Raw genomic sequence first — 72,089 nt, 5'->3', positions numbered from 1 at the left:
CCATTAGGAGGTGTTTGCCAGAAACATATAAAGCTGTGTAATTGATGAAGATGACATTGTAACACATGCCACCTCATGCATGAGTATTGCCTTTCCTTAGCCACATTACACTTAACACCCATTATGAGGGTAAGGACATGCTTATTATTAAAAGTTTGGTAGCAAGTAAGTGTGATGCTTTTGAAAATCAACAAATAAATTGAGAAACATGACAATGTATTTGTTCTATAACGTTGGTTGTAATGTTCAAAAGATAACTACAGTAGCATCATTGGCATCTTCCATCAACATGCCACTGATGTCCCTTCAATCGAGATTCCACTGCTTGTGATATGAGGAGGGGGAGGGAAGTTCAAGTGTTTGGTCTGAGTACTGGAGTGCCTATGCTTGAAAGTCTGTTGGGGGAATATTATCTTAGGTATCCCTCACCCCAATAAATAAAAGGAAGCTGCTGGTTCTGCCATTGGAGGGCAGTTGTTGCTGTTGCATGTTCCACATTTTGTTAGTAGGAAAAAGGTCTTATTTGGATCATCTGGGTAGATAAGGTGATCTGAGGAGCTTCTCAAATCCAAGGTGTTACAGCTTGTGAAGTAGTGAGCATAAATTAAGGAGGCTGATCACTATAGGTTATGTTCCCCAACTCTTATATTACCTGCCTTCTAGGTGGGTTCAGCTCAAGAGAAACACTAGCTGGAAACTGGCAGCAGAGGGAAGAAAAGAGCTCAGGTATTTTGCCTTCTCAGTCTGTGCCTTGGCAGATGATCTGGGAGTTACTGTGTGCCCAGCAGACTGGTCCTGTTGCAGATGACACCATCGTTTCCTCTTCTTTCCAGCCTATATGTTTGCTTGTGGTTACTAATCTCTGGGTAACTTTACTTAGGTCTCAGCTCCTTCTTTACTGTGTCACCAAATCCTTGCACTGAATTCTCTTTGTTGCAACCTTCTGTTAGATGTATAAGACGTATGCCTTGTACATCTAACATATTCTATTCCTGAATAAGAAATAAAGAAAGCTTAATCACTAAGAGTGGCTGTGTGCTTATAGGGGAAAGTTTTATAGTACAGAGTTTAAGAGCTGAATCCTAGGCCTACAACTTCCTCTTTGTGGTGCCTTGGGGACATCCCTTAACCTCTCTCAACTTTGGTTTTATATTAATATAACAAGAATAATTCTCACAAGTTCCTGTGCTATGACTGTTTGTATTCTCATTTTACAGAAGAGGAAACAGATGAATTATTTTATTCTCTGAACCTCAAAAACAAATAACTAGTACTTAGCAGAGCTGGATCATGAATGTAGGCCTGTATGACTCCAAAATCCTTGAATTTATAAATGTTTATTTTCAAATAGTGTTTTGTAAAGTTGTTCAAACAGCTTTCTCAATTAGGTAGATTTTATTAAGCCTGTTAGTTTTACTAGAAAACATTTTTTCATAGATCTTTCAAGCTTTTTCCAGAAATAAAATGTTTCAAATAAGTACAATCCAAATTTATAATACCAGAGATGTGATTTAAATTTTGAATTTTGAATGAGTTCAAAGATCCAAATAAAAATTTGCATGAGATATTTTTTCCTATAATGTGAAACCATTATAAACCTAGGACAAATGCCAGTTTCTTTAAGTGCCTATAATTTAGGGAAATCTTTCTGAAAGAAATAGGTTATTAAAAGTGATTGACCTATATTTTAATAGTGAGTCCTTAAAAGCTCGTTTTTATTTTTTTTTAAATTAATTGTAGATTTTATTTTCCTAATTATTTTCCCATCTGAATGTCTGTCAAGATTTAGATGATGCTGAACATACAAAGGAGATGATGAAACTTAAAAGACCCTGGATATTGTAGTAACTTCAATTATCTTTTGAAACTTAAAGCTATAAATTAATGGCAATTAAGAAAAAAATAAAAAATAAGTCACCTGTTCTTTGTGGTGATATCTTAGGTAGTAGATTTTAAAGGACAAAGGCATGTGAAATATAAAATCTACTCAAACATGGAAATTATATAACTTAAAGAGCTATCACAGCATTCTCTTTTGCCCTGCGTTGTTGATTTCTTAGGACAGAGAGGTACTTAACACCTTACACAGTTCTTTGCGGTGGTATATAATTGTAAATACACAGATTTCTTGGTAAAAAGATGAAAATAAGAAATGAAACAGAAATCTTGCCTCAGAACATTTTCTAAAATGTGGCAGTGAAAACTCCCTTAAGGAAATTGCTTTGTACCTGCTGTTATCCTCTACCTCTTTACAAGTATAGGCACGACTTCTCTGTTCATGAAGGATGTTCTTCCATGCATCCATTCAATGCCTGATGTTCTTGAAAAATGCTCAATTGTTTTCCTGTCTTTTGTATGCATTTTTTATAATCATACTTTTTATTCATCTTAAATGTGAAATTGGTGATTGCTTTCATCTCACTTTTTAATGTAAAAGACTCAAGTAAGTCTCAGAAAGCTGTTCTGAAAATACCTGCAGCCAAAATCAAGTTAATAGGAGTACTCAGCAGTAAATCTTAGTTGTCCAAAATCCCCATTGACCTATACGTCTTCCCTATCCAAACACTTTATCTTCATGTAAATGCTGGGGTTTATGTCTTAGCTAATAATAAAAGATAATTGAGAGGATTTTCCTTCCTTAGGGAAGAAGCATCATATAAACACAGGTGAAGCCAGGACTTCTAAATAGATAAAAATATAAATTGGTAAGCATGAAACACAGTTCTGGGGTACATTTTGTAGATAATATTTACATAGATTACTTCAAGACTAAGTCATACAGGTCACTGTGACAGCAATATTAATTTGATCATATAAATGGAAAAAATGTGTTTGAGTGAGGCAGCTATTTTTCTTTCTTGATGGAAAACAACATGTTGATTTGCTCATCAAAATTCACAGGTTGCTTATTTTATTATATTTGACAACTAATATTCAAAGCTTTCTGTTGTCTATCTTTGCATTTTAACAAACTCTGAGTACAGTTTCAAAAATAATATAGTTCATACAGGTAAAAAGTGATGACAATTTAAAATGGTGTGTGACTGAGTAAATACAAATGAAGTACCATATTTTTAAATGCAAAGATCTTCCTCTCTGAGAGCAGATCCTCCTTTGGTAGCTTGTTTCTTACGGTATAAAGTTAAAGTAGGGTAGTTCTCTAGGTAATGTGTAAAAGTTTGCAATTACAAAATACCTCCATGCACAATACCATGTTCCATTCCTCTTTTTTTTTTAAATAGACTTTTTATTTTTTAAAGATACTTAGATTATATAAAATGTTACATAAAAAACTATAAGGAATTCCCATATGTCCCAATCCCCACATATTCCACTTTTCCCCATATTAACTAATTCTTTCATTAGCATGGTATATTTATTGCAAATGATGAACACATTTTGGACCATTGCCACAAAGCATGAATTATAGTTTACATTGTAATTTACACTCTCTCCCACTCCATTCTGTCGGTTATAGCAGGTTATACAATGTCCTGTATCTGACTTTTCAGTGTCATTCAGGACAATTCCAAGTCTTGAAAATGCCCCCATATTACACCTCTTTCTTCCTTTCCCTACTGTCAGCAACTCCAGTGCTAGAACCACAATAAGTCTATAGTAGAATACTAGTAAGTCCACTCTAGTCCATATTTTATTCCCCAATCCTGAAGATTCTGGGATAGAGATGCCCATTCCACCTCTAATTGAGAGGGGGCTTCGGTCCCATATGGCTGATGGGTGGAACTCTCTTGCTACCAGTTGTAAACTCTCGGTTTCTTGGTGTGGTAGTTGTCCATCCTCACCTCCTTTTTAGTTGTCTTGGGTGAGTCCAGTGAACTAGAGAGTAGGTATTGCAACTCTGCTGAGACTGACTCAGGCCCAGCTGGCACACTGAGAGCCCAGAGATTCAAGTCTCTTGGACATACATCTACCAACTCCAGTTCCAACTATAGTTTCAATGAAAGGCAGGGGAAAGGCATGTGTAGAAAAGTCACATATGAGTCTAACTCTGTCACACCCAGGGGCACGAACTCCAAAGTAGGGCCCACTGGCAAGGTTTGATCCCCAATGGTCAGTTCAAGCCATTTTTGGTGCCATAAAGACTTAGCTGGGTTCAGAATCTCTCAGATTTGCTAAGACTCAATCAATGGCAAACCCTCGTTAGTACATTAGGGATTTTCAGGTTGCAGGAAATCGAGATTGACTAAGGCTTATTCTAGTTAATGGGAATACATTGGAAAGACACATAGGAAGGTAGGGAAGAATACTTAAGAGACACAGAGTAACTCTCCAATTTTAGGACCAATGCAGCTCTGGATCAGAGTAACCATGTCATTTTTTAAGCAGCTCATATATCTGGACTGTCTAACATCCTGTTAAATCTCTTTCTACCACATTTACACTTCTCAAGTCAGAGGAAATTTTTGCTGGAGCTCATGGCTATGTGGTGTAGAACTGTTAATGTCAGGTCATTTCAATAAGGTATTGGAAAAACTTGCGGATGGACTATGGCATCAATTCCCCCACAGGCAACTGATAGTGACCTTTTATCTGGAAAATATTTTTCCTGATGTTTTCTCAAACTTTGGAAAATATTTCAACTTGTCAGTGTAGCTGGAAAGACGACCTTTTTGATATGTAGCAGCAGTTGGAAACTGTTTCTCTCACCTCACCTATTAGGGTAGGAGGAAACTTTTCAACATGGATCATCACAGAAGATATTTCAGGACCAGATTATCTTAGAAATTAAGGTGAAGATGCTTTCAAGGCCAAAGACATTAGAATCTAAATGTTCTAGTGAATTGAAGGGCATCAGAAGCAATGGGCACTTTTTGCTCACTCATCCTACTAGTGTTAATGAAGATGTACAGGTCAGTTGGAAAGGCAGTGTGGTACAGAATGAGGATTTCAACAAATTTTATCTCACATGCCAATTCAAAACAAATGGCAATGGCTTCTTAGAGGTCTCCCTTGAGAAAAATATCCACATCTTCTCCGTAGTTGACTGGATCATATACCCCAACACAATCTAATCTTTTTGTTGTTGTTGTTGCTAACCTTAATTCACATTCCTGTGGATGTGAGCCATTATTAATAGAATCTCTTGGAGATATTAATTTTTATTTACTATGTGGTCCAATTGATTGAGAATCAGCTTAGCCAGGGCTACAGAAGGATTCATGAGCAAATAAGGAGAGGATATTGCTATGTAATGGGAGGCAAAGGTACAAATTAAGGAAACCCAAGGATTGTCAATAGCCAGAACCAGAGTGCTATAGTTTTTGGGGAGAAAGTGAACATTGCCTACACCTTGATTTTGTATTTTTTCTAGTTTCAAAACCATAAGCCAAAGAACTCCTATTGTTTAAGCAACTCATTTTATGGTGTTTGTTATAGCAGCCTGGTAAACTAGGACAGTCCCAATTAAAAGTGCAGTTTGTGGACCATTCAGCATCAGTATTCCCTTGAAGCCTGCGAAATACAGAATCTTAGGCTCATCCCAGATGCACTGAATGAAAATCTGTATTTTTAAGAGATCCTTAGGTATTTCATATATGAATGTTAAAATTTCAGAAGCACTAATTTGAACCACATCAGGATTCAATAGAAATGAACATCACAAGAGACTGGCAACACAATTACTAGGCATTTAATCCCTGGTAGAATATAAAGAATATAGATTTTGAGTTCAAACAGAGTGGTGTTATAATCATAGCTCTACTGCTTACTAACTATTTTTGGCAATAGGTAAGTATTTTTTTTTTTTTTAGTCAGCAAAATTGTGATTAAAATAAACACTATGGATTTTTTAATACACGAGGGTTAAAATATATGCATGCTGAGTACATATTGCAGTTCCTGACAAATAGGAAGTACCCTTAGTAGTAAATAATTTATTATTGTTACCTGTGTCAAAAACACCCCCTTTTTAATTCATTCAAATGCCTGAAGTCTTTGAAACTTACAGAAACTTGCGGTAATAGTACAACCTGGAATGAACATACTGAACATGATTTAAGAGCAAAGACATTGTGAAAATCGAGGAAACATACAGCTTCCAATAACCTTGAAAAGACATCTTTATAAAAACTAAATTATAAGTCACCTCTTTTGCTACAGCATTTGCCTTTCTGCCTTTAGAAGGAGAAAACCTACAACTAACTCAGGAATCTATTTCAATTTCTCAACTTTAATTATCAAGACATTTTAAATAAAATATATTTTCTCCTACTGACATTTGAACTAATTTAACTTAATCTCTTATTATTGGAAATAAAAGTTGGTGATTATAATGTATGGCAGAGACTTAGCCAAAGCTTGAACTTAAATAATAATTCTAGTCCCTTAGAATATTTTATCATGAGTACTACAAAAATTTTTGTCTTTATGGTAGTCTCACAAGTGTGATACTAGAGAATATCCTTCTGCCAAAAGTTTGCTGAACCATTAAAAAAAAAATACATACTAGTTTTATACCTAGTAGTTTGCTTAATCACTTCATCTCTAGTATAGCCCTGACACTTACGTCTCTGACCAATGTGCCTGAAGAATAATTTTCTTGGGTAGCTAATATTTTAATTGCCACATATGAGATTGTACTTGGAATCTCATAATTAAGTCTAGAAAACAATCTTAAAACATGCAATTAAATAATGTTCTTACTTATAAATAGCTCAATTTTATTTAGTTTATAAACATTCCCATAAAAAATTCTAGAGGTGGCAGCAATGGAAAGTCAAGGAAAACATTAATATTGTATCTATCACTGGCATTTTCATTCCAGTGGGATAGGAACAAGGATATGAAAGTTAAAATAACCCAATTGTTAGAAAGACTTCTTGAGGTTGCCACATAATAAGGTTCTCATTTGGGACTTTATAAACATATGAATTGGTTGCACCTTATGGAAGAAGTTGATGCTGTGTATTAAGTGGAAATCTGACAAATGACTTAGAGCAGGTGTAAAAGGCAAAGTTAAATATTGCAGCCATAAATTTTGAGAGAAAAAACACTGGAATGAAAGTATATGTTTTATTGTCAAAGAAATTGAAACCTACAAAATGAAAGTAAAAATTGCTGCTGTTTTTTAATCAAAGTGTATTGATTAAGCCATGTGTTAAAGTAGAATAGAATTTACAAAATGACACATAAATTTAGCTCTGACACCTAAACAGATGCATATCAATTGAGGAAAAAATACTTTCAAACAAAGTGGTTAGATTAGAAGTCATGCAATGCATTTATTAAATAAATGACTGTATTTATTACAAAAATTTCATGACTATTTTATATATATGTAATGTCATGTTTGTGTGTGTATTAAAGAGACAAATGGTACATGTTATTAATTTTATTTTGCCAACATTATTCTTCTTTTATAGAAATCCCAATAATCATGTGAAAATTTCCACTACTTTGTAAGCAAGTGGGGTATAGTTCTATGCACAATGTATTGGGGAAAAAGGTATGTATCTATTAAAAAATAGTTTTTTATGGAAAACTAAAAACAGATGTTGGCCACATGCAGACAGTGAAGAATCTCACAGTCATTTATTTTGTTACTCAAAGCTACTGAATCAGTTCTTAGAATGAGGGTCGATGTTGGACTATCTAACAAAAAACATCTATAATTGGCACCATAATATTGTGAGGTTACATCGCAGGACTTATGATTTATTCAGGAATTCCTGATGACAGGTTAATGACCTCGGTTCTACAGATCATCTTGAAAAGCTATTTTTTTTTAGTCCAATTCTTTTATTGTATTTGCAAGTAAGAGGATTGCAGATAAAAGGATCTTATTTATACAAAATGATGAATTTTGAATTTTTTTAACACTAATTAATACAATTTTTATTTCCACAAAGGAAAGCTATAAATAAAAAGATTTATTTTTCATGTGATTTTTACATATTTTGTTAATATAAGAATAGATGCAAAACTGTGCTTAATAATATATAGCTGATATATGTAATCAAATAACTTTATAATTTTCTAAAACTTGTATTCACATCAGTGAATTCAATTAAGCAAGGAATTAAAAGTAAAATTAAGCACTAAAAGAAATCATTGTACAATACTTGATATAATAATGAAAGACTTCCATTTATTTGTTTCAATATAATATATTTCTAGGCCATTCAATTTAATATTAGTTTAAATTTTACTAAACTAAAATGGCAAAAACTGGTTAACTGCCATTAGACATAGATTTAAATGTATTGATCATAGATCCAACCATATTTTGGTACACAATCTAGCATCCAGAATACATTTTATTTTCCAGCTTAATTTATTTAGCTGTTTGTTTTTACATAGAGGAAAATGTGCTCATTTATTATTATGTAATTATTTGGCGATATTATTAATCTGAAGGTGAGTGATCCAGTAGTAGCCTAAGCCACCAAAGTCAGTTTTGAAAATGCTCAGGTTAGAAACAATTTCTATTCAATTTGTTTAGAAATATGCTGCAGTTATACTGGGAACTAGTGAGATTGAGCAGCTATGGAGATAGCTAAATTTCATAATGGTAATGAGAAACAGAGCTTGCCTCTAGTTATGGGCAAGGAAAGGAGCACTAAAGAAAACAACTCAGGTGAAAAGTTGGGGGTGGGGGAGGGAATCAATAGGCAGATTCAAGCATAAAAACTACATAGAATAGATATAGGGTCATATCATCAGTGAATAGTGAAAGTTTTAATTCTTCCTTTCTATTCTCATGTTTTTTTTATTTCTTTATCAAGCTTAATTGATCAGGCTTGAACTTCTAGCACAATAATGATGACAGTGGGCATCCTTGTCTTGTTCCTGATATCATTGGGAAAGCTTTCAGTCTCCCACCATCGAGTATGATACTAGGTATTTGTTTTTTCACATATGCACTTTACCATATTGAGAAAGCTTCCTTCTATACCTATCAATTTTTATAAATATAACAATAATACTTTTATTTATCTTTTCTGTTCTTCCCCCCTTGCTTTATTTTTTTACACTTTATATTCCAAGAAATTTTAGATTGCAGAAAGTCACATAGCAAATATAGAGGATTCCCATATAATCCAATCTTCCCCCTATATCTTTATCTACCAATAACATCCTACATAATTATGGTAAAATTTGTTAAAACCGATGAACAAGTATCAAAGTATTGCTACTACTAATTGTCAATGGTGTGGTGTACATTATGCACAATATGCTTTTTTTTTTTCTTTTAAAGATGCTTAGATTACACAAACGTCACATAAAAAAATATAGAGGATTCCCATATGCCCTGCTTCCCACAACTCCCACATGTTCCCACATTAACAACATCCTTCATTAGTGAGGTATATTCATTGCAATCGATGAACACATTTTGGAACATTTCCACTAAGCGTGGATTAAAGTTTACAGTGTAGTTTTCACTCTCTCCCACCCAATTCTGCAGGTTATGGCAAGAAATATAACGTCTGCATCTGACATAGCAATGCCATTCAGTACAATTTCCAAGTTCCGAAAATGCCCCTGTGTTACACTGTTTTTCCCTCTCCATGTCCTCAGAACCTGCAGTGGCCACTGCCTCTACATCAATGATACAATTTCTTCCATTGCTAGAATCACAATTAATCTATTGTAGAATACCAATAAGTCTACTTTAGTCCACAGTTCATGCTTCAATCCTGAGGACTCTGGGATGGTGATGTCCACCCCACCTATAATTGAGAGGGGGCTTTGATCCCAAAGGGCCAACAGATGGGACTCTCTTATTTGCAGCTGTAGACTCTCTTGGTTCATTGGTATGGTAGTTGTCCATCACTACCTCCTTGTTAGTTGTCCTGGGTGAGACCAATGAACTGGAGAGAAGGTATTGCAACTCCCTTGGGACATAGAGACTCAAGGGCCAGCCCACTCATGGACAGTCCAAAGATTTAAGTCTCTTGGACATACACATACCGGGTCTAGTACTAATTAGCGGTTAATATAGAAGGATATAAGAGTCACGGCTAGGAAAAACATAACTGAGTCCAACTCTGTCACACTCAAAAGCATAGTCCCAAAGTAGGGTCCAATGGCAAGGCACAAAACTCCTGAGTTATCTGCCCTGACTATCGTGTCTGGATGTCTCCAGAGCCCTCAGGAGCCCTGCTATTAGGGGCAGTATCTACTTTGGCAGTCAATGAGATCCTGCTGAGATCCTGCTGAGATGTGCATAAGCATAACCTCTGAAATGACCTCCCAACTCACTTTGAAATCTCTTAGCCATATAAACTCATTTGTCTTTATATTTTTCCCATTTTGGCCAAGGTCATTTTCCAGCTGCATTGCTAGTTGGTGCTTAGTAGTAATCCCTTGGTAGGAGAGAGACTCATCCGTAGAAATTATGTTCCATGTTGGGAGGAGGGTAATGCATTTATATGCTGAGTTTGGCTTAGAGAGAGGCCACATTTGAGCACCAAGGGAGGCTCTCAGGAGGTAACTGTTAGGCACCCTATAATCTGCGACTGTTTCAATTTCAAGAGTAAAGGTTCATAAATACAGTAATCAATATTAATGGCCTTTCAATGGATCATCCTCCTTCACTAGTCATTGCCCCTATACTTAAGGGATTCTTGCTATTCCATTAGAGAAAGTGGCAGAGCTCCCCAGGATGAGACTTTGATATTCCTTCGGGTATTGTGTGACTCTCCAACCACCGCAATGATGCCCCATGAAAATCTGAATACATTTATATACTTTATATATATGCACAGGTGAGCTTCCTCCCATATATCCCTCATCACTGACGCCCTGCACCAATGATCTCCCCCGACATAGTTCTAAACCTTCTGTGATCCAAAGATTCTTCAAAAATGAAGTCAATAAAATAGCCAGATGCAATTAATAAGAAAATGAAATAATAATGATAACTTTAAAAATAAGAAATAAAATACAACATCATTTTTAAAATTAAAAAAATAAAAATTTGGGATAATAAAAAATAATGAAACAATATATTTTTTAAAATTTTTGACATTTTGCTTTTCACCACTGTAATATCTGTTGTGCTATATGTACAGTGACATTTTCTTTTATTTATTTTCTCAGTGTCTAACTTTTTTCCTTTTGTCCTCAAAAAAGTTTTACGTTACAGAAAAGTCACATACTGAATACAGGGGACTCCCATATACCTAACATCCTCCCCCTTGTCCCCCTTCCCTTATTAATAGCATTTTATATGTGGATGGTGCATTTCTTACAACTGAAGTTTAAACACTGAAACATAGCTCCCAAGCATGGTATATCTTTTGGAGAGTTTTTATCAATAAAGTGTGCTGTATTTTGTCAAATGCCTTTTCTGCATCAATTGAGAGAATCATGTGATTTTCCTTCTTGAGTTTATCAGTGTGGTTTATTACACTACTTGATTTTCTTGTTTTGAACCACCCTTGCATACCTAGGATAAAACCCACTTGATTGTGGTATATAATTATTTTAATGTGCTTTTGGATTCTGTTTGCAAGTATTTAGTTGAGGATTTTTGCATCTATATTCAATAGACATATCGGTCTGTAATTTTCTGTTTTCATAGTATCTTTAACTGGTTTTGATATTAGGATGATATTGGCTTCATAAAACGGGTATGGAAGTGTTCTTTTCTGTCCACAACAAAAGTACTAGAATTAATAGATGAGTTCAGCAAAGTGGTGGGGTATAAGGTCAATTCACAAAAATCAATAGTGTTTCTCTACACTCCTGATATGCAATCAGAGTAGGAATTTTTTTTTAAGTTCCATTTAAAATAGTGACTTAAACAACCAAATACTTTAGGAATAAACTTAACCAAGGACAAAAAGACCTATATTTAAAACCTACAAAACATTAAGAGAACCTGAAGAAGACTTAAATAAATGGAAGTACATTCAGTATTCAGGGATTGGAAGACTAAATACCATTAAGATGTCAATTCTACCCAAACAGATTTGCAGATTCAACACAGTCCCAATAAAAATAACAACAGCTTTTTTTTTGCAGAAATTGAAAAGCCAATAATCAAATTTAATTGGAATGGCAAGAGACCCTGAATAGTAAAAATGTCTCAAAAAAGAGAACAAAGTTGGAGGACTCTCATTTCCTGACCTTAAAGCATATTACTTAGTCACAGTGGTATAAACAGCCTGAAACTGGCATAAAAGACAGACACATTGCCCAATAAAACCAATTGAGAACTCAAATAATCTCTCACATTTACAGTCAAGTGAGTTTGACAAGGTTGTTAAACCCACTCACCTGGGCCAGAACAGTCTTTTCAATAAATAATGCAGAAAAACCTGGATAGCCATATTCAAAAGAAAGAAAGAGGACCCCTATCTCACACATTATAAAAAAATTAAGTCAAAATGGATCAAAGAACAAAATATAAAAGCAACAACCATAAAACACCCAGAAGAAAATGTAGGAAAACATATGAGGATATTGTGGTAGGGAGTTGTTTCTTAAACCTTGCACCCAAAGCATGAACAATAAAAGAAACAAATAGATAAATGTGACCTCCTCAAAATTCAACACTTTTGCACCTCAAAGGACTTTGTCAAAATGGTAAAAAGGCAACTGACTCAGTGGGAGAAAATATTTAGTGATCACATTCAAATAAAGATTTAATATCTATGATCCATAAGGAGATCATACAACTCAATAATAAAAAGACAAACTCTCTGATTTTTAAAATGAACAAAATGGAGTGGATATGGCTTAAGCAATTGGGCACCACCTCCCATATGGGAGGTCCTGGTTTCTGTTCCCAGTGCCTCCTAAAGAAGATAGTAGGTGCTACAATGAGCAGATGCTGCAATGAGTAGATTTCCCAACTCCAAGGCACCACAATAAGCAGACACCACAAGCAGCAGATGCCACAAATGCCACAATGAGCAGACACCCCAATGAGCAGTCAACACAATCAGCAAATACTGCAAAAAACAGATGCCACAACCATCACAATGACAGATGCCACAACCAGAAGACACCACAACCAGCAGATGACCCAACTAGCAGATGATACAACCAGCAGATGACACAACAAGCAGGAAGTGGAAGTGACTCAAATTGTTGAGCAGTCACCTCCCATGTGGGAAGTTCCAGGTTTGGTTCCCTGTACCTGCTAAAGAAGATGAGCAGACAATGATCAGACAAATGAGAGAGTCACCTCAGGGTAGGGTGCAAGGGAATAAATTAAAAAATAATAAATAAGCAAAGAAAATTGTCTAAATAAGAAATACAAATGGCAAAGTAACACATGAAAAAATGTTCAACATCACTAGCATTTAGAGTAAGGAAAATCAAAACTACAATGATATGTCATTTCATATCTGTTAAACTAGCCACTATTAAAAAGTCAGAAAGCTCTAAATGTTGGACAGGATATGGAGAGAGAGAAATGCTTATTCACTATAGAATGGTACAGCCACAGTGGAGGCTTGTTTGGCAGTTTCTAAGGAAGTTGAATATAAATTTGCCATGTGACCCAGCAATACCATTACTAAGTATATACCTACAAGAACTTAATGCAGTGACATGGATAGACATCTGCACACCAATGTTCATAGTGGTGTTATTCATGATAGTGAAAAGTAGGAAACAACCCAAGTGTCCATCGACTGAGGAATAGATAAATAAATTGTGGTGTATACACACAATGGAATATTATGCATCAGTAAGAAGAAATGAACTCATGAAGCATATGACAACATGGATAAACCTGGAGGACATTATGTTGAATGAAGGAAGCTAGACACAAAACGACAAATACTATATGATTATGTTACTATGAGCTAAATATATTGTGTAAACTCATGGAGTTAATAATTAGAATATAGGTCACCAGAAAATAGAATGAGGGTAGAGAATGGAAAGCTAAGGGTTGATCAGTGCAGAACTGGTAAAAAGTTTGAAAATGAATAGAAATAATTAAAGCATATCATGGTGTTTGTAACTAGCAGTATTACTGTATGGGAATGACAGTGGTTGAAAGGGAAAGTCTAAGATCATAAATACTGCTAGTAGGACAGCTAAAAACTGTAACATAGCACTGTATAATATAGTGAAACCTCATATAAAATATGAATATGGGTATGATATTGCATACATAATACTGTTTACACAAAATATAAATGCAAATGAAGTGAAGAAGGGCATAGAAGAGTAGCTATGTAGAGCAGGGGAAGCATAGAGAAATTGAGAGGTTGAGAGGTGATGAGTTTTGTTTGGTTGATTGGTTGTTTTTTTTTATTATTATTACTGGAATAATGAAAATGTTCTAAAAATGATAGGAGTGATGAAAGCACAACTACGTGATCATACCAAATACCATTGATTGTACACTTTGGATGGATTTACACTTTACTAATAATTATCAATAACAGTGATTTGTTTAAAAAAAAAACTACATAAAATAACAAGAACAGAGAAGGCCAAAGAGGGATTTTGAAGATGAATCTAAGATTCACTAAGGTGGCATATGTATTTGTGTGCATGTACATCTGCTAAAAAAAAAAAGAAAAAGTCACTTTCAGCATTATACTGAGTCAACTAAAAGGTTGGGAAAATGTGTTTTCTGTCTCAGAATTAGGGCCAAAAATAATACAACCTAACTAGTTGAAAGAGCTGAAAATTAAGTACTGGTTGAAGATGGCATTCAGGTAAACAAAATATCTGCAGGCCAAAGTCTGGAAGCCAGACTAAAAAAGGAGGGGGAGTAAAAGAAGGAATAATAACCAGGAAACGTGAAATGTGAAATCAAAAGAGAATCAGGATGTAAGCAAAAGAAAAAAAAATACAGAAAATTTCAAAATCTAATATTTTTGCCTTAGAATTATTAAATGATGAATGTAAGTGAAAGACTATTATTAAGAAGCAGGATTTCTTTTTACTATATCAATATGTGTGTGTGTGTGCGTGTTTGTTTACACATGTGTAGCTTAAAACAGAAATTTATTTTCTCACAGTTCTGGAGGCAAGAAATTAAGGTCATCAAGGCCATACTCCTACTGTAACTTATAGGAGAGGCCCTGCCTTGTCATTACTTACTGCTAATGGTTTGCCTGCAATCTTTGACATTACTTGGCTTATAGTTGCTTCACTCCAATCTCTGCCTCCTTCTTAACATGGGATTCTCCCTCTGTGTCTATGCCTCTGTGTCTTCTCATTTTTATTTAATTTATTTGTTTTTATTTTTTACTAGAGAAGCTTCAAACATACATATACATCATTCCTATATGCCTCCATCCCCCCACCATTTTTTGTACTTGAAATAAATTATATCAAATTACATTATATGTCCCAAATCATCAATTTATCACACTTCTTATGCATTTGCATTTTAGCACTTCTATGAAGCATGAAGGGGAGTTACATAACAAACAATACCATGAATTAATACTGCCCTTCATAATTACCCATATGATTACCTTTACCAGACCTCTTTATTTCTTTATGCTGCTTTGATGCACTGTCTAGTTTCCTTTCATTTCAGTCTGAAGAACTTCCTTTATCATTGCTTGTGGGGCCAGTCTAATGGTGATAAATTCCCTCAGCTTTTGTTTACCTGGAGATGTCTTACTCTATTCCTCATTTTTGAAAGACAGTCTTATTGGATATAAAATTCTTGGTTGACAATTGTTTTCTTTTAGCACTTTAAATATTTCATATCACTGCCTTCTTACCTCCATGGTTTCTAATGAGAAATCACCACAATCTTACTGGGATTCCCTCGTACATAACTCATTGCTATTCTCTTGCTGCTTTCAGAACTCTCTTCTTGTTCTTGGTATTGAACAATTTGGTTAATATATCTTTGTTTGTGAATTTATCTCTTTGCGTTCCATGGAATTCTTGAACATGCGTATTCATATCTTTGGTTAAATTTGGGAAGTTTTCTGCCACTATTTCCTTAAATATTCCTTCTGCCAATTTCTCTCTTCTTCTTCTTCTGGGTCTCCTATAATGTGTATGTTAGTACACTTATGGTGTCCCACAGGTCTCTTAGGCTCTGATCATTTTTTTTATTCTTTTTTCTTTCTGCTCCTGAATCATTTCAGATATCTAGTTTTTTTAATTCACTGGTTCTTTCTTCTACCACTTCCAATCTGCTGTTGAAACCATCTATGGAATTTTTCACTTCTGTTATTATGTTTTTCAATTCCATTATTTCTTTGTGGAGATTCCCATATTGTTTATTTTTATTTTCCTCTTGTTTTGTAGTTCTTTTTCCATGTTTTCCTTTATTTCGTTGAGTATATAGAGGATTATTATTTTATTATTTTTTTAAAGATTTATTTTTATTTATTTATTTCCCCTTCCCCCCTTGCCCCAGTTGTCTGTTTTCTGTGTTCATTTGGTGCATGCTCTTTTGTCCACTTTCTGTTGTTGTCAGTGGCATGGGAATCTGTGTCTCTTTTTGTTGCATCATCTTGATGTGTCAGCTCTCCTTGTGTGCAGCCCCATTCCTGGGTAGGCTACACTTCCTTTCATGCTGGGCAGTTTTCATTACGGGACGGACTCCTTTAACATGGGGCTCCCCTAGGTTGGGGGACACCCCTGCATGGCACGGCACTCCTTGCATGCATCAGCACTGCGTGTGGGCCAGCTCCACATGGGTCAAGGAGGCCCAGGGTTTGAACCGTGGACCTCCCATGTGGTAGATGGATGCCCTATCCATTGAGCTAAGTCCATTTCCTGAATTATTATTTTTAAAGTCTCTGTCTGTTAAGTCCAAATTCTGGCCCTCTTCACTGATGGATTCTGGATTTCTATTTTGTTTTGTTCCTTTGGATGGACCAACATATCATGTTTCTTTGTTTGTCTTTTAATATTTTGTTGCACACTGTACAAAATTAATTTAATATTTTAAAGTGTTAAAACTAGGGTTTAGTCCCTTGGCTGTACCTTAAATTTGCCTCCAACTGATAATATGACAGAGATCTTCCTGAATGCCAAGAGCTTATCAAAACAAACAAACCAAGGCAAAAACTCATAAAACACTTATATGTCAAGCAATGTTCTAAAGACTTAATGTTCATTCACTTAATCATAACAATCTTATGAAATATATAATGTAATTATCCCCATATTAAAAGTATCATTCATCTTTTAATCCATAGACTATCTGACACATAAGAGATGTCCTTTAAAGTTGAATTTAAAGATACAAATTTTTTATAACAAAGTTCTTGTAACCTCATTAGATTCTATGGATTACAAAAATCACTAATCCAATTCTTACCTCTACAATCAAGTCTGAGGAAACTGTGAAAATGCAATAATGATCACTTTTCCTGGAGATTGGGAATTCATCAGAATGTGATCAAGAGTGGAGATTGTGTATGAACTAGTCTTTAATAATACATAGGCCTGAAGGGGGCATTAAACATTTTAGGCAAAGTAGTCAAAGAGAGGTGTGACATACTTGGGGAAACACAAAATTCAAGGTGGCAAAACAATAGGCTTAAGTTTGTAAGCAGAGTAAAAAGAGATAGGTATGCATTATTTTGTTGATTGCCTTCTAAGTCTTATAAAACAGTTCAGACTTAACCTTGACCTAATTTTTCCTGGAAGTATTCTAGCATATACTGGTACCACATGGTACTCCATGAAACAACAAAGTTGAACAAAAACAGAAAGCTTTTCAGAGTAAATATAATTTTAAGAAACTCTGTATTATATCTTATACTTGGAAACACAGGTCTTAGAAATATGTTAAAAGTTCTTAGGGGGCAGCAGACTTGGCCCAGTGGTTAGGGCATCCATCTACTACATGGGAGGTCCACAGTTCAAACCCTGGGGCCTCCTTGACCCATCTGGAGCGGGCCCATGCACAGTGCTGATGCATGCAAGGAGTGCCATGCCACACAGGGGTGTCCTCCACGTAGGGGAGCCCCACGCGCAAGGAGTGCGCCCCGTAAGGACAGCCACCCAGGGCAAAAGAAAGTGCAGCCTGCCCAGGAATGGCACCACACACACGGAGAACTGACACAATAAGATGATGCAAAGAAAAGAAACACAGATTCCCTTGCCGCTGACAACAACAGAAGCAGAAAAAGAAGACAGCAAAAAGACACAGAGAACAGACAACTGGGGTGGGGGGAGTAGGGGAGAGAAATAAATAAATAAATCTTTTAAAAAAAATAGTTCTTAGGAACTCTGCAATATAAAAAACAGGTTATTGCTTAACATGGAAATTTCCAGATTTATTTGATGATAGAAGATTTTTTACAGCAACTCGAATTAATCTCTGTAGAACAAATTTGAGGAAATGATGTAAGATTTTGAGCAATTCTGTAACATGATTAGACTAGTATTCCAGAATAATCTATATAGTGGCCATGTACAGAAAGATTGAAAGCGGAAGTAACACTGGCATGAGTTATTTCCTTATTAGGTAACCCAGGAATGATCACCTACAAAGAGATGCTGAGAGCTACCTAAAGGTGACTGAGATGGATGGGAAAAGATACTTTTAAGATAGTGTTCAAAACATTTAGAAGTAGACATAAATGGGAAGGAAAAGGGAAGAAGGAAGCAATGGTTCTTAGATTTTTGGCATGCATGACTAGGTGGATCTTTTGCCATAAACTAAGAAAGGAAATTCAGGGTGAAACACATTTTATGGGAAATGTAATGATTGACTATTGATATATCAGATTTGAGTCTAAGTGGAACATTTGGGTTGAGCAACATATAGGAGTAAATTACGGTCTTAAGGACAGGAAGAACAGAAGAACCATGGAATTAAGAGTCATGAGCAAACTTGGCCCCATGGATAGGGCATCCGTCTACCACAAGGGAGGTCCAAGGTTCAAACCTAGGGCCTCCTTGACCTGTGCAGAACTGACCCATGTGCAGTGCTGATGCATGCAAGGAATGCTGTGCCACACAGGGATGTCTCCCACATAGGGGAGACCCACGCACAAGGAGTGCCCACCCCGTAAGGAGAACTGCCCAGCGTGAAAAAAATGTCCAGCCTGCCCAGGAATGGCACTGCATACACGGAGAGCTGACACGACAAGATGACACAACAAAAAGAAACACAGATTCCCGGTGCCGCTGATAAGGATAGAAGTGGTCACAGAAGAATACACAGCAAATGGACAGAGAGCAGACGACTGGGGGTGCGGGGTGGGGAGAGAAATTTGAAAAAAAGAGTCATGAAGGAGACTATGCAGTAACATCTTATAGCATAAAATGAAGCACATGTATATGGAGGCAGAGGCCAAGGAGGGAGAGAATTTCTGAAGAGTGATGTTGGGTAAGAAAGGACTGAAAAGTCTCAAATATCTGGATGGCCTTGGGGAGAATATTCCAGGAGGAATGAAGCAGGAACACTTGTCTGTAAATGAATGACTGTGAGAGATAAAAGTAAAAACAGACAAGAACAAGATATATTTAGCAATCAATTTTCACCCTTGAGAAGTATTTCTTAGATCATTCAAATTTCTGGTACTCTATAGTTGCATTCATACTTCACCCGATGACCTAACATAAAATTTATAAATAGTCCATATCCACTAAATGTGCACTCCTATTGCCCCCTCCTCCATCTCCTGATAATCTCTACTTTATTTTCTCTCTCTGCAAATATGCTTCTTCTGGAATAGAATTTTTTTTCCAGTGACTGGGCCATACTTTCTAGTCTCCTAGTATGTTTGGTAATTTTATTGATGAGAACTGGACTTTTTATTTATTATGTTGTGATAACCCTGGAAATCTAGATCTCCCATCCTCAGCCTATCAGATAACGAACAAGAACAAAGAAGAAAGAAAAAAAGAAAAACAAGGAGAGGGAAAGAGAAGGAAAAAAGAAGAAAAAAAAAACCACTCAAAATAAACAAAAAACAACCAACACAGATAAAACATCCCACCCCAAGGGAAAAAAAAAAATTGTACCACCTCTACAAGTCTCTTGGTAGATGCTACTGGAAGGTAAGAAGCTACCACTTTTGAGGTCAAAACTAATGCCAGCATCTGTAATTGTCCCTTAGCAATCCAACATAAAAAAAAAGAAAAAGGAAACAAAGAAGAAAAAAATCTACACTAGCTCTTTATTTCCAGGTGGATGCTGGTAGAAACCAGCCAGAGGGCTGAAATTGAGACTGAGCTATTTCTGCTTCTGTGCTGGACCCTCAGATATCTGTCAGACCAAGAAACAACCACATAGAGAAGTTAAAAAGCAGAAAAACAACCAGCCAAATCTGGTACACTGGCTCTTTATGTTCAGGTGGGAGGCCAGAAGCCACTACTGCCCAGGGAACAAAACTGGGACCAGAGACCATGCTAGTACCTCAAGAATCCCCCAGACCAAACTCAACCTTCAACTCCAACTTTTGGTCGATAAGATTGCTCTGCTGACTCTAGCCCTGGCTGGCTGCTGCCAGAATCTAGCCTTTTGCAGGCACCACTGGTTCCACAGTTGCTTTACCCTGGTGTAAGGAAGTATTGTGCTTTTACTTGCAAAATTAGAACTCTTAGGAACCTCTCAATTTGTCCTGCACTACCATAGTTGTTTTAAAAGTCCAATCTAGTTCCAGGATTACCATGTATTCAATTCCAGTATCTTCCCCCCACCCCCATTCATTTTTCTTGTGGAGGGAATGATTTGTAAAATTTCCTACTCCATCATTTTGCATCCACATTGTCCTCCCTAATGTTTTGCAAGCTCTAGTACTATGGTTTTGTATGTTACTATGTTCTAGTATCCATATATGCTGGAATATAAGTAGAAGTCTCTCTTGCTTAAAGATCTCCTAAAAGAAAGAATTCTCAATTTTTAGGCAAACAGAATGCCTTGCTCTATTACTTTTCATTAAATTTGCACTCTTTTTGTGATCTTTCCTTTTTCCCTTTGTCTCTACACTTACATTCTAAAAACATATATCTCTTCTATTGAAAATAGATGTAAAATGTGAAACAGCAAAAACATGTACTTTTTTTATACTCTTTTTTTTTTTTTAGGTACCAGGGGCTGGGGATTGAACTCAGGACCTCTTATGTGGGAAACCAGCACTCAACCACTGAGCCACATCACCTTCTCTGAGTTGGTTTTTTTGTTTATTTTGCTTGTCGTTTGTTTTTCATTTTTTTTTCAGGAGGCATCAGGAACCAAACCTGGGACCTCCCATGTGGGAGATGGGTGCTCAACTGCTTGAGCTGCGTCTGCTACCAAAAACATATACTTTTCCTTTACATTATTATTTCCAAGAAACATCAAGTTATTTTTGTTCTCATTAACTATCAGATTAAAACAAGATGTGCCTGCTTTATACCATTTTTATATAAAGGAATTATTTGAATATTTAATATAAATTTCCCCCTTGATTATCTTAAGCATTTGATTCACAGACACATTTCAATGATTTTCAGTCATAGTCAAAATAGATTTGTTTTAGGAAAAGAAAACATTGGTTTGTCAGCTTAAAGTGTTGAAATATTGAGAATAGTTATATGAATGATAGAGTGTTTCGAAATGTATGTAGTCAGAGAGGTAAAAATGCCTCTAAAATTCCACAGTTAAGGCTGTTAAAAGCCTGCAATTTTATTTTGAAAAGTTAGCTTGCAGGCATCATCTTATTTTATTGAAATCATTACCTGAAAAATGAACAGAAGCATGTCCCTGGCCCTGACATACCAACTTCATTTTGTTTTACTCATTTCCATTTTTCTGTTTCCCTTTCAGTTGTTATTTAAAACAGACAACAGAACCCTGCCATATGTTGAACCCATAAGCTCTCACCTAAACGTCTCTCTCTTTCAAATCTAAGATAATTGTTGACTGTTGAAATATTCAGTAAATTTCGATATTTCACATAGCTCCTGCATTTGTTTTAGTTATTTCCTTTATTTTATATTATTTTTTAAAGATTTATTTATTTATTTATTTTATTTCTCTCTCCTTCCCCCACCTCAGGTTGTCTGCTCTCTGTGTCCATTTGTTGTGTGTTCTTCCATGCCTGCTTGTACTCTTGTCAGCGGCACCAGGAATCTGTCTCTTTTTGTTGCATCAACTTGCTGCATCAGCTCTCCATGTGTGTGGCGCCACTCCTAAACAGGATGCACTTTTTTTGTGTGGGGTGGCTCTCCTTGCAGGACACACTGCTTGTGCATGGGGCTCCCGTATGTGGGAGATACCCCTGCGTGGCACGGCATTCCTTGTGCTTATCAGCACTGCTCATGGGCCAGCTCACCACATGGGTCAGGAGGCCCTGGTTTGAACCATGGACCTCCCACAGTGATAGGCACTTTGTCTATCCATTGAGCCAAATCCACTTCCCAAGTTATTTCCTTTAAATCTAGGTATTTCCATTTTAAGCCTGTAAGAACATTCAATAATTTATCAGGGACTTTTTTAAGTACCGCGCTCTAACCGATTGTGCAACTGGAGCTCCGGCCAATCAGGGACTTTTTAAAAGATTTTCTTTCTTTTTTTTTTCTTCTTTACTTAAAGGATGAACAAGTACTCTCAAATGGAATATGTTTTCTTTCATGTATAGATGGTGGTCTGAAAATATAACCAGTTCGACAGTTTAGATAGAACCTAAGAGTAAATAAGTCAAAATAATTATATAGTTTCAGTATTGGCCTTCCTGTAAGAAGCATCCTTAATTGATAGTGGACCATAATCCTCTACATTGGGAAACTTGGTTACAAAATTCCAGGAAGACCATTAAATACTTGATTTAAAAAGTCATTTAATCCTTTCAATTTTTTAGAGACTAATCTGAAAATAGAAATAACTATGTTTACCTTACCTTTTTAATTCCCATATCTTCTTTCCCCATCTGTCTTCTTCCCAAATATGATATGTGGGTAGGATAAAATTTCAGATATTGTGATATTCTAAATACCAAAGTTAAAAACCTTTATAAAAATTATGATCCTATCTAAATTGTATATAGAAAATAATGTAATAGATATATTGACGATGTATGTTATATCGCCAATATATGAATTTACATCTAGTTTAGATGTCCGTAAAAATAAAAATCTTTTAAATAAATTAGTTAAATACATATAATTTATTTCACAATGTTTTTAACTTTAAATAAATTTTAAAGATATTATAGTTGAATCCACATATTTGGAACCATTTGTATATATATCACAATTTTTAAAAACTTAATGCCACAATAGTAAAAATTTTTATCAGATAATATTGGTTTTGGAGAAAAGCAGGTATTTATTGTAAATTGGAAAAGCTAGTTTACTAGCCCCTGTTTTAGCTACAACTCAGAAAGCTAAGCTTTTATAGAACCTGTTTTTACCTGTATATCTCTCTTACCACGCTTTCTGGAAGTTAGTTGAAATGTATAAAAAAGCAAAAAGTAATATAGATTAGGGGGAAAATGAGACATAAATATTTAAAGGAGAGATAAAATAACTATCCAGTCATGAGTATCTCTTTTATTTAAGTAGATATATTTAATCTCATAATTTTGGTTCAACCCTTTAAATGGATGGTTACTTACAGATTTCAGAGGGAAGAAAAGAGGAGTTTTCATTGACTCATCACAAACATCATGTAGAATAATCTTACCATCATTTTAAAACTTACTTTCAGAGACTCTTCATTCAGAGAGTGTTGCCTGATTTAGTCACATCGTCTCTTATTAAAATAGATCCTTTTCTTCTTCATTTCCTTTCCTTATACCTCATCCTCTCTAAAGATGCAAATTAATTTCTCTTCTCATCTGACACAGTAACTTTTGTCTTACTGAAACCTTGGAATCAGACATTCATGGATTTAAGGCCATTCCTTACATTCCAAAGAATTATCAAGGAAATTTTCTAAATATTGCTGAACTTTCCCAAAAAGAAGATGTGGGAACTTTCTGATTTGTTAATAATTATAGAAAAATAAAGAATGAAGGCCTGCAATCACGTGGCCTTGGAGATATTTATATAAATCTCAGCATAAATTTCAGAAACTCTAATCTGATTACCAAAAAAAAAAATGACAAGGTGAAAAGGGCACAATTTAATGGAAATGGTTTAGCAGAAAGGGAAGAAAATGGAGCAAACTGGCTTAACTAATTTCAGTACTGTCAAAAGCTAGAGATCTTTACTGCTATTCTTTCTTATGGGTCAGAATGTGTTTTTAAACCTCTGAACTAATCTCTTTTAATGAATCAGTTTCTTTTTTTTAACAAATCAATTTTTTTGGTACATATTAAAGCATAAATCCATCCAAAGTGTATTTGGTATAATCATGTATTTGTGCATTCATCATTTCAGTCATTCTTAGAGACTTTCATTATTCCAGTAATGATAATAATAATAAAAAACAAACAAGCAAACAAAACTCATAACCTTTCAATCTTTCTATGTGAATCAGTTTCTAGGCAGATCAAAATCATCTCTAATGGAACAAGAACTTCCTTCATGTTGAGAGGTTACATCTGTAAGCTCAAATATCCCTGTTTAAATGCTAAAACTGTTAACCATTTCACCTATTAAAAACAACCACCTTACAAAATCTAACAGAAATTACATGACATGCCCTGACATTTTGTTCCTTTGAAAAGACATTGCAAAAGAAATGTCTGCTAGTTTTAAATCTGTAATTGATCGATCATCCAGGTATTCTTTTGATAACTCAAATAACTGGGCTATTTTCTTTTCATCTTTAAAATGTGTACTTCACATCATTGATACCTAGAGAACTTAGTGCTCCGACACACTTAATGATATTTTGTGCTTTCCTTTGACACTTGTATAATTTATAAATTGAGTTTTGTATTTTTTAACCTTCAGAGATGAAGTATATTTGAAAATGAAAACACTTCACTATGTGAAGAGAATAATAATTCGTGTCGGAGTCAGTGCATATTGTGAATAAGAACTATTACTGGGGACCAGACATTTCTTGCTCAACCTCTGGCCCTTAGACCCCACTCTACAGATTTACAGAGTTGAGAGTTTTAAGGAAGACTTGGGGATATTGGGCCATTACTTTTCAAGCTGGTTTCACAAAAGACCTGAAGCTCTTACATATATATTAATTTGTTCTTAAACATCACGTAAGTTGTTCTCCTTCCAACACACTTACTTTCTCTGGTTGCATGCTGGACTATTGCCCCTCCAATCTGAGTTTATGTTCTTTTCAGTGGAGCCACAACAGTTGAGAGTTGATGGCTAGAGCATAGTGTGACTTCATCAATTTCTAGTGCCCTGGGGGATAATCATAGTTCACAAATGATTCGATATGTGGGATATAATGGTATCTCCCATTTAAATGGATATGCATGAAATTATTTTTCTTAAACCACAAATAACCAGCATTACCAATTCCAAATGAATATTTTTCTTCTGAGACATTAGGAAAGCACCCCATTTGTGAATTTATGATGCTAATTTTTTAGGTTATGCATTATGCACAGCAATGACAGGGCTTCTTCCCAAACCTCTTCCTGAAAGAAGAAGCTACAGCATTCTTCTGTCTTAGAGATTTCTGATTGCTTATTGCCCACATAAGAAAAATGTGTATTTATGTATTTGTTTATGTATTTATTCCCTCATGGATTCATTTTTTCAATAAACACTTGAGTGTTTCTTACGTGCATTCTCAGTGTGGGGAATAAAAATTATATCCCCAAGCAGAAATTGTGTCTTCCCACTCCATGTGCTCAGAAGCTAGCAGAGACTAAAAGATAATCAAAACACCCATTATGCTGAATAAATAAATTAACAAGTCATTGAATCAATATGGCCCCTGATTTCAGGAGATATCTATATGCATGTGTGTAAGCCAAAACAATAGGGCACTTGCAAATATAAGTAAAAGTTGAACAGTAAAATAGTATAATATATACAAAAAAAGGTCTCAAGGAAAAAGGCTATAAATACTTAAGTATCAGAGGAATTGAACTGGATTGTAGATTGTGAAACAAGCGCCATAGCCATTCTTTCCAAGAACTGTATTTCTTGGATTTCTCTGCCCTTGATGGTTCCATGTGTGTCAGTGAGAACCACACAAGGGTGGTTTGGAAAGTAGAATAGAAGAAGCAGTCATGATTTTCACATTTGCTGGCACACGCATGGGTGAGCCCTTGAATCATCCACTTCAGTGTTAGGAGCAGCTAGGAAAACTCGAGGCAGCTTCTTAAGAATTACTTCTGTAGGCCCTGCAAACTGAAATAATCTGTAGTAGCATCCCACAGGTCATGAAACTCTTGCTCTTGAGACCTTTCTGAAACAAGCTGAAATCCCTGACCCTGATTCCTATAACCACTTTAATTCCATAAACCAAAATCTTTCATACCTAGAACACATGCAGTAAATTCTCTTTCCTTGACCAAATCCTGATATATCTTCAGGCCTTCAGTCTTCCAGAAAATGAGAGTTTTATAAATTCCAAAACAAAAGAGCATATCAAAGTAAATAGTTTTGTAAATACTAAGAAGGTTATAGTGCCTTAAGTAGATTTAACTGGTTTATTGAACAAGTGGAAATTTCAGGGTGAAAATTTAAAAATATTATATTAATTCCTTTCTTTTGGTTGACCCACCAATTTGTAAGAAACCGAAATACTTTTCTCGATAACCTCAAGTAATAAAAATGTCCTCCAGTAAATTCAGCCCTTACTGTGCTTCAATTCATTAATGTAATACTCAGTATTATAATCAAAATTCAAGTATCATTCAAACACAAGTTCTCCCTTTCTACAGTTCGTCTTCTATGACTAAAGGCAAGAAGTTTACAGTGGGAAAGAGGGGCTTGGCTGGCTTCTTTAATTATTTTAACTTCTTCCAGCTGATACTTCCAGGATTGGAACAGGTAGAAGAACAGTTAATTTGGAAGAAAAATTCCTATTCAACAGGCATCGACCTGGAGTATGCTTCCTATGGGTATAGCTGGTTAAAGCTAACTTATAGTCCTCAGGGACTTCTCTAACCCCACTACTGGCTATCTAACCAGCAGTTCTTGAAATGGATTGAGATATCTCTAGCTAGCAACAAGGGCACACAGATTCTCTTGACCAGGATCTAGGACAGTCCAGGTTTGGTTCTCCTTTCTCTATTTTCTAGAGGCTCATAACAGGGCCACAGAAAAGTTGCAACTTTGAACTACTACTTTATTCTGAAGCTCAAACCCATTTTCATTTTGCAGTATGGCAATAGCTTCAGACACTTATCCTTCAGATTTTCCATTTATTAGTTTGACATCTGTCTACCTTTTTACAGAAATTCTGACAGACTCATAGGAAATTCTGTGAATGAGTGGTTTTGGGAACTCCCTCCCAATTTAATTTGCTTTGATGTAGGGGTGGAGCACCATCCCTCCATCTGAAAGACTCACAATCTACAAAACAAAACTCTCCAAAAATATCTTCCAAGTTTCAGACTCCTATAGCCAACTTGATTTTAACCCCTTCCTACCCTCAAAATAGTTAGGAGACAAGAGGTACAATTTTTTTTTATAGCCACAACCTCTGCAAAGCCTACAAAGATGATCTCATGCCTTCCTCTGGTTTGCAAGAGTTAATTAACATCTATGATAGAGACCAACCATAAGACAGAAGGGCAGGACAGGATATGAAGCTGTCTCTGGGTTTGTCTTCCCTGGAAAAATACTCTTGGTTTTCCATATAAAATCAATTGGCTCCATTTCTAAGAATACACAGGGAGAGAGAGGAAGTTTTGATAATTACTTTAGAAATCCGTCACTTTGCTATACTGAAAACATCAGGAATTTGGATAATCTTTTTTAGGTTGTCAGACACCAGCTTTCCAGCATACATGCGAGATGATTGTTAATAGCAGTGTAAAATGTAAAAGTCTGAAATAGGTCAGATTTGCAGGACATTTTTGCCTTCATTAATGGAATAGTTAATGGAAATAGTTAATGGAAAAGTAAGTAACTTATTGAGGGCATATGAATGAAACACAGTCGGCATTGTCTGGAAAAAAGCAGAAGGCTAAATATACTTTACCAAGTAAATTCTTTTCATGTTTGCAGCATAAAGAGGAAATGAAAATTTAATTGATCATACAAATTGGCTTATATGTAGTTTTCTGGGAAAATGCTCAGGTACTGTGAGAATTTCTATAATTGGAAGAATACTTCTATTAGACCATACTGGTAGAAATAATCACTTTCTTGATTTTCTATCCTGAGAGCAGTCTAAAGTTGAAAATGGGAATTAATTAACCAGAAGTTTTCATGTGCCCCACCCTAGTACCTGGAACCACATTCTTTCCCTTGCATGATACATGGGGGAACCACTCTTAGTTGAGGTCTTCACTTTGACCTTGATCCACTACCTAGGCTCCTGTCTTATTCACAGTTAACATTGCATGCTTTGCATAATTTCTGGTAACTGAGAAATTGCCTTATTTGTCTCTAGTTCAATTCTTAGGGTTTCAACTGTGGCCAAACTGTTGTGTGTTTCTACCCTATCCATTTATTGTCTTAAATTTCTAATTCCCATGTATGACTATGCTACCAATTGCCAGATACCCACTATCTACTGTCTGGTACAAAAACCTTCCCAAATATACTTTGCTGTCCTGGCATATTGTCCTACAATGTTCACATCCTTCAAGTTGTGTTCTTCTGTACCTAAGCATGAATCTTGATTCTTTGATCCCATTAATTTCCTAGCTAGATGATTTTAGTGTCTTTTTCATTTGTAGGGCTTCATTTAGAACTATTCAGCCCTATCTCCTCCTTACTGAACTCAGAAATAACTGTAATTTTCCTACATTGGTGAGAAAAACCAGATAAATCCAAATTAACAGCTTTCAAGAGTTGATAGCATGTAATCTTGTAAATTTTACAATAAGATTATTTAATGAATTTTCTTCAATAAACCTATAAGAATATTTAATTTTTTTACAACTATATATGCTATATGCTATGCTGGCATTAAGATATGTTTTTGGCAAAAGGTTGACCTTTCCATTAAAATAAATGAATGGTTATATTCATATGTATTTATGTAATGGACCTTTGTATAAAGTTCCAAATAAATTTGTATTATACTTTGCTCTAATCTTTTTTTTTTCTAATTGGGATAAACTTAAAATGTGTTTTAGTATGTTACATGGTTTCATACCAATTGAAGTATAAAAATATAAAATTCAATATTTGGTAGAAATTTTAAAAATATTGATTAGCTCAAACATCTACGAAACCTTTCTAATTTTCTATTTAACTGATTATAAATGTGAATATGTTTATTTCTCTTGGTGCTCTGCCATAACAGAAAGCATCTGGGGCTATGATTGTGTAAAGGAAAAAGTTTAGGTCTGATGAGAAATGGCATTCCAGGAATGAATCAACTCCTGCTTAAGTATGCAACTGTGAGGTGATCCACAATTTCCTTACCCATCATACAGCTCTGTTTCGGGGTAAAAACACCTCATTATCTTGTGATTTAAAAAAAAAACTAATATTTTCTGTGTTTTTGATCTTCAATACTTGGTTTAATGTTTAGAGATTCATTGAAGAGCATGAAGAGTGTAATTCAGAAGGTATGATACAAAATTATTATAAATTGATTACAGCTTAGGTGACTTTTAAAAGCTGGACTTTAATGCACATATATAAAAGAGGAAACCTAGTTAATATACAATAAAATTATATGAGAATTACTTAAACTTAGGCTATAAATGTAAATTACATTCTTATTAGCACATAAAACTTTCAGTATTACTGTTCTCAAGATATTTAGGTATGACCATAAAGCATAGTTAGAGCTAGAGTTAATTTGTTTAAAAAAATAAAATCAGTATCGTATTTTCCGATGACACTAAAGTGTATTTAATTCACTTCTTAAAAACAATTACATTAACTGGAAATTAAAAAGTGAACATTATAAACATTCCTTCAACATTTTATCATACATAAGCACAGCACTATACATATTCATAGACATATACATCATGCAATATGTACATGTAATTAAAATTTTACAATGATATCAATATGGACACAAATAAACTCCTTGGAATTTAACAATTACATAATTGGGATTTCTTTCATACATACTCCTAAAACTTTCATCATAAATGTGCAAATGCTTTATTAGTCAGTGTTAATCTGAACCTGACTTGAAATAATTGCTCACAGAATCAGCAAGATTCCAGGAGATTAGGCCCTTTACAAGAGAGGCCAGTTAAAGGTAAAACTTTGGCACGAAAAACAATTACATGGGATGCCATGACCTGCCCAGTCGCAGCTGGGCACTGGTGAGCACTGCAGCACTCTAATTATATCTGAAGACATTCTGTCTTCACAGCATTCTCTTAAGATTTGAAGTCCCTCACACATTATGCTTGGGTCTCACGACCATGCTTTAGTGGTCCCGGAGGCATTCAGGACAGATCTTTTCTCTCCCAAGATAGGTGGGGCCATCTAGTTTCCTAATTTTCTATCTGCCTGTTATTTGTATCTTCCTGGAATTCCTATGCGGCATGGAAACTCATCATTTTACAGAAATACTAAAATTACTACTTGTTTCTTTCCTCTGACTTACTGATTTTCATTCACATTTGAACTTATTCATTCAATTAGCATTATTAAGGACCTCAGTTAGGTACAGGGGCAATAATCATGAATAAGGGACTGTCCTAGTCAACAGGAGATCACAGTCAAATGGGAGACATTGAACAATAAGCAATGCTATCACATGATAAGAACTACTCTAATTACTGAAATAATTCTCTACAAATTTAGATGGAGAATGATTTGGTGAAAAGTGTTTTTAAAAGTCATCATAATCTTTCTACTGTGCTAGCTCCCTTGTTGGTCTCACTGTCTCTAGATCATCTATCCTACTCTTTCTTGCAAGATTGTTCTTTCTAAAGCACAGCAACTGTGCTCTTTTTAAACTGTAGAATAAAATCCATATTCTTTCTTGTTGAATTTAATGTCCCTCAAGCTCTGGCTTTCACTGACCATTATAAATTTACTTTAGGCTAATCAAAGTTCTTAATCTTCGAGCATACTAAAAGTGTATATTAATTACAGCCTTCACTAAATTAATACCTTTACTCACTCTCTGTCTCCATCTGTGATTTACCTCTCTCAATTGTTCCTGTAAAAATCCTATCTTAAAAGATCACTCATTATTTAAAGTCTTATCTTGGCCTGGGGAATGATTTAAAATCTTGTCTTGGTCTGGGGAATTCTCTTTAAGATTTGTTGTTTCATATGACTTACACATTTGTTATAGAGGCCATGACAGTATTTTCTTCTTATTTTCTGTCCAGTGGTACATATACTTTGGAGATACTGTAAATTTATTTGCCTCAAAATTTAAAAGTAAGTTAAGCATTTTCTCTATAATTAACATATTCATTTAGCATTCAATTATTTTCATTGGATATATGTTTCAAGTACAAAGATGAAGTGTTTAACAAATAGCAACAAAACATTTTGATAAAGAAAAAAGTATGTGAAACAATGACAATTTTATCAATTTTTTATTTTGATGAGTAGGTAATAGAACTTCTCATATACCTAATACATTTTTAATTCAATTATATACTCTTTTATGAATTTTATATTGCCTATCATAAAATGTCTACCTGGCTGTTTTATAATTAAAATTAAATTGAATTTCCTAATAGTTTTAAGACGAATAAGTACCTTTTTAAAAAAAGATTTATTTTTTTATTTATATCTCTCTCCTTCACCCCACCCTGCACCCCGCACCCCGCACCCTGCCACTTGTCTGTTCTCTGTGTCCATTCGCTGTGTGTTCTTCTGTAACTGCTTCTGTCCTTATCAGTGGAACTGGGAATCTGTGTCTCTTTTTGTTGCATCATTGTTGTGTCAGCTCTCCATGTATATCGTGCGATTCTTGGGCAGGCTGCATGTTCTTTCATGCTGGGTGGCTCTCCTTATGGGGTGCACTCCTTGTGCGTGGGGATCCCCTACACAGGGGACACCCCTGCGTGGCAGGGCACTCCTTGCGTGCATTAGCACTGCGCATGGGCCAGCTCCACACAGGTCAAGGAGGTCCTGGGGTTTGAACCGTGGACCTCCCATGTGACAGGCGGACACCCTATCCATTGGGTCAAGCCCACTTCCCACGAATAAGCACCTTATAGTAAAACTGTATCAAAGTGTTTTTATAAAAGTGTCGGTAGGAAAAAATGCACTGTGTAGAGGTATTTGGGGCATTCCTACTTGGATTTATTTTTTCCATTAAGTAGAATCAGTTATATAGTATTGGGAGTCCTGTATTTGTTGCTTTCTCAAGCTGTCCTCATTTTTCAGAAAAAGAAAAGAAAAGAAAATCACCATGTGCAAGTGTAACAATTGAAAGTCTGTCACAATTTCACCTACCATTTTGGAATACTTAGAATACTAAAAACCTATATGTGTTAAAAATCCACAGACCTGTAAATCCAGAATGTTCATCCTTTCTCACAAATGTACCTATTCTATTTCCAAGGCTAATCCCTATGCCTGTCCCTTGTGTCCTTCTCTTTTAATCTCTTTTATGACCTTTTAAATCTCTTAAAATCTCTTTTATACACTTGGTCCATCTATTATGAACTTTTATGTCGTTAAATTCTTCTACTTTTTTCTTCCCATATACCCCAAACATTTCATCAGTCACATTCTAACCTTCCATCCTGCCTCTTTCCCAAGCCCCTGATTATCTCATCTCTTTCCTTTGCTTCCTCTTTGTCCTTTCACCCTTCAAGCCAGGGCAGTGTAGCTGACTCTCTCCTCCTATTCCCAGAGCATCTTTCTCTGATGAGGATCACCATCTCAAAACCAGTTCCTCATTCTCATTTTGCTTAAACAAACAATAGCATTTATTGCCCTTGTACTCTTCCTGGTTTTTTTTAATCTATTGTCTACTTTGGTTGTTACAATATTTTCCATGTTCTTTTTTTATCTTTCTGAATTATTTGTTGATGGTGCTTTCCATTGACTCCTCTCCTACAGAATAAAATAAATTATAACCCCTTAAAACTTCATTATGTTTACCTTTCTCAGTCACAACCAATAGAATCCAACTCTGGATAATACAGTAATTAGACACACCTACACATGTGTGTATATAAAATTTTAAAAAGGGACATTAATCAGAAGGATTTTAAGGGGAAAAACTGAAGATTTTCAAAAGAACAAGATTCAGAAAAGTCAAGAACAAGTAACAGGACCTATTGGTGGTCTTTTTAGGTACCATCATCATTTCCCTAAGCATATTCCAAATATTTCTCAATGTATGTGTCTTCTAGTAGAAGATCCAAATTTTAGGAAGCCAGCACCTGTTAGTCATAACTGGGATTAGGAAAAGTGACACATTTTAACTTAATACCCCCAAAATTTAGTATCCAAAGTCAAAGTAACAGAAACAAAATTCAGATGTTATTATGAGGAATTATTTAGCCAAACAGATGCTGGGCAGTGAGAAGCATCAGCCATCCACTGCATGTAACTTTCCTAGTCCTTTCAGAAAACTTCCTTACTGCAAAGGAATTGTGCAGGGATAGGGGAAGCAAGGAAACTAAGGTGTCCTGGAGTGTCTGGAACCTAGATTCCTGTACATCCTTCCATCTCTAATAATGGCACAATATAAATCTCACAGTTAGGGTCTCAAAATGGATACTCAATTACCCTGTGTTATGGTATAAATGAAATTATATGTGGTTCCTCATCACTTTGGTCTAGTTTTAAGGTCCCCCTTTGAGTGAAGACCCAAGCTAGGCCTGCTGTGTGATCACAACTGGCAAGTCCTGTACTTACGTACAGTTTATATGATAAGAGCCCCCCCTTAGCTTTTATGAATGGTCCCTGCTGCTTCTTCTCTGAATGGCTCCTGGCCTTTTTGCACCACCTAATTTATTAGCAAGGCTTATAGTTTGGTTCCATATGGTTTGGTTGGCAAGAAGATGCCCTCAGCTTCCACATATGGCCCTTGCCGCTATGCTTTCTATGCCATATAGTTTGAAACCTTCAACCATCTCCCTTCTGGGTCATGGTAGAGGCAAGAGGTGAGGGTACACATGTACTCATCCCCTCCTCCTCCATAGATCTTATAGGAGCCTAGGTTAGGTAAGCAAGGGTCCCTCTGCCAACCTTATGCTCCCCTTTCCTCCTCCAGGTTCTTGATCTAATAAAGCTGTCCTTCCATGCATTCCTGACTGGATGGCTATCTGTGTTAGTACCTCCACACCCAAAGAACTTCTGCATAGCATCCAAAACATTCTGTACCACAATAAATGCATTAAACTAAAGCCTGAATACTATGGTATATTTCCCAGGCTCTTTTGGCTGTGTGCTATTCCTTGTCTTAGGTCATTTATATATATATATGTGTATACACACACACACACACACACACACATATATGTACATATATATAAATGAGACTTAGTATAGGTATTGTCTCATGCAACCATGGGGATAAGCAAATCTAAATTCCATAAGGCAGGCCACAAATCAGTAATTCCAATCTCTTAGGTATTAATAGATTTCCATGAATTCTCCAGGAGAAGTGGTCTGGCTGAAGTATAGATAGAAATTCTTTCTGACTGCTGAAATCAGTGGTTCTCCCTCTAAGGCCTTCACCTGATTGGATGTAACTTCTGATATTGCCAAAGTCAATCTCCATTTTTGATAATAGATGCAATCAACTGACTAATGATTTATTTCCAGGAGATAGACTCACAGTAACTACCAGGTCAGTGCTTGCTTTACCAATTAACTGAATAGCATGACCTAACCAAGTTGACACATAACTCAACCATCAAACATAAAGTCTTAATTGTTAAGTATTATATAATCTTTTCACTTACCCTTATCTTCTTAAAGCAGAGCTGAAAGTATTTAGTCACGTATATATCAGAAATGATATAATTGAGAATAGTACTAAACAAAAATCTTAAAGATTTTTGGAAATAAAGGAATTTTTAAAAGTAAGATTTCAATATTTTTTGTTAATATTTTTCTCTTTAATTTTATAATTTTACTTCAATGGAAAAAACCCTAAACATTGAAATAATAAAGGACAATTTCAGTAATATTTGAAAAAGTAACAGGGCTAAAAAATTATTTATGAATACTGTCATTAAAAAAATACTGTCCATGAAATTTCATCTAGACATTGTATCGCTGTATGATAATCTTTCACTCCATGCTTTTTCAGATCTAAGTAATTTGGATTTATTTGTCTATCCTGCTTTTCCTCAAAGCAGTCATCATTTATTATAAGCAATACTTAATCATTTGCTGCTAGGTTGCATTTTCTTGTTGGGTAGATTTGAATATGCATCATATCATTCAGGAGAACAAAATGATAAAGAATAATGAATAGTGAATTGATCCACAGTATTCACTGAGACAATAATGTACCAAAATTTGTGTGGGAGAAGAGAATTACTTGTGCCTATCCTCATGAATGGGTTAGATCTTGCCTATGATGATCCAAAAGTAGCACTAACAAAAAGTTTGCATTTGTATTTTTCTTTTTATTCTTTGCATTATTACAAATTTCACGTACATAATTATTGCCAAGCCAGAACAGAACAATAGCCATCTGCTCATGATATTTTGGATGACAGAGAGTTGCTCTGAGGAGATTCAAACCCCCTTGATATATATAATTGCAAAACACACTTTCACTGTAGGGAAATTGTTTCACACCACCACATCCATTAGCATGCATCTAGAGAACTGAAATTGATTATTATTTTAATGTAGCCATGATGGCAGTCTCTATATTCTCCTAATCATATCAAATCAACTGGAATTTGTTCCCATAACACCATGAGTGATAGGAAGAATTACAGTATGTGTATATGACTCACATTAAAGGACAAGGAAATTTGCAAAGGCACTGGAGGTAGAAGTGGGAAGAGAGGAGAAATTCTGATTGAGGGGCCCCTGAGATAGACTCAGCAAATCTGCAGATATGGGCAACACTCTAAGAATTAACCTTCCACATTGTCAGGCAGACAAGTTATGAAGAATCCATTTCTCCCAGATAATGTTTGGCTATTTCAGGAAATACAATGCCTTCAAACTTAACAGGAGGTGTGGGGGGGAGGAGGGGGGACTAAAATTTGAGGATAAAGGAATAACCATAATGCTTTTAAAAATATAAGATTGGGGTGTTGCCTCTGCTCTGTAATTGGTGTCACCAAATCTTAAAACCAATATCTTTCATCTTTTCTGGTTGCCAGAACACAAACTTCCAGGCTCTTTCAGCAGGAGGTAATAGAGATGAACTATGGAAGAGAGACAGGAAAAACAATATTTTGTTGATCTGTTTTGAGATGGTAGCAAAGACCTGCCTGGAGAATAACCCAGGGAAAAGTTATATGGTCTCCATAAAACAGTCTGAAGAGAACAGATGAGATCACAGTGTTTAATCTAAATGTGCTGGTAAGGAAATTAACTGGTTTCCTCTGAAGATCAGCTGGATTCAAGACAAAAACTAATGAAATCAGAGGCTTTGCGGAGAGACAAGGTAGCAATTGGAGAGTGCTCCCTAGCATTAGCTATCACTTAAGCTTTAATGCACTGCAATGCAATCCACATAAACAAAAGCTCTTTGGTATGATCAATAATTTTTAAGAGCATGAAAGAGTCTGAGTCTAACAAGACTGAAAACTGCTAGTCTAAGATCACAAAGCTTATAAAAATGTAGCAGACATTTAGCCCAAGTAGAAAGGGAAATAATACTCAGAGAAGCAGAGCTTATGCCAGTCTGGTGGTTAACATTCCTCCTCAGTCAAAAGTAAACTACCTAGTATTTAATAGTGAATCATAAAAAGAACCCAGAATTTCTGACCCTAAGGCAATGATCTTTTGATTACTTTACACTATTTTTTGGGAATTTGAAATTCTTTTTTTAAAAAATTTATTTATTTTATTATCTATTTATTTATATCCCCCTTTGCCACTTGCTTGCTGTCTGCTCTCTGTGTCCATTTGCTGTGTGTTCTTCTGTATCTGCTCGTCTCCCTTTGTTGCATCATCTCGCTGTGCCAGCTCTCCGCAGGTGCGGGCTGTCAGCTCTCCATGGGGTGTGGGTCAGCTTGCCTTCACAAGGAGGCCCCAGGAAGCAAACCCAGGGCCTCCCATATGGTAGACAGGAGCCTAACCAACTGAGCCACATCCGCTTCCCTGTCTTTCTTTTGAAATACAAATTTAGCATTAAATGAGCATTATTACAGTGTTTCAATCAACACAAGAGAGACTACAACAATTTTCTTTTTTGTCTTCAGAACATTTCATTAATATTTTTATGGCTTTTGTCATGTATGTGCTGTTTTCTCCATTTAAAACAATGTTTCAAAGAATGCACAACTGAACACATGATATTTTTTATACATTAGTTTCTCGTTTCCTATAAATTGAGCCTCTGCTTACCCAAGCACATAGGACATTCACAAGGTCAGGCACCCAAAGCACTAGAGCAGTAGAAAGCATAATCTAAATATCTTGAATGAGGTTAGAAAAACAATTGTCATTCTCTTTAAGAATATTCTTAATGTCAAAACCAAAGATATTGCTTCACCACTCTGCTTAAAGGAGTACTTGCCTGTTACTCCTTTCTGTTTTCTTTATTTCTTGTGTTCTTACTTTATTATGTGAAAGACAACAACAACACGGAGAGCTTACTCTTAGGGAAGGCAGATTCCAATAGAATTGTGTAGACAATTAACAAATCTATTTTTTCCTTTTTCTGAGGATAAAGGATGACAATTTTCATGGTATATCAATTTTCATGATATATCTAGGAAAGAAGAAGCTCTTATTACAGTCTTCCTTTTGAATAAAAACGTACTCACTTCCCTTTTCCACGTTGCCAGAAACTTGACTAGTATGATCAATGGTCCTTTCTATGTTATGCTATGTATTTTCAAGGGGAGAAGTATTTGAAAAATTAGGCAGAATATCTAAAAAAAAATTTAAGTGTTAAAATTATCACTTCATTCCAGTGGCACAAGTCTATGAAGACTTCAATTTCTTCTCCCATCAGCTTATGATCAAGTGTTCTGCTTAAACAAATTATTTTTATATTATTTCTATCAGAAAAAGAAAGCTTGTATGGGATTCTTCATTGCTAAACATTCTTGGCAAGAAGTTAAATGACACTTTTGGTAATAGGTAGTATAGTATTCATGAACAGTTTTACTTAAGCAAACTTTTTGTAATAATACTTATAGTATGGGATTTTTATTACATTCAAACTGTGCTTTCATATTAGTAAAAGAACTGAGTCTCAATAGCACTGATTTAACAACCAATGGACCAACTATGAATTTATCATCAAATTTGATACATGAAGCGAGGAAGGGATCACAGGAAATGAGGGAGGTCCTCTTTTGAAGCTGAGTATAATCTCCAGATTTCACAGGTTTACAAGAAAAGAGATATTTTAAAATGTGATAATAAAATTATAAGATGGAATCTGTAGAATAACTGACATTCAAACATTATCTTGATGGTTCATATTTGCAAAAACTAAACAAACAGTTTCATGTTTATTATATCCAAATGCCACGAATACTTTTGCATTATTAATGTCATTACAATAGAAACACAAAGCTTCTGTCCTTGCCAGTTGGTTGAGGCCAGGAGAGTACCATGAGTTTTCGCTCCACTGCTCACACTATTTTCTCTTTCTCCATGTGAATAGGTAAAGTTGACAAGAATCTAGTTCGTTGGTTGACATTTCTCTACGATATAGGTCACTGCTTACATTTGCCATGTGCCCTTGTTTTTTCAATTCTTCTTGGACTTGACAATTTTCAGGTATAGCAGCCCTTGTGTTTCCAGTCTCTAGGTAGGAAGACTTTCTGAGCAAGCCAACTTCCTGGGCAAATGGCATAAGTTATGGGGTCAGGAACTATTTTCCAGCTTTTCCACCTGCAACTTGAATATAACACCCATATCAAGATTATTTCTAGCAAGAATTTTGACATATTAATTAACATGTACATGCATTGATTCTTGCTCTGGCTCAATGTTTGTGGAAAGAAAATAGGAATTTTCCTTTCAATATGCAGTTGTCATTAAGACTCCTTCAGTTAACTCATATTGTAAGTTAGAAAGACTAATCATTGTGAGATTTGACAAAAAACCATCAATATGCCTGTTCTCCTGGGTGGTGTGAAGCCATATAAATGGGATTCTAACAACTTAATACTCATCAAATACAGAAATCACTGTGGGTCAAATGTTTCAGGGCTTTCATATTCTCAATGTGGAAAAGCAACACTAGCAGTTTCATAATGGAGATAGATAAGTGAACAGAAAAGAACAGGGAAAAATACTGTGAACTCCTTCCTTCTGAGGACACCTAATTCGAGCCAGTCTTGCAGTGCTATGCATTATAATATTAAGGGTTGTGTTGCTCATTCAGGTGCCTTTATTTATTTATCTATTTAGTTTTAATCAGTTGCCTTTAAGAAGCTGATATTTGTTTGCATGACTTCACATATATACAAGATTCTGCTTCCAAAGCATCTCTTACCTGTAAAGTTCTAGCCTTACAAAATACTTTGGGAATGAAGAGGGTTAATGGACAAAAGGCAGAAAATTCTCACATACATTTCCTAAATAAAGTGAATAAATAAAATTATTAAAATTATCATGACAATGTCTACTCTATTTTAAAACATCTTAAAAAGTTGTATTAAGGGGGCTGGTGTGGCTTAGTGGTTGGGCACTGGCTTTGTACATACAAAATCTGGGTTCAATCCCCAGCCCCAGTATTTAAAAAAAAAAAAAAGTTGTTTTATAGCAATTGGAAATTTAACTGAAAATCAGAAAGATTTTATGACAGAAAACTCTTGATAATTAAAATCTATGTCATATAATTTGTTTATTTTTCACTCAATAAAGCTAGAGGAATTCCCCAGTACTGAATAGGTAAAGCAGTTTTAAATCAATAGGTAAATCAATAAATCAATAGGTAAAGCAGTTTTAAATCAGAAACTCACAGGAAGTAGAATTGATCTTGATAAGACATTTACTCTTCCATTGAAGGCTATTAAGGTTTTACGTAATATTAAATTTTATTGTTCCAACAATGACATGAAGTTTCAAATGTGCATAACAAAACCTGCTCCATTGGAAGCATAGCTAGACATGTTTCTCATTTTAATGTAAGATTAGTAATAACTCAGTTTTCTCTTTAAGGTTTCACAATTAAGAAGTAGTTGTTTTTCAAACCAAATATCAAATAAAAAATATTTTTAATTTCCATGAGCCCAAGTTCCATTCAGGAAAAATGGATATTGGGTATAGAGTGGTAACATATATGAAAATATTAATTTTTTTAAAAAGATTTATTTATTTATTTATTTATTCCCCTCCCCTCCCCCAGTTGTCTGTTTTCTGTGTCTTTTTGCTGCATCTTGTTTCTTTGTCTGCTTCTGTTGTCGTCAGTGGCACGGGAAGTGTGGGCGGCGCCATTCCTTGGCAGGCTGCTCCCTCCTTTGCGCTGGGTGGCTCTCCTTATGGGTGCACTCCTTGCGCGTGGGGCTCCCCTACGGGGGGGACACCCCTGTGTGGCACAGCACTCCTTGCGCGCATCAGCACTGCGCATGGGCCAGTTCCACATGGGTCAAGGAGGCCCGGGGCTTGAACCGCGGACCTCCCATGTGGTAGACGGATGCCCTAACCACTGGGCCAAAGTCCGTTTCCCGAAAATATTAATTTTTTAAACATACTGGTAATGTGTTAAATTCAATGCTCCATGATCAGAATTTCTATATTTCATGTGGATAAATGTTAAAACATTAACTGAGTGCTTTTTACTAACATATATGTATATATACCTTGTTTCCATTTTCATAAGAATTCTGAGATAGAATTCTTTTTATCTGAAAGATGAGGATACATATATTGGGAGAGACTGAGTGATTTGTCCAACACAAACTGTCAAGGAATTGCTGAAGCTACACATGAAGGGACCACATTTCCTGACTGAAAAGTCATTGCTCATTTCAGCCTACCATTGTCCAGTGCACAGTGATGATTCTAAAGCACACTAGCACACTAATTTGCTTTCTACATTGCAAAAAAACACAAAACCCCACAAAATTTACATCAGTAGTAATCAGTTGTTTAGTAGTAAGATTTTGACAGTGTTCTTTCATAGTTTTTAACGAACATCTCATGACAATGCAAGGTGTTAGTGGAAGGTTGATGTATGGGACCCCTGTATGATGTTGTGCATGTTTGCTTTGTAAGTTCACAACTTTTACTATACACTTAATTGTTTATGTATATTCATATATAAATCATACAAAGATAATAATAATTGGATTGGTTAGGGGAAAAATACTTTGTATAGTAGTAATATTTCAACAATGCTCTTTAATCATTAGTTAAAAAGATTTAAAAACAATGCAAGTTATTGATGGTAGGGAGAAATGTTATATATGTTTGTTTGATGTTATATATGTTTGTTTTGTAAGTTCACAACTATTATACATTTATTGTTTATGTATGAGTCATATATTTCAATAAATTAAAAACAAACACAAAAAATAGGAACATTCAGATCACATGCATTGATAACTAAAAGTATATGTTTATAGTTCATGGAATTGACTCAATAGTTCATAGATTGCCTTTAACACTTTATTAAAATAAGGTGGTTAGGCAGTACATCTATCCTTTTCCTGAACCAGATTTAGAAATGTATGACAATTTAATGCTTATTTCTAAAACCATGAAAATTTAAAGGGCATTAAGCATCATGGGAGAACAAAGGCATCTTGTAATTGCAATCTTCTGAAAATAATGACTGTTGACTTCTGAGTCTGCTTACAGGCCTCATCTAGAGGGCATATCACTGAGTGTGAGTCTGTGGCTGTGTTGCGCTTTTTCTGTCATTTTGTGAGGACAGGTCATAAGTGCATGAGCAATGTTGACTTGAAATATTTCTAAATAAATATAGATTCATTTATGCTTAACCTATTTCCAAAAAAGTATTTGAAGTGGTTTATGAAGAAAGTCACAGAAGAGTTAATTGAAATGGAAAATAAAGTCATAGAAAGAAAAAAAAAAGTATAAATGGGCCAAATATAATTATTGTGTAGTTCTGAATTGCCTAGCCTTCAGGAAAAGGAGGAAGAAGTTATAGGAATGCCAATATCCAAAGGAGGAATCAATGGTAAAATATACCTCAGACCTAACATTGCTCTGTATCACTACTCTTAGAGTCTTGCAATAGGTTCATAACCGAGCAGTCATTTCCATAAATGATAAGTAAGCAAAGCTATTTGCCTGAATATGTGCTACATGCTGGAAATACAAGAATTTATGAAGAGTAAAAAAAGCTTTGTTTTTCAGAAATTCAGAAAAGATTCCTCTCATGAATTTGATCATGTCCTTCCCCAGCTTTAAGTCCTTACTGACTCCTCTTGTGCAGAAAAAAAGACTGAAACTCCTTAGTGAGCAATGCAAGTCCCTTAATAACTTCCCTGAGAATGCCTTTTTAAGCCTCAATTCCTGCTGTTCTTTCTCACTAGCCACAAAGAACTCCTGCCTCTTACCCCAACACACCCCTTTCTCTACCGTTCATATTAATGTTTTTGCAAAAGTTATACTTTCTGCTCAAAGACCCTCACCTGTTCTTTTGTCTGCAAACCTCTCTTCTTTTTTTTTTTATTTTTTAATTTTTTAAAGATACTTAGATTACATAAATGTTACATAAAAAATATAGGGGATTCCCATATGCCCTGCTCCCCACACCTCCCACATTTTCCCACATTAACAACTTCCTTCATTTAGTGTAGTACATTCATTGCAATTGAGGAACACATTTCGGAGCATTGCCACTAAGCGTGAATTAAAGTTTACATTGTAGTTTACACTCTCTCCCACTGAGTACTGTAGGTTGTGGCAAGACATATGATGGCTTGTATCTGTCCTAGCAATATCATTCAGGACGATTCCCAAGATGCTTTGTTCTTGATTAAACACCATGTCCAATGTCTCTTCTTCCTGAATCTCCAGAAAGAGAAGTTAGTTCTTCCTTCCCAGTGTTCTCACAACTTTTTGCAGCATCAGTTTTCTTGTCTGTCTCTGATTCTGATTTGATGGTGTGTTTTCCAAGAGCATTTCTGAAAATCCAGTATCTAGCACAAAGTCTGGCCCCCACCTTAAGCAGTCAATATTTGTTTGATAAGTAAATCAACAAAACTGAAGGGCAGTTTTTCAAGAAAAATAATTTGCTTCATGCCAAAGTCTAGCAAAAAAAAAAAAATTCTCAGGTGGGTATTTATACTGGGGCCGTTCAGAATCATAACAAAAGTGTTTTCATAAAATGTATGAATATTGTTCAAGTATCCTAATTTTATAAAGTTCATTTAAAAATTGTGGAGATATTTATAAAAGTATTAGTAAGGGATGATGATCTTGCTGAGGACTGAGATAATGAATTTTAAGAATGAAATTTTTCTGAGCACTAAGCAGATGTAAGGAAAGATCTAAGCATATCTGCAAAAGGGGGCAGATATGAAAGTCCCTGACTTTTTCTGTGGGCTTCTGATGGCTCAGAGCCAAGGTCCTTCTAGAGACTGAGGGACTTCATGACCTTTGTTCCTCATGTTACTGTTTCAGAGTAAATGTTTGGTAGCTAAGCAAGCAGTTTGGATACTTAATTACAAGAGTTAGGAAGCCAAATGTGTGGCCTTGACCTACCCCTGCCTGTACCTGGCTGAGAGTTACTTGTAAACCCTTTCTGAGAACTGTAAAACAATCACTGGAATACTTAGGTTCCATGAACAGTTTTGGAAAGGCAAGATTTTCTTAAGAAGCATCATCAGGTTCACCCAAGGATGAGTAATACTTGTTTCAGACCCCTCAGAGTTTCATAATATTTAGCTTTGAAAGAATAATTTCACCTAGATCATTTTTTTCTTTTATTCATAATCAAGCCAACTTCCTCAGTCTTAGAGAACGCTTCCCAAGGACTATTTGTCTTTGAACTGCCTAGTGTGCCTGCCAGGAGAATGTAACGGCCAAATGTTTCCACAAGTACCTGAAAAAATTGGCTTGCTAAATAAAATTATTTCACATTAAGTACTGAATGTAGTAAAGTACCTAAGAAAGGCAAATAAAGATTCCATATTTGAACAGAATTTATTAGTTTTGACTTGACAGAGTGAAATACCTGAAATGTAATGATAATAAAATAATATCAGAAAAAAAGATACTGATTTTCTTAAACACTATGTCAAGAGAAAGGAAGTTAAGCTCAACTAAAAACAGTAGCCGATAATTAGGGATTTATATTACAGATAGGAGGTTGGTACAATTCAGATTTACGTCATGAGAAATTATACTTTGGACTGCTATAAGAATATTCCTCCCTACCTTGTTTTTGCAGTAATTTTGAAATCATACATTGCAGAAATATCAGAGATCTTTTATAAGTTTATTTAGCTTTAACCAGATTGGATTTCTTTTCAAATTTCAAAGACTTTTGATCAATTAATGTTACAGTTTTCCTGTGAGAGTCCTGCACAGGATGAAAGAAAACAGTCAATGATAAGAAAAAAATTGCCTGAAATCCATTACTTCCAATGGAGGACTTAAACCTGGATTTTCTTTTTAGAAAAGTAAATATATTAACAGAAAAGGGGTATTTTGACAGTTAGTGAATCCATAATATGAGGGAATTGTAGTTTGCCCTTTAAAAAATCCTGGGCTGTGTCTGATTCTGCCATCTCTTTTAAACCTTTAGCCCCACAGCTCATGGTCAATACACCCACTCCACCTCACAGGGCCATTATCAAAACCTGAAGATACTCATAAACATAATCATTAAAACTAGTTGGCACTTGTGTCGCACTATTGGAAGCACTCAACAACTACTAACTCATTTAGTCTTTATACATACCCTTTCAGGTTGATGTTACGTTAACACCACTTTGCAGATAAGGAAACTGAGGCACAAAGGACAAGTTTGCCCAAGTCCAGAGCTCGTTTGTGGAAAAGTCACTTTTGTACCCTGGCAATCTGGTCCAAGGTCTTCAGGCTAACCCATTGTGCCTGGTCGAACAAGGGGGTGAAGTCCCTGCTAAACACTTGCCTTTTTATCAGTTAGTACCACATACACTCACCTGCACATTCATATCCCCCAATGATCACCTGCTCATTTATGATAATATTATGGTACTCCACATATATGCCTTGGAAACCCAGTCCTTTATATGTATCCAGTGGTGTTTGTTTAGTTTTAATTCTTTAAAGTTTGTCCGTATTTCATCCTATGTTGGGTTATCTAAGGGTGACACCTAGTTCCCTGTTTCCCAAAATGCCATATTCAGTTAATGAATCCACCCTTTTCTGACCAATATATTTGTCTTTTTCCATGAGGATGTTCTTAGAACTTTGTTTTGCTTGCAGTTATCTAAGACATAAAATACATAATGATATGGAATAATGGGACTACAGGGCAAAAAGAAACCATGGAATTTTTTTTCCATTTCTTATTCAAGAATTGCCCTAATAATTTATTGTTGTTCTCTAATATTTTAATCTATATAACTTATTTCAGCAGTTAACTGCTCAAGACACTACAAGGTAACTAGGATAGTATTTGTTTCCTTGTTTCATTTATGCTAGCTATTGTTTGGAAGAAAACATATACCACCATGCCTCTCATTCTTTTCCTACAAATTAACAAATCCAATCATTTATTTCTAAGTCCTCAAGCAATGGAATTAATGAGTAAAATGCTAAAATAATCCAGAATTAAATTTAGGTTTAAAGATGGGGAAGAAGGATTTTAGCTTTTTTTCTTTTTCTAAGTCTTCCAAAATATGAGGAATAGGGTCTATCTAAAGAATCCAAATAAAAAGAAGTTCTGTCAATGTCAATCTGTTATTTTAACAAACTTAATAAGCAAATTGGAGCTCTGCACAGTTAACATAATCAATGTTGTGCAATCAATAATGAAAACAGCCCAAATACTGACTAAATCATGCCATGGCCAATTTAGTCCCATCATCTTGACACAATCACATTGGCTTTCTAAAACAGTTTTCTTCCTGATGGATGCTCTGAGAAAGTAAAATAATCCATTTAAGGCTCTGTAGTTACAAGTCACCTCACTCTGCCATTGATTTAAAAACATTTATATATCTTCGACTAAATCTGTCCTAGTAGAAACTCACTTCCTAAAACATAACAAACATGAACTAATCAATATAATTAACTTACCATTATTGCCCCTTTTGATATATGCAGTGAAGATGTTTTAACAACCATTGGTATTTAATTGACACAACAACTTTGCCCTGGCTACAAAATCCTTTTCTGAGAAATGCACATTATTTGAATGTGTGAATAAATCTTTTTAAACCAGGGTATTTGGCCAGCAATGAAAAAAAAAAATCATTCAATACAAAATTCAAGCTTTTTTTTACACTGCAAAAATGTATAAGTGCATGAATGCCAGCTTAAATGTGGCTTCACATTTATATTATGGACATTTTGTGGCACCTAGAGTAAATGGAAACATGTTGTTCCTAGGGACTTGTCAAAGAGAAATCAGATAAGTACCATGAAAAGCAGGAAAATTGGAGAATCTTAGAATTAATGAAATTTGCAAATGACCTATTACAGAAAAGAGTCCTAGAGAAATTATTTCAATATTTCTACATAAATATAAAAAATTTAGAATAGGAGAGGGAAGAATAGGTGTAACATGGGGGTATTTTCAGGATATTGGAATTGTCCTGCATGACATTGCAATGACAGATACAGGCCATTATACATTTCATCATAACTTATAAAATTGTGTGGAGCAGAGTATAAACTATAATATAAACTATAGTCCATGGTTAATAGCAGTGCTTCATTATGTGTTCATCAGTGGTAACAAATGTACCACATTAATGAAAGATGTTGTTAATGTAGGAAATTGTGGAAGGGGGAGGTGGTGGGACATATAGGAACCCCCTATATTTTTATGCAACATTTATATAAGCTAAAGCTTTTTAAAAAATAAAATAATTAATAAATTTTAAAATTTTTTAAAAATTGAGAATACAGGTAGCATATTTTGCTTATATTATAAATGAGGTGATCATTTGACGTATATGTAATTTGGGGCTTGCTTGTTTTTATTACTTTAAACTTTGTCACCATTTATAACCTTGAAATAATTAGTATGGTGGTCATTGTGGATTGCCTCCCAGATTCCCCTTCAGGAATGAAAACAGGATTGCTTGCGGCAAGTCCTCAACCATCAGCTTCCTATAGGAATCACCCAGTGGAAGAAAGCTGCTTCAGTGATGGTCTGGTGTCAGTTCTGGAACAATTTTCATTCAATGAAAGGCTGAGCTCAGGTTATAGGAACCCAATCCTCGAGCACCTGGCTAAAATTCTGAAGAATTATCCCAGTTCATAGGTTCAACTGAAGCTACCAAGAGATACATCACAGTTCAACTTTTTTCCATTGGTCATTCCTGCTTCCCTTCCACTGGCGTTGATCCCACAAAAACTCCCTAATAAACCTCCTGCACAATAATCGCCATCTCAGAATCTGCTCCTGGAGAAACCAACCTGTTTAGATAGAATATTAAGGCAATAACACTTGAGTAAAATAAATCCTTTTCTAATTCTGTATCTACATAATGCGTTTTAGAGATGGTCTAAGGCTTATAACATTAATACTGTTGTTAGGTATAGTAATATTATTATTAGGTATATAAGAGTATGCCAAATATAGTGAAACAGCTCAAAAAATAACACGTTCAAAATGATGACGTGGTAAAAATACTAGGTAATATTTCTCCTTTTTCATCACCTTATCCGTATTCCTAGACCTCTTCCATATTCTCTGCTTTCTTATATAACCTATCATCATACATACAGTTCCATCTGTAGGTTGCAGTCAATGGAATTCTTATACTTGTAGTAGAAAGGTAGTTTATTGTATTCTCATCATTAACCGTTCAGTTACCTTGAGGGCAATGGATTATTTGATGTGTGTGTTTTATATCTTATCGTATTCATAACATTTCCTGATAAATATTAAAAATGAAAATATCCTTAACAGTTTATAACCTTATATGTCCATTGCTAAAGTGCATCTAGATACCATATATCTTTAAGTTGCAATAGAATTAAATAAAGTAATATATAATATATTTTTTATTTAAAGTCTCTTAAAAAGGTTATTCAATCGCATTAGCTATGTAGCTGATATATAGGTCAACCTGTATATTGATATAACCTCTCCTCCTAAAGAAACAGGCTCAAGGCCCCTGCATAAACAGAACTGCACTCTGAATTCAAGGCCAGCAATGTCATGTTCTTTTGCTGACCTACAAAATTAATAGAATCTAATGAGCAAGAAATAAGATGTGCTGGGATGAAGCAAGAGCGGCCCCCATCTAAGTGGAGGAAGTGGCAGGTAGAAAGTAAGGACCAGAGGATAGCAAGATGAAGTAGTAAGTCAGTTGCCAGGGCAGAGAATGATAGTCAAGGGTCTCTTTCTGTTGAAGCCTTTGGGACCACTCTTATTTCTTTTCTACTCGATGTCTGAATTTTACTGAAAAACATTCCCAGGCAAATATTAAATGCCAAATATATGTGGGATTGGGTTATTGTTTTTAAATAATGTAATCTAATTCCCTGCTCATCCAAATTGCTAAGTGTTGCAGTTTCAAAAGAAGGATTTGACAGCTTTCAACATTCTATCTTCCCCTGAGTCCTCCAGAGATTCAACTTTGAATACTATTTTATATTCTATCTGTTTTATCTTCTCACATCAACCTTTAAAAGAACTATTGAATGTGGTTATTTTCACATTTATCTTCATCTATTGTAAATATTTTTAAAATAATAAAAATAGAATTGATCCATTGGCTAAAAAAAATGCGATTAAATAAAGTTACTACAATTTTGTGTGGCAATTTATTGTATATTGTAATTTGATAAAATTAAAAAAAACTCATACACTGTATCTCTATATATGAGATGTACTGAAAAAAAACTTGAATGGTTAGATTGTTAAATTTAGATAATTTATATCCTGGATAAATTGACAAATGTATTTTTGTTGTAACAATTATTTGACTGAATGTGACCTATCTCCTAATCAAACTGCAAACTCCATAGTCAATCAGCAAGAAATAGCTCATTATCTAATCACTTCAGTAGCTGGAATTTATTCATCTTATTAACACCTTACAACTTACTGTCATTTAGAAAAAGGAGGACTTTGGAGTTTGAACACAATGGCATCCTGATGAGGAAGAAGATACAAAAGAATTATGAAACTCTGAGGATGGGAGATGCAGTTAAGTACAAAGGCAGAAGCCACAAGCCACACAGAAGACAGAAAACTGCTGAGGAAAGTGATCAGAGTGTTCTGGCTTGTCTCAAAAAATAAACGAAATAAAATAAAGCCAGAATAATACAGGAGTTCAAAAGTTTCAGTCCTGAATTAATGCATTACATTCAATCACATTGTACGACATGGCAGCTGAGATCCAGATGTGGGTTAAAAACAAAATCAGGCCCAGACTGTCAGCATTCATAGGTGTGGAAGTTATGTCTGTCCCTGGTCAGACCCAGCCATGGAGAGGAGACTTAGGTCTAGGCAGATGATCAGTGCAAGATCTGGGCAAGGGTCACAGACCACTGACCAAGTATTGGCTCATAGTTACTGACGAAGCTCTTTTATATTGTTCAGTGGAGATCATTAGAACTAAGAAGGGAAATCTACCTTAAATAGGAAGTATGATTGGCACTCAGTAAAGACAAACTGGAGACAGACAATGGGAATTAAGCCTGGAGTTAGAAATCAGCAGTGGTTTCAGCTGTCATAGACCAAGATATAAGGGAAGATGAATGAAGAAAAATTTTATCCACATTGACTGTGTGTAGGTTTTTGAAAGTGGTGACAAGTACATAGGTAATCAATGCATATACCTTGTTTGAAGACTCTTCATCCTCATTGCATTTTCTGGACAATGTAGATGAAAACTAACAGTTGATTATCAAATAAAATTATGAAATAACAGCAACAAAAGAATGTGTATCTTAACTTTGTATGTCTGTTCCCATAAATTCCAGACAGATACTAGGAATTAGTATTTCTGAAAACAAACAAACAAAACACCCTCAGCAGTCAATGTTTACATTCCCACTTCCAAATCTCAGTCCAGGTTGTCATCATCGTATGCCTGGATTAATGCTATAGCCTCCAAGTTGTTCTGCCTGCCTATCTCACTGTGAGATTTCTATATACATTTCCTTTTGCTATCTCACTTCTATGCCTAAAGTTTTCAGTATTGGCTATTGCTACTGTAACATTTCTACCCCTATTATTCTTCTCTATTTTTCAATGAATCCTTTACCCCCACCCTCCTACAATTTGTTCACCTCACTCTTGTCCATGCATTTCTTGTTGCTTTACAAACACACTATGCCTATTTCTGCTTCTGGGCTCATATTTTGCTGCTTACCTGGAATGTATTTTTGTCATTTCTCAATCATGTAAAATATCCCAATTCTATCTATTCTTTTAGAATCAGATGCCCATCTCAATTTATAAGAGTATAAGAATAATGAGTTATGCAATGCTTCTTTTAAATTGTCTCAAGCAAAGATTATAGTCAGAAATCTTTCTTGACTAATATGCTACACTCAAATAGAATAATTTCCCATAGTGTTGCCTCCCTAAATAAGCAATAACATTTTTGAGGGCAGAAGTAATCTTATACTTTCAAAATGTCTATTACTACCCTGATACAATGTCTGTCAAATAGTAGTAGGTCTTCAATACTGCTAATGAATCAGTATTTGAGAATCCACTCAATTTAGTGGAAGTGACATGAACGATAAAGTTATAATTATTTTGCATAATAAACAATCCCATTTCCTTAGTTCATTATTTCTTTAACATGGTATAAGTCCTTTGGAATATACAACAAATACAAGATTCCTAAATTATGGGGACAAGTTTATAATTCTCAAAATAGAGAATCCAATCCAAGACAAAAATGCATACATCTGGTTTAGGGAACTGAATAAGAATTTGAAACTAATAATCAGGTGACATAATTTTAAAAGAAAATGGTTAGCAGCTACAAATACTGAAAATGTGTTTGCCTTTACAAAAGCTTATAATAACAGCATTGAAAATTATAGTTCCTCTGAAAATGACAAAAAAGGAGCAATCAAGAACCAATGTGGTCCTTGAATGATTTCTTAAATGACAAAAGGAAATAAATAATAGATGGCAAAATAGAAGAGAGAAACAATACTAATTTAAGAAAGAGAGAGATCTAGTTAAAATTAACATCAGCCATAAAAGCATGAAACAATGACAAAAATAAATATAAATGAATCTGATAAAGAAGACATTACTCATGCCATCAATGGAATGTGGAAAAGAAAATTAATTTAGAGACTTTGTGCCTTTACAGTTAACTACCAGGTATGCAATATAAACAACAAGCACACAACTGTAATATCGTAGCTGCCATTGAAAGCTTTTATGTCTAGTCTTTGTGCTAAGCACATTATACACACTATCGCATTTACGTCATGAACAACCTGTTTAGGTTCATAGTACCATTATTTTACAAACCAGGCTACAAAGGCTTCAAGAAGTTGCCTAACTTACCTGAAGTTAAACAGGATGTGATGGAAGAGGAATTTGAACTCAGAACTTCAGACTAAACAAATAGAACCATAATTCACATTAGCTAGAAAGAGATAGTTGCCTGCAGATGACAGAATAAAAGGCCATAGAAGCAAGGTGGCTTTTTCAGATTTTCATAACTAAAACTACAATCCACTTCTCCTAATTTTTAATATAAAGCATTTAACAATTCTCATACTACTGCTTTTTCAAAATAAATTTTGAAAAATTTATTACTAAATTTTACTTACTTAATTCTACTAAATTTTCAGTAATTCTGAATATGCTACAGTATAGGTTAAGGAAACAAAGAAGTAATCCAAAATTTACACACTGTTTAAACATATGTTTTCTTAACTTGTAAACACTGTATCAACACAGCTCATATTTTATTCACCTTTGCATTCCCCAGTGTCTTGATTAAAATGAATTTTGGATGAATGAGTAAATGAATTCATAGTAAATAATGTTACCTTATCTAAAAGAAAAAAATTTAATTAGCATAACCCACTTTTGAAAGTACCATACTTTTATATGTATTTTTCATGTTGATAAATTACAAAATAGTGTTTGAAGGGGAAAAAATTGATATCTCTTTAAACTCAGAAAATATATTATTAAATCTTCCATTGGAAATTTAATTAAGTTAATTGAAATGGTAGATGTATGTAGAAGTGAGTGTTTGTTAATTAAAACTAGGGTATCATCAATGATTCATGTGTTTTTAAAACAAAAAATACAAATAGCAATAACAAAGGAATAAAGAAAAGAAATTGATTAATGTCTGACTTTCTTTTTTTCTTGTCTACATTGCTCACTTCAATTTGTGCAACTTGACTGGAGCCATTGTACTGTTTCTCTTCACAACAGTTAGCCCTTGTACTGTTCTTCAAAGCAAAGAAAAGAATGCTAAAGCCACCAAGCATAGCAAACATCTAGTTTAGTCAAATTGCCATTGGTTTTTAATTTTTTTTCTGTTGGTAGGATTCATTTAAAAGTTCTTCTGAGCTGGAATTCTCTTTAGTCTCCATTTTGATCTAATTTAAGTAATTTTGTATTGTTAAAGGTCTCATTCAAACTCAATTCTTCTATGAGGACTTTCCTGACTAAGGACACATAGGTGATTCCAAATTGTAATCCTTCAAGCTCCAGTTGAAATCCTCACCAAGATGTGGCTTTAGGCTATGCAAGCAAAAAGAATATATAGAAATATATAGTGTAGACTGGAACCAAAAGAAGTTACTGAGCTGTCATATAGTCTGAGATCCTTGGCTCCATAGAATATTATATCCCCACCTACACATCTCATCACACATGACCATCTCTAGAACATACAGAAACAAAGAGAATTCCTGGGCAATCAACTATTTATTATCTCAGTATTAAATGATATTAAAATTTGCTCAGTCTATTGAGGATTCAGTAGCTGGCTATTGAGTGTTATCTTACATTTGGCAATGATTTAGGAGCATATTACATAAATTACATCAGGATCATCTAGTTTACCTAAGTTAATCTTCTATCCCCAGTTAATATCTGTCAAGAGGCATTGGAAACAAAGTAGTTTGTGCACCTTTCTGGAATCACCATCTGCACAACAAATGAGCCCATCAGAACCAGTATACTGGGGAAGTCCACAGCTGGATAATATTCTTCATACATTAATCATATTTGATACTTATAACTCTTCTGTAAAAAAAAACTGTTCATTCTGAGGTTTGGAAAACAGGCACATAGAAACCAAAGAATATAACATTTAAGAGGTATAGAATACACCAAGATTTGAGACTACATTTTCCAATTTTAAAAGCATTTTTTTCTAATGCACATTACATAATGTGGAACTAGAAAGAGGGAAGTATTAAAGGTGCACACAGGGAAGTGGATATGGCTCAACAGATAGAGCATCCAGCTACCATATAGGAGGTCCAAGGGTTCGATACCCAGGGCCTCCCATTCACGGGTGAGCTGACCCACGTGCAGTGCTGCTGCTCACAAGGAATGCTGGCCCACGCAGGGATGCCCCCGTGTAAGGTTGCCCCCTCTACAAGGAGTGGCTTCTGTGCAAGGACAGCCACCCTGCATGAAATTGCAACCCCCACCCCAGGAGTGGTGCCACACACACAGAGGGTTGATGTAGTAAAAAAGAGACACAGTTCCCCAGTGCTGCCTGATGAGAATACAAGTGGACACAGAAGAATACACAGCAAATGGACACAGAGCAGACAACAGGGCAGAGGGGAAGAGAAATAAATAAATAAATAAAGTTGCACACAGAACCAAGCCATAGTCAGAGACAGATTCTTCCATTCACTCATTCATTCAACTAATATCTATTTATTTGGGTTCCATTATGCTATGCATTAAATATAAGGAACTCATATTATGGCAGAAACAAAGAGCAAAGAGGTAAACAAGAAATTACACAACTATGTAGTACACAGTTTAGGAAAGATGAACAGGACTCTGGGAGTGATACATTTTGCCTGGGGAATCAGAAAAGTGTTTCAGAGAGTACAGGTGGTAAGAGTCTGAGAATATAACTAAGTAGTTCGGAAATATGTTTATAGAAAGTAATGAACTCACTAGGCTTTTAATCAAATGAGTAGCAAGATCAGAATTTCAAAAGAAAGAGAAAGAAATATAACTTCAACTGTTTTGTGGAGAACTATTTGAGGAAAGATGGACAGGGAGATCAGAACCCAGAGTCCCAGCTGAGATGTAATCTCACTCCTTCAAGGGAAATAAGACAATGAGAATAGAATGGACAGAAATATATTCAATTCATAAGTTGAATTATACACACATAATGTGAGAAATAATCTTTGCTACACATCAGTCTTTCTAGCACTACATGAATGAGAAAACTATGTTTCCACTGTCTTCCAGTGAAGATTCTACTGCCCTTGCGCCTCACAAAATAAGCTGAAGCAATACCTTCAGGTTGCACCAGCGGGTGGCAACAGCAGTGGATCCCTTGGCACCCATGGACTTCTCTAGTATCTTGATTCTGATAGGCTACATATGTTGTACAGTAGGTGATTCCAGAAAGAAGTCTCAAACTACTCTATTTCCAATGTCTTTTGACAGATACTAAATGGGGAGAGATATGAAAGTTAATTGGAGGGAAACAGGGAGTCTTCCGGTCACCCCTGGTGTACCTTGACTCTGGTCTCAGCAGTGAGGTCTAATTAAGAGGAGTCAGTAAAGATAGAATGCCATAGCCTAAAGGACTTTGCATCACAAATACTTTTACAAAGAGGAGCAGAAAACTTGGAATATTGAAAGGAGCATATTGATATGAAAAGACTTCAGGAGGTCAGAAAAGATTCTGAAAGAGTACATGTGTACAAGGCACTTAAAATTTCCTTTTAATGAAGTGTTGTTCACTTTAGACAAATATTCTATATTTTCATCATAAAGTAGTTTCTTCTTTTTAATTTGTGCATTCTAGTTTCCTGCAATTTTGTTAATAGTTTATCTTTTGCTTGCTCTTATTTATAATACTGCCTTTCTTTTCAAGCTGTGAACAGATTTTCCCATTTTTATGGGTTTCTGGAAAGTCTCTCTAGTCTAGAATATTTCTTACATTTAATGACATTAATCTGCAACTCTGCTGTTTGGTTTTTATATTCTTTCTTGTTTAGAGTCATACCTGCTGCATTTTGGTACTTTATTAGGTGTTTATTATTAAGCGATAAAACTTTCTGAATCAGAAATAAAAACTAAAACAAGAAACACCTCTCACCATTTCATTCTCAGTGTTCCAGCTTGTCCTCTAGTGTAGATAAATTTGTAAGGAAAAATATTTTCTTAATAGGAAATTCAAGTTAAGAATGCCCCAAGGTGCTCTGTTCAGTCTACTAACATTTTCTATTGGATCTCCTTCCAATGCCTTTATAATTTGCTTGTGTTATGACATTACCAGCAGGAGAGGAAATTCTCTGCCATTTCATAATTGTATCTTCAGCCACTACAATTATGCCAGAAGCAGAGCAGGAATTGCGTGAAAAATTTAGCCTGACCCAATTCAGTTTTCCATTTTGCGCACTGCCCTACTCACCCTGTTATATGCCAACATACTGATTTATGTACTTTTTTTCACATCACTTATTCATATCTCTCATCACTGTACCCAACTGAGGAATCCCCATTCCACCTTTAAGCCTCTACCCCACCACTGTCTGTGAAATAATTCCTTGGGTATAGATAAGTTCTAATACATATACTGGTGGCATCTTCCCAGATAATACTTAATAAATTTAAGACTAAAACTCACTGTGTCATGATTAAATTCTGGGATCTTTAAGTAGAGTGGTGTTTTAGTTTGCTAAGGCCTGCTAAGGCAATATATCAGAAATATGTTGGCTTTTATAATGGGACTTTATTAAGTTAAAAGTTTATGGTTCTGAGGCTGAGAGAGTGTCCATTTCAAGACGTCATCAGAAGATGCTGTTTCACCAAAGGTGGGCTGCTGGCGATCCTGGATTCCTTCCATATGGCAAAACAGAATGGTGGCTTTCAGGTCTGGGTCTCTGCTCCAGGCTTCTACTCCAGGCTCACTTTATCCCCAAGCTCAGCTGTGGGCGATCAGGCTCATCTCTCACCTCTCCTCCAGGCCTCCCCTCTTTGAGCCTCTCGGGGGCCTCTTTGCTGCCTTTTTCTGTGTACTTCTGCTTGCAGTCCTCTGTTTATAAAGGACTCAGCAAAAGGAGTAGAACCCAACCTGGTCCTAAAATCTAATCACAGGCCCTTCGCTGAAGTTATCTAATCGAAGTGATCTAATGAAAAGATCCCTTAACTGAATCTAACCAAAAGGTCCCACATACAATAGGTTTACATGCACTGAAATGGGTTAGCTTAAGAACATAATGGGCTATCTTAAGAACTCAAACCAGCATAGGTGGCAAAAGAATTTATCACACAAACTATGACACCCTTGTTCAAGACAATGTTGAACAGAAAGGGACACAGTCAGGCATGAACCAGAGTGAAGGTTACCCGTATGTGAGCAAAGGGGCCAGATATCCAACTTTGTATTAAGTGCCTAGCACAATAGGCTTTCAAAAATGACTTTGAAATGAAATATTGAATAAGTAGATATGGGAATTTGACAACACTCCTTAAAGAAATCATAGGATTTGGAGAATGTGCACATGGGTTTTGGGCATTGCTCCTACTTACTAACTTTATGAAATTGTGACATTTCATCTTTTACATCCTCCATTTTCTCATCTCTGGTATAAATCTTACGTAACTAATACAGAGATGTGAGAATTAATTAAAATATGGGTTGTATGTAAAATAAAAAGAGGAAATACAAAGTATGTCAAGAGTCCTCAGGTTTTAACTTTAGTATTTTTCTGCATGTTGCTTCTCTTGGCTGCAATATTCTAACCTATAAAATGAAGGTTCTGTGCATTCTAGATCTGAATTACATTAGATGGGTTAATATTTGTAAATTATTTAGAACAGGAATTAGCATGTTTAAAAATGCTTGTTTTATGAGCCAGTATTTATATTAAATATTGGATAACTTTTACAAGAAACCTGCATCACAGAGTCACCTTCCTGTTACAGCTTCTCGGAGTTTAAGGATAGAAGTTCTGTTTACAAACTCTGCTTTTGAAAAACTAGATGTGTTATCTCCAGCAACATATTTAAGCTCTGTCTTTGTCTCTCCTTCATTATCTGTAAAGAGAAGATAATCATACCTTTGGGGTTGTTTAGGAATATAAAATTAGCCTTTATATGTGAAGTATGCTCAAAAGTGCTTTGAGCAAAAGTTGCACTTAGAAGTCTTGATACTTGTTATTAGCTATTACTTGCATAGAAGCTTAGATAAAAAGTAAAATTATTTAAATTTAATTCTGTGGAATAATTCATAATATTTTTGAAAAATTGGAAAAGGCATGTTTGTTTTATACACAAGATGATAATATTGGAACAAATTTAATCTCCATCTGGTAAACATATATTCTGGATTTTAATATTTTTCCAGAATAACATATTTTTATAGCATTTTCTATATTCTGTATTCAATAGTTACTTGGGATGTTATGTTTTACTTTTCCAGTTTTCATTTAAGGAAGACAAAAACTTTATGTACAAACATAACTGTCTTTCTGAAATTATACTAAACTCTTAAATTGCATTGTGAGTTTCAGTTGATTTTAAAATGAAGACATAGATACGATAAAAAGCATCTTTACATTTGATGATACTCTGACCAGCATTATCATCTACCACATCCCACTTATCAGTTAATTTTAGTCAGTTCAATCTAACAAATAATTAATTCAATGGGAAGGAAATTATTTTCTTTCTGTAGACTCAATTCAGAACTTAAATAGAATTTTCTGTTGGCTTTGGTGTCTCTTCTGTAGATACTGTTTAAAATAAGGCTATCTTTAATAGCTCCACCACTTATTAAGCATGACTAAAACAAAACAAGTTATACAAAGTTTTGTACACTATAAAGAAATGGTGCTCCATTTAGAATACTTTCAATGTATTTGAACTTTCCCAAGCACTATCTGACTGTGCTTCTAACCCGAATTCTTTTTCAGTTCCCAAGTTTTTTATCATTAGTATTCTCAAAAAATCTGAGTCCTGTTGCTTTTTCAATATTTATAAATCTTTCATCTGCCTGGTGACTTCATTTCTAGTTTTATTACATGCTTTATTGTACTGTATTGAATTTTAAAAAGGCCTCATATTAATATTCCTTCTAATCTTGTGACTTGAAGCATCCACATCTTGATCTGAATGCTAGATAGATATATATACCTCACAGCAAAAGTTTTTGTCATCATTAATCATAAAGCAGTTAAAAGTGTACATATCTGGATTCAGAGTTATAGGAATTTGCCTTTTTATCTATAAGAAAAATTACTTTCAATATAGATGGTAAAATATTGATACGTGTGGTAAATTTAGGCAGTTAGATATTACATCCTGTCTTTCAATCACTATAGTATTTTTCAAAATGATTTAGTCACTGAAAGAAACTATTTTATTGGCATATATTTTACTTGGGAAAAACTTATAAAACACTTGACACTGTTTTTGGCACATAGTACATATTCACTATATATTAAATGTTGATTCTTTCTTTGCAGTCTTAAGTATATTTTATTGTTATTTTGAGCAATAATCTTCCCTTTCTCTTTCTGCTCTTCCTCCACTTCCTCCTCCACTTCCTACTTTCTCTCCTTTTCCTTCTTCTTCTAATTAGTTCCTCAGAAATATGAGTCAAATACAATTTTTAGATATATTTGATGCCTATAATATTTTGCCCCACACCCACCTAGCATTGTCAGGCAATTACAGTAATAAAAGGAACCACTATAGGCTGCCCTGTAACTTCCAGCAACAAACACTGTCAAATTTGTCTCCTAATGCCTCATATCTGGACTCTCTTCATTGAATTTTTATTTAGTTTGTTATGTATGACTTTTTAATTACAGTGCTATGGCTCCCTTAGTTTCTGTATCACTATGCACTCAAGCCCACTTATCCTGGCTAGACTCCCAAAATTGCAGTTTAGCCTGGACCCCAGATCCCCACTATAATGGAAAGAAAAGATCGTTAGTTTTCACTTTTTAATTTCAGTTCATGCTATACAGGGGCAGGGATTTTTTAATGAAAAAATCATTTTAAAAATTAATAAAATTCCCCAAGAACTAAATTAGTCCTGACATTAATAGCCTTCCTGGAAGACTGCCTTCCTAGTGTGCTAGAGTTGCTGTCATTGAGTTATTCATTAGTGAAGTTTCTTCATGAACTATGTATACTCCAAAGATTAATCATGAATACAGGAAGGAAACAATCCATCTAAGGAACAACACTGCGTGTAACCAGAGGTATAGAATCATATTTTATATTAGAAGTTAAATACTGAACATTTTAATGGGGAAATAAATTATTCATATTATACCTTATTATTTAGTAAAAATTTTTAAAGAGGACATCAGAATATTAATTGACTAAGTAGTAGTTAGCAGTGCATAAGCCTGAGATGATAGAACAAATACAGCATACACACCACACATACACATATAGCTCAATTTTCTGAATATCAGGTACTAGGGTTTTGTAAGTCTGAATTTGAAATTGCCTTACCCACAGTTGAAATCTGTTCCGCAAAAAGGTGTTACTATGTCAGATTTCATATTTCCGGGGTCCATATCAAATGATGAATGATTAATTGCAGAGAGAAAATATGATCATATTATCTTTTATTGTATGTTTTCTAATCTCTTAAGTTAATAAGCAAATAGTAAGTGAGTACTGAAATTAAAATAACAGAAAACTGGGCTTATCATAGTTCTTTTATTTTTCTATGAAACAGCAATTTCCTATCATCATACCTTTCAAATTAAAAGCATTACCATAACATAATGAAAAATGTACTCTATTTTGCCAAGAAACAAGAATCAAATCTTATAGAAATAGATTTAGTAGCAAATCATTCCTAAGGGCTCACTATGTGCCAGGCACAGTGCAAATCACTCTACAAATATTATCTGATTACTTGTTGTGACAATTTTTTTTAAGATTTTATCCTTTAGTTATAAAGAAGCACAGAGAGCATAAATAGAGGAAGCATAATTTCCATAGCTTCCATGAGCACAAGGCAAAGAGTTGTAGGATTAGCATGCTATCTACACATTTCCTATGTTTACCTTTTTCCAACCAACAATTAAGCAGATAACTTGTTTTATCTTTTAAAGATTTTTAAGTGATTGAAAAAAATGAAGGATTATAACAAATAAGACAAAAGGATTTTCATGTAATTGTGACATCATGAAATGAGAAGGATGTTAAACCAGTCTAACAAATAAATATGTGTCCTGTGACTTTACATAGTCAAAGAAATTGCAAATATAAAAAGGGCCACTGCCTTCAAGTTATTCCTTGTATCAATTCACATAGTCTCTGTTTTATTCTTATTATAAATATTACCAGGCTGCTTTTCCCTAATGTTTTTATTTATGGGAATTTCCAAAACTTGGTTTGGGGATCATTTCTTGTTCAATTATCTATTTTTTTTCCATATAATGGGTAGTGGATATGTGTTTGCTGAATTTTTTTACAATATTGGGTAGTGGATATATGTTTGCTGAATTTAAATATAACAGTAGTCTAGTACAACAAAGTGACTTAGGTGTCCACTTAAGTTGTCGTGTTGTGTTAACTACAATAGGATTTTGCTTATACATGCTTAGATTTCTTTTTTACTTTACAAGCTCTTTCTAGGACAGAAAGAAAAAACAGACTTGTTAAAATAGAAGTTTATGATGTTGATATCTCTCTGGATTATGTAGCCCAAGTTTGGCCAAGCAAAGCAATGTCACTTGGTATTTGACTGACTTCATAATTTGAATGAAACTTGGCCAAATCATGGTCTTTGAAATTTTTTCTGGAGAATATATCAATATTCTGAAAAAACATTGCATTTTCTTTAAAATATCCAGTTCTACAATAATTATTTTTTTCAGAAATAGGTCAAAACAGCTTTACAGTTTTTCATGCATTTAAATCCAAATCAAACTGACCAAATTAACTATACTATCTCCTGGCCATCCCCAAAAAAATTTTACTTTTTGTATAAATAATTGAGTTAATCATATGGAAATAATGAACAGTTAGAATGTTGAAAATCTCAAATGACAATCTGGTAGTTTGATGTACTTGGCTTTTTTTAGGGGATGGGGTGCATGTATAACATTAAATATATATATATACCATACAATTTATTCTAGAAAAACAAAGTTATGACTGAATTGGAAAATTCCTTGAAGCCTAGAATTACTTTTATGGGTCTCTTGGTTTCTACTCCAGCGTTTAACCATGGTTGGTATTCAAAACATGTATACTGATGCAAACTAAAACTAATATTGTAAAATTATAACTTTAAATATAGTACAGCCATATATTACATGGTTTTTAATAATGTATGTGCATTACCCATATATTTGTTTGAAAGAGCAATTAAAAATTATAAAACAGTGAAATTATTCATAATAGCCTGCAATTAAAACATCCTTAAGTCTCAAAATAAGAAATAAAAATATATAATTATTAAAGGAAGTGTGTCAATGCAAGAAATTATTTTTGGCTTTGTTTTTAAGGAGGTTTTGTTTTACAGAAAAGTTACAACTACGGCAGGAGAGGATCCCTGGTGCTGGGTGTCAGTAGCAGGATGTGTGGGAAAAAGTGTACCTGAGGCATTCTTCTATGGAATATGAATTTGTTCATGTGGTCATGGGGGTCATGGTTATCTCAGTGGGTGGAGACTCACACAATAACCAACAAGATATTAAATTCTGGGAAGTGGATGTGGCTCAAGTGATTGGACTTCTGCCTACCATATGGGAGGGCCCTGGTTCGATCACTGGGGCCTCCTGGTAAAAAAGAAAGGTGTGCCCGCAGAGCGAGCCAGTGCCCTCACAATGAGCCAGTGCCCACACGAGTGAGTCACACAGCAAAATGATGGTGCAAAAAAGAGATACAAAGGGGAAAGTAAAGGTGAGGCACAACAGAAACCAGGAACTGAGGTGGCACAAACGACAGGGAAACTCTCTCCATGTAAGAGGTACCCAGGATTGAATCCTGGTTAATCCTAGAGGAGAAAAACAAGAAGAGAAGGTAAAAAGAGAAATAGATACAGAAGATCACACAGTGAAAGGACAGACAGCAAAAACAGCAGGGCTGGGGAAGGGGCGAAGGGAAAAAATATTTATATATATTAAATTCCCATCCTGGGAAGTCCTGCTATGTTCTCTAATACAGCAGGAAGACCCCTTAGAGTACACAGGCAGTACCTAATAAAAGAAAACAGAACAATACACCAAGTCCTTGATAATAATGCTTGTATTATACTTATAAGCCTTATTCTTGTAAAATTGAAACTTAGCCTAGTAATATCAATTGTGTAAGAGTTACCTCCTGAAAGACTCCTTGTTACTCAAATGAGGATTCTCTCTAAACCAAACTCAGCATATAATGTACTACCTTCCCCCCAACGTGGGACATGACTCCTAGGAATGAGCATCCCTGGCATCAATGGATTATTACCAAGTGCCAATTAGCAATGCATTTGGAAAAAGACCTTGACCAAAAGGGGAAATATTAATTATAAAAGAGTTTTTACAGCTAAGAGATTTCAAAGTGAGTTGGGAGTCACTGACACAGAAAACAGTGCCTCAAACAGGGATGCTCCCAAGGGCTCTAGAGACATCTGGACACCACAGGCAAGGCACACAACCCTATGAAATCACTACCTCATTGGTGGACCTTACCTTGGAATATATGTGACCTATTTCCCCAATGTAACAAAGATAGACTCATTCATAATTTCCCACACATGATTCTTCTACCCCTTTTATTTGAACCTATAATTAGCACCTTACCTCTTAATTATGTCCCAGAGATTTAAATTTTTAGTCTGTTCATATGCTAGTTGAGCCCTGAATCTCAGCAGAGTTGTAGTCAACACCTACTCTCCTGTTCAATGGATTCACCCAGATGATGATGGACAATGCCCATCCTGAAAAACAGAGTATCCATAACAGCAAGCAAGAGAGTTCCTTTCATCTGTCCCATAAGATCTAAGCCCCCTCTCAATCTGAAGCAGAGTAGGCATCACAATCCCAAAGTCATCAAGATTGAGGAATGAACAAACATAAGGGGGAAAGGCAAATGTGGACCAAAGTAGATGTATTATTATTGTAGCAAAGGAAGAACTTGTAACATTGAAATAAAGATAATGGTTACTGAGGGGAGTGGGTGGAAAGAATAGGTAGAACATGGGGCATTATGGTAGCATTGGAATTGTTCTGCATGATATTGCAATGACAGATACAGGCCTTAATACTTTTAGTAAAAACCTATATAATTGTATGGTGGAAAGTGTAAACTATAATGTGAACTAGAGACCACAGTTAGTAGCAATGCTTCAATATTTCATTCACCAATTGCAACAAATGTATCACATTAATTTTAAGATGTTATTAATAGGGAAAAATGTGAGTGTGAGGGAGAGTGCGATATATAGGAGTCCCTTACATTTTTTTATGTAAAAATTGTCTATAATCTAAAACTTCTTTAGAAATAAAGTTTTTTTAAAAAGTGTGTTTTTGCCATTTAGTTCTAATACATTTATATTGGGGCTTTAATAATTTTGTTAGGAAATATAAATGATATTTTGCTATTCAGTTTTAAATGGATATTAATCCCAAAATTGGTTGTGATTCAATTGTTGTGGTGCTAAAGAAATTATTCAATTAGGATAGAAATGCTTGTAGTTTTCTATGATATTACATTTCCCAAAGATTCAAGTAGCTTTTCTATTTCATGATTTTTTTTTTAATTCCAAGAATTGAGGGGAACGTTGCCATCAGATCAGGCAGATAAGGCTCAGCTCTCACTAAAACAATGGAGAAACGGCCAAGGACTGCCTTGGGGACTGCTTTGGGGTACTGCACACGAGAACACTGCTTCATAACACCCAGGAAAGTGAAGGACAGAGAGACGAAGAAGCCAAAAGAACAGGTAGTGAGTTATTTACTTCCCAGCCATGGGGAAGGGCTCCCCTCCCGCACCCCCAAGATATTAAGTGAGGGTAAAACTCCTAGTGAATTACATCTAACTGACAGGAGAGCAGATATCTTCCTCCCTGCCAATTGCTTTGGATATATAGAGACCAGGAAGGTGTTCTGAGTCATCTAGGATGGTACTGGAAAGATAAAGAATCTTAAGGAAAATCATCAGTTCCTCTTCCCTGTGGCACATACATCCCACCCTCAGGGCAAATAGCCCAGGTCGAGCTGCTGGCCCTGAACTGAGTGTGAAGGCTAATTCCTGGGGAGGAAGAGGGTCTGGGAGAGTAGTTTCTTTGCTGTGAATTTGGTTAGCTGAGTCCTTGAATATTGGAAGGGACCCCAACTCAACAGGGAGAGGAAAGGGGATCTCCTTAGGCAGGTTGTCATGCCCAGATGTGCAGGTAAAAGCAGGAAGTAGAACAGAGAGGAGGTAGGGACAGACAGATGCCTAATCAGCAGGATTTTAGTAAACTGCAGGGAATCTAATCTGCCTAAGGCAAGGGGGGTGGATAGCCTTCTGAAGGGCTAACTATCCTAAGGAGACAGGTGGGAGAATTCCTGCCTTGCATATAAGAGGTCCTTGGTTAGATTCCTAGGTCTTCTTAGAAGAGTGATCCACCGGGTCATCAGGCATCCAGGTGAAACTTTATGACAGGGAACATATAGACATTCTCTTTGTAATAGCTTTTCTTCAGTCTTTTTTTTTTTTTTAATGTTCCCTTTTTTATTTTCCATATTTTACTCATTTAAAACCCTGTTCAAAACCCACAGAAGGCAGGCTGCAAGGTGATTGATGAACACCAGCAGCCTAAGAAGATCTACAGGGGTCTAAGATGAAAGGCTGTTTTTCTCTGTTTTCTGTGTTTATTTTTGTTTTTTGTTCTTTTTCTTTCTCCTTTTTTAAAACAAGTTGCTGCTGTCTTGCTTCGTCCTGCTTGTTGTGTTTCCCCTTCCTTTGATTCCCTGGGTTTCTTGTTGTTTTACCAGTTTTCTCTACCTATGCTATTCCTTTTCTCTCCTCAATTGTTTTATCTGCTGTTTTCTGTTGTTGTTCTTTAATTCCAACTCTTTTTGTTTGGTCTTCAATTTTTCTTGTTTTTATTTCTGGCTCCTTTTTTCTTTGTTTTCTTTCTTTTTTTACTTTTCTCTCTCTTTTCCTTTTTCTTTTCCTCTCCTCATCCTTTCAACCTTTTAATTCAGTTTATATATTTTTCTATAATCTGTGTCTTGTTTAATTGTTTCTACTCCACTTTTTAAATCTCATTCCTCTGTACTTCTTATTCATGTTAATTATTCATTTTCCTAGGTCTTATACAGTTCCTCTCCTAACTTTGCTATCATTATTATTCTTATTCTTTTTCTCTTCCTATATCTTTCCTGTTCTCTGGTCCTAATTTTTTTTCAAGGGAACATAAATGACAGCAGAGAAATAGAATAAGAGGAATGAGTGCCAAAGTGAACCCTTACCACACACAACAAAACAACAACAAAGTAAAACCCCAGAGTACAAACAGAAGCTAATCAAGTGAATAAACTCATTAAGATAAACAGATGCCTAGACACCAACAAAAATTACAAGCCATATTAAGAAACAGGAAGACATGGCCCAGTCCAACAAACAAATAAAAAACCAGGAAGAGATAAAGAACATGGGACAACTAATCATAGATTTCCAAACAAATATCATGAATCAACTTAGAGAAGTGAAGGAAGAGATTAAGGATATTAAGAAGACACTGGAGAACGTACTGAAGAAATCATAAACATACATAAAAGGATCATGGATATGATGGTGATGAATTGCACAATGCAAGAAATAAAAACATACACTGGAAGCACATAAGAGCATATTTGAACAGTCAGAGGAAAGAATCAGCAATGTGGAAGACTGTACATTTGAAATCAAACAGATACATAAAAAGAGAAAAAGTTCAGCAGGGACTTAGGGATTTGAATGGCAACATGAAATGTACAAACCAATGCATTATTGGCATCCCAGAGGGAGAAAATATGGGAAAGGCGACAGAAGGCATGTTGGAGGAAATAATGGCTGAAAACTTCCCAACCCTGTTAAGGGAGATGTATGTACATGCCCAGGAAAAGCAGTACACTCCAAACAATGTAAATTTTAACAGGCCTACCCCAAGACATATACTTGTCAACTTATCCAATGCTCAAGACAAAGAGAGAATCCTAAAAACCATAAGAGAAAAGAGATACATCATGTACAAAGGAAGTTCAATAAGATTAAGTGTTGAGTTCTCATCTGACACTAAGGAGGTAAGAAGGTAGTGGTATAACATAGTTAAGGTGCTAAAAGAAAAAAGTATTCGAGCCAAATAATCTCTATCCAGCAAACCTGGGATTCAAAAATGAGGGTGAGTGCAAAATATTCACAGATAAACAAAATTAAGAGAGCATATCAATAAGAAACCTGCACTTCAAGAAATACTGAAGGGAATTTTACAGGCAGAAAGGAAAAAAAAATAGGAGCGAGAGAGTTGGAGGAGAGTGTAAGAGCAACTAAAAAGACAAAAAGGAAATAAAAACCACAAATGACATACATAACCCACATAAAATATGGTTAACGTAAGTAATTCCTTGACAGTAATAACATTGAATGTTGATGGATTAAACTCACCAGTAAAGAGACACAAATTGGCAGAATGGATAAGGAAATGTGACCCATCTATATACTGTCTACAAGAAACCCACCTGAGAACCAGGGATGAAAAGAAGCTGAAAGTGAATGGTTGGAAAACAATTTTATAGGAAAACAATAATCAAAAAAGGGCAGGAGTAGCTATACTAATATCAGATAAAATAGACTTCAGATGCAAAACTATTGTAAAAGATGAAGGATATTATATATAATAAAAGGGATAAAATATCAAGAAGAAAGAACAATCATAAACATTGTTGCACCTAACTAGGGTGCCCCAAAATACACTAGGCAAACGCTGGAAAAAATAAGTGGAGAAATAGATGCCTTTACAATTGTAGTGGGTGACTTTAATACACCATTATCACCATTAGACAGAACATCTTGATAGAGAATCAATAAAGAAACAATATCTTTGAAAAATATATTAGAGGTGATAGACCTGACAGACATATACAGAACAATGCCCAAATACAGGAAGATACACTTTCTTCTAGAGAGCACATGGATCATTCATCAAGATAGATCACAAGCTAGGCCACGGAGTAAATCTCAATGAATTCAGAAAGATTGAAATTACACGAAGTAATTTATCTGACTACAATGAAATGAAGATAGAAATCAGAAAGAGGCAGAGAAGCAGATTAGGCACAAAGATATGGAAGTTAAACAACATACATGTAGAAAGTGGGTCAAGGAGGAAATCACAAAAGAAATCAGTAAATACCTTGAAACAAATGAAAATGACAGCGCAACATACCAAAACCTATTGGACACAGCAAAAGCTATACTGAGTGGGAAATTCATAGCAATAAACATGTATATCAAAAAAGAAGAAAATGTTAAAACAGAATTAACAACACACCTAGAACAATCAGAAAAAGAACAACAAACTAACCTCAAAGGAAGTAGAAAGAAGGAAATAACAAAGATTAGAGCAGAACTAAATGAAATTGAAAATAAGAAAGCAACAGAAAAAATAAAGAAAATCAAAAGCTGGTTCTTCAAGATCAATATAATTGACAAGCCCTTAGCTAAACTAACAGAGAATAAAAGAGAGAAGATGTAAATGCACAAAATAAGAAAAAAGGAAGTAGATACCACCACTGACCTCACAGAAAAAAGAGTATCATAAGAGGATACTTTGAAAAATTGTATGCCAACAAGAAGGATAATTTAGAGGAGATGGACAAATCCCTAGAATACACAAGCAGCCTACATTGATGAAAAAAGAGACTGATGAACTCCACAGACCAATAACAAGTAATGAGATAGAATTAGTCATCAAAATCCTCCCAAGAAGAGCCCAGGACCAGACAGCTTCACAGGTGAATGCTATCAAACATTTTGGAAAGAACTAACACCAATCCTGCTTACACTCTACCAAAAAATAAAAGTGGAAGGAACATTGCCTAACTCATTCTATGATACCAACATCACCCTAATACCAAAACCAAACAAAGGTGCCGTGAGAAAGGAAAACTATAGACCAATGTCTCTAATGAACCTAGATGCTAAAATCCTTAGCAAAATACTTGCTAATCATATTCAGCAACACATCAAATGAGTTATACATCATGAGCAAGTGGGATTCATCCCTGGTATGCAAGGATGGTTCAACAGAAGAAAATCAATCAATGTAACATACCACATAAAAAGACTGAAAGAAAAAAATCATATGATCATCTCCATAGATGCAGAGAAAGCATTCAGCAAAATACAACACCCATTCCTGGTTAAAAAATAAATTTAAAAAACACTTCAAAAGATAGGAATAGAAGGAAATTTCCTCAACATGATAAATGGTATATATGAAAAACCAACAGTTAACATCATATTCAATTGCAAAATCCTGAAAGCTTTCCCTCTAAGATCTGGAACAAGAGAAGGATGCCCACTATGACTGCTCCTATTTAACATTGTTTTAGAAGTACTTATTTGAGCATTTAGGCAAGTAAAAAGATAGAATCAATGTCCAAATTGGAAAGAAAGACTTAAAAGTCTCACTATTTGCAGATGATATGATCCTATACCTCGAAAGCCCTGAGAAATCTATGTCAAAGTTTCTAGAGCTTATAAATGAGTTCAGTAAAGTGGCTGGTTATAAGATGGTTGTGCAAATGTCAGTAGCATTTCTGTACACCAATAATAAACCATATGAGAAGGAAATCAAGAACAGAATTCCATTTACAATAGCAACAAAAGGAATCAAATACCTAAGAATAAATTTAACTAAAGATGTAAATGGCCTGTATGCAGAAAACTACAAAATACTCTTAAAAGAAATCAAAGAAGACATAAATAAATGGAAGAATATTCCCTATTCATGGATAGGAAGACTAAACATTATTATCGTATCCAAACTGATCTACAGATTTAATGCAATGCCAATAAAAATCACCACAGCAATTTTACTGATTTGGAAAAACTAACTATGAAATTTACTTGGAAAGGCAAGAGGCCCCAAATAGCCAAAGACATACAGAAAAAGAAAAATGAAATGGGAGGAATCACACTGCCTGTCTTTAAACATACTACAAAAGTACAGTCGACAAAACTTCATGGTATTGCCACAAGGATGGATATACTGACCAGTGGAACAGTATTGAGAGTTCTGATATAGATTCTTGCAAATAGAGTCAGCTGCTATTTGACAAGGCCACCAAGGTCACTCAACTAGGAGAGAATGGCCTTTTTAACAAATGGTGCTTGGAGAACTGGATGTCCATATCCAAAAGAAATGGAGAGTAACATCATCCCACACTGTATACAAAAATTACCTGAAAATGTTTCAAAGATCTAAATATAAGATCAAATTCCATAAAGATTGGAGGCTAATGTAAGAAAACATCTGCAGAATCTTGTTATGAAGAAATGATTTCATGAAATTTACAACCAAAGCACAAGCAATGAAAGCAAAAATAGATAAATGGGACCTCCTCTAAATTAAAAACTTTTGCACCTCAAAGGAGTTCATCAAGAAAGTGAAAAGGCAGTCTATCCATTGGGAGAAAATATTTGGTAATCATATATCTAATAGGGGCCTAATATCCAGTATATGTAAAGAAATCCTACACCTCAAAAATGAAAAGACAAACAAGCTATTTAAAAAATGGGAAAGTGATTTGAATAGACATTTCTCCACAAAAGCAAATAAAAATGGCTAAAAACACACGAAAAGATGCTGAATATCACTAACTATTTGGGAAATGCAAATCAAAACTACAATGAGATATCATCTTACACCCAATAGACTGGCAGTTATTAAAAAAACAGAGGACTACAAGGTTGACATGAATGCGGAGGAAGAGGAAGCCTCATCCACTTCTGGTGGAAACATAGAATGATGCAGCCACTGGAGAGGACAGTTTGACAATTCCTCAGAAAGCTCACTATAGAATTGCTATGTGATCCAGCAATTCCATTGGCGGGTATATACCCAGAAGAATTGAAAGCAAGGACACAGACAGATATATGCACACCAATGTTCACAGTGGCATTGTGCACTATTGCCAAAAGTTGGAATCAGCCCAAATGCCCATCAACATATGAATGGATAAACAAATTGTGGTATATACATACAATGGAGTATTACTACAGCTGTCAGAAAGAATTCAGTATTAATGTGGATGAATCTTAAAGACTTATGGTGAGTGAAGCAAGTCAGGCACTGAAGGACAAATATTACATGATCTCATGGATATGAATTAAGTAAATTGAGCAGACTCACAGAGTCTGTAAGATAGGCTTACAGGAGGTAAAAAGGGAGAGCGTTGTGAGCCAGTGCCCATATCGGTAAAATCTATGATAAGGTGGAAGTGTGTAGTTATGCATCAGAGAGGCATGACAGTGGTGCAGTGATACTTTTGGGTTGGGCATTGCTGGTTTGTCAGGGGTGTAAGTTGAAAAGGGTGGTTTGGACTGTCAATGGAACTGGGGGAGGAAGCAGGTGAGCAGTGGGGATTGGTGGGTATGTGGTTAAAACTACAATTATGGGAATGTTCTTTTGGCAACATGGCAGGGGAGTGTTACTGGTTTAGGATATTGGATGTGGGGGACATTCAGGACAGGGTGCACCTAGGGCAGTTTTCTAGGGAATGTGTGAGTGTTTGTCCTGTCATAATGGGTTGTGTCTGTGGGTGGAGATCCACATAATGTGCATGAAGGTGATGGACTCACATCCTGAGGAGTCCTCCTATGTTCTCAAATAAAGAGCCAGGAGTCTCTGGAGAGCATAGGCAGTGTCTAATAGGAGAGGACTGAGCAGTTTGTAAAGCCCTCAATGTTACTGCAAATAACTATGAATCTCGTTCTTCAGGTAGTGAAGTCTGGTGTTTGCTGTGGGCCCTCAGGGTAGGGAGAGGGAGGAAAAGAATAGATGGAACACAGGGCATTTTGGGGGCATTGGAATTGTTCTACATGATCTTGCAATGATGGATACAGGCCATGTTAAATATCATCAAACCATAATGTAAACCACTGACCATGATTGGTAGCTGTTTTAATATTTGTACATCAATTGTAACAATGTACCATCCCCATATAAAATGTTATTAATAGGGGAAAGGGAAAACAGGGGAGGATGTTGGGTATATGGGAGTCCCCTATATTCTGTACATGACTTTTCTGCAACCTAAAACTTCTTTGAAGACAAAATGTAAAAAATAAGAGACTGGGAGACAAAATGGAAGACAATGTCACTGTACATACAAGACATAAGGTCTTACAAGTGATGAAAGGCATAATGTAAAAAAAAAAATTATTTATTTATTTTTAAAATATTTTTTCACTATTTTTTATTTTTCCCAATATTTTTTGCTCAAATGTGACCTCTCTCTAAGCAGAACTCAGCATATAAATGCATTACCTTCCCCCAGCATGGAACATGACTGCTGGGTATGAGCCACTCTGGACTGATATATTACTACCAAGCACCAAGTAGCAAGGCAACTTGAAAGGCAAACAGAAACAAAAGGGGCAAAAGTTAAAGACAAATGAGTTTATATGGCTAAGAGACTTCAAAGTTTGTCAGGAGGTCATTCCAAATGTTACACTTATGCGTGTCTCAGCAGGATCTCATTGACTGCCAAAGTAAGTACTACCTCAAATACCAGTGCTCCTGAAGGTTCTGGAGACATCCAGACAGTATAGTCAGGGTAGATAGCTCATGAGTTTGCTGCCTTGACAGAGGGCCCTACTTCTGAATTTATGCTCCCCC

This window comes from Dasypus novemcinctus, chromosome 11 (assembly GCF_030445035.2).
Source record: "Dasypus novemcinctus isolate mDasNov1 chromosome 11, mDasNov1.1.hap2, whole genome shotgun sequence".
NCBI lineage: Eukaryota > Metazoa > Chordata > Mammalia > Cingulata > Dasypodidae > Dasypus > Dasypus novemcinctus.
This window is presented reverse-complemented; position numbering follows the sequence as displayed.